The following is a 69,527-nucleotide window of genomic DNA, read 5'->3' as shown; positions in this document are numbered from 1 at the left end:
GTCTATACACCTAGACCCGGAATGGTCTAAAGAAACCAGAAATCTGGATGGGGAGGGACCACGTGTTGAGGGAACTCCTCGTCTTACTGTCTTTCTTGATCAGTGAGTGACCTGTTCAAAACATAAGCGAACTGTTGTCTTAGTGTATTCTTGGAAGATATTTTATTAGAATGTCACAAAATTTTTAAAAATTGTACTTCTTTCTTTCAGTTTGGGAATACAAAGCTTTATTCAGTTTTTTTGTATGCTAGTTCTCCCTCTAGTTCTTGTTTTTCTGTCCTCACAGGTTTTATACATTCATATATCTAAATCAAGAACTGGTACTACAGCACTGGTCTCTTGCACTAAACACAACAATTTTAAAAAATAGAGACAAGGTCTCACTCTGTCACCCAGGCTTCAGTGCAGTGACATGATAATAGCTCACTGTAACTTTGAACTCCTGGGCTCAAGCGATCCTCCTGCTTCAGCCTCTCCAGTAGCTGGGACTACAAGCACGGGCCACCACACCAGACTAATTTTTAATTTTTTTTTTTTTCTTCAGAAATGGGGTCTCATTATGTTGCCCAGGCTGGTCTCAAACTCCTGGCCTCAAGCAGTCCTCTGTCTTGGCCTCCTAAAGTGTTGGGATTTACAGGTGTGAGCCACTTCACCCAGCTTATGCTTTCTTTTCTTTTCTTTTCTTTTCTTTTTTTTTGCGACAGAGTTTTGCTTTTGTTGCCCAGGCTAGAGTGCAATGGTGTGATCTCAGCTCACTGCAACCTCTGCCTCCCAGGTTCCAGTGATTCTTCTGCCTCAACTTCCCAAGTAGCTGGGATTACAGGTTCCCGCTACCATGCCCAGCTAATTTTTGTATTTTTAGTAGAGACAGGTTTTTACCATGTTGGCCAGATTGGTCTTGAACTCCTGACCTCAGGTGATCCACCTGCCTCGGCCTCCCAAAGTGCTGGGATTATCGATGTGAGCCATCGCGCCCAGCCTCAGCTTATGCTTTCTTAAGCCTGAAACCTATTTCAAGAGCTAAAAGAGCCAGGTGTGATGGGTTACACCTGTAATCCCAGCACTTTGGGAGACCAAGGAGTAGGATCCCATGATGTTAGGAGTTTGAGACCAGCCTGGGCAATAAGACTCCATTTCTACCAAAAAAAAATTTTTTTTTAAAAAAGAAAAATGTAGATAAGTTTTATTTGTTAAATAAAACCAATGTAATTGCTAGTTTAAATGTAAGTTGCTTGGATTGCTTGCTCTTTGTATATTTGAACAGAAGCTAGTGTATTTAATGGGAAAGGCCTTTTAAAATGGCAAAGGGATGATTGTTTACTTTGCTGATATTCAGACAGCCCTGAAATGATTCATTAAAAAGCCTACCTCTTTATTTGCCATGGTCTTTGCCCTTCTAAGCATTTACTTTGTAGCTCTGCATAGCAGTAATCTGATGATCAGCAGGGATTTATTTCATATTTTGATTATTTATGCAAACACATTCATTTAGCTAAAAATAATGAAATATGAGGAAGGTCTATTTTCCCAAATAGAATTCTGAACTGTGCATTCTTAATGATTTTATGTTCAGTAATAAAGCCACATGTACTAGCATGCAGCAAAAAAGCTTTGGAACTGTATGGTACTTGTGGTCATGAAATATGCAACATGTATATAGAAGACTGATAAAAATAATCACTTTAGCTATGTCCCTCATCTAGTTAAGCGGCTTAGCCTGCCAGACATTTCTTTATTAAATATTTTTCAATAGGGGCTAATAAATATTTTAACTAGTCTCTTAATTTAAATATGACTGCCATATGTGTTTTATACTTAAGTCACCCTGACTTAAGTAAAAGCTGATAAAGCTTGATTTTTTCACTTCAGCAAGGCTGCTTAAGTTTAGGGATTCAGAGCTTTCACAGACTCAAAACCTAGTGGTTTTGAAAATTTTAAAAACTTGGGTTTTAAGGGGATAAAATTTATCTGAATTAATAATTTTCCCTAATTGTTTTTAAGAGTACCTGTAAACATTCTAAGCTTCTGGTATTCAAAATCTGATAGATTGGTGCCCTGGGTGTGGAAAACCTGAACAAAGGCAGAAATAACTGAAAGATCAGTGAGCTTTTGTGCTTATACACTGATCCTAATATAGACATTTAGAGCTGGAGAGGATGGTTGGAGAGTCTCCAGTCTTGGCCCTCTTTGTTTAGCAACAAAATTTAGGGTGAGCAAGGATAGTATGGCATGACCATCACACAGAGAGTGTCAACTCTAGAGACCCCTGCCTTTGTTTGTACTCTGCCTCCAATTACAAGTATAAGATTTGCAGAAGATTAAATTCCTAAATTTTGTCAGGAAACCTGACAGTTAATTGACACTTTAGCTAGATAAAATACAGAGGTAAGATGGCAGAGTTGAGTAGTTACAATATTGATTGATTTTTGTCTTGGTTTGGAAAGCCTAAAATATTTATGATATGGCCCTTTAAGAAAATGTTTGGTGACTCTTGCTCTAGTCCATTAAATAATCTAGATTTGGGTAGGACCAAAGTGACCAAGAAAGAAAAACCTGAAAAATACCAGTTCATTATAATAACAGGACTTTTGAATATAAAAGAATGAGGTTTTAAAATTTTTGATGTACCCCTTATTAATTAGCAGGATATTTCACTTCTTTGAGAGTAGCCACTCTCTTAACTCATGATCAATTATGAATTTTATATTTAAAGAATCTGGTCATAATAATTGACAAAAATCAAGATTTTGATTTGTCAAGCTCCTGAGTATCTGCTGTGAGTAAGGCTGTCTTTCTACAAAGGCAATACGGGGAAAATGTTCTAAGTCTTTACTTTGGGGTCTCATGAAGTTGGCATATCCTCAAGATAGAACGATCAAGAGCAGATTTCATAAAGAACTGTTTCCCAAGGCCATGTTGCTTTTTTTCTGGTCTCTGTGCCGCATGTGAAGCCGGTGGAGACTGCCCTTTCCTCCTCCTCCTCAATTACCAGTTATTCGTTAAAATGAGAAACTTCCTCCTCCTTCCCCTCACACCCCGGCCAACATTGCAAAATGTTATATAAATGAATTCATATAGTTTGCAACCTTTTGTACCTTCTTAAAAACAAATTAGTGTATTTTGGATATAGATCTGCCTTTTTAATTTCATGTCTGCATAGTATTCCATTTTATAGGCATACTTTAATCAATATTGATGGGCTGTGTATAGCAAAAATTTATAACTATGAAATTACAGTATCAGAATGTATGAATGAATTTTGATAGGTATTTCCAATTTTTTCTCAGAAAAGAGTGTTTCTAATGTGCAAAAGTTCTTATTTTTGTGTAAGAATGCCTATTTCCCCATACCACCAGCAACATGGTATATCATAGAACATTTTACTTTGCCAGTCAGTTTTTTTAATCACCACTAGTCATTTTTTGCAATTTTTGCAGTTGCTGGGTGTTATATTTGGGCTAAGTGAAGTTTAATTCTCATGCCTTGAATATTGCAAGAGAGTATTTCATTGCAAGAAATAATGTTGGAGATAAAATATTTGTGTAATGTTTCCAAGTATGTTGTTGGAATGTTTCAAAAATCAATGGAATTTCAGTATAGCAGGCCTTTGGAAATGAGCCTGTAATAGTTAATGGTGAGGATAAGACATTATTATGTAGAGCTTAATATTCTTAAGCAGACTGATTCCCAAGCATGAGTAGAATTTTATCAAGTTTATTTGTTTTAAAATCAATACAAGTTGATTTCATTGAAATAAACAAATTGGGAAAGAAATACTTATTTCAGACCTCATTTTGAGAATGCTGGCTTCTCTAATAGAAGTTAACCAATTGAAAGGAGTGTGGGGAGGTGGGGGTGGGAAGAGAGATTTTTTTTCCCTTAGCAAATCAGTCATTTCTGAGCTTAGCATTTTTATTGCTCAATTTAACATTGCCTGAGAACATAATTGCATTTGAGTTTATAGCTGTTCTAACAATGTTTTGATGTACAGAGAACAGAAATGTATTTCTCTAGGAATTAGGTACTTCATCGGTCTAGAATTGACTTAAATTGTTTAGTAAACTTTAAATAATATTCACCTCTTAAGTGTGTTTAAGGTGCTTTGCAAATGGTGAAATGGTGAAATGGTGCAAATGGTGCAAGTGGTGAAATAGTGAAACTGATGGATTTGAGCAGGAAATATATATCCCGAATGGGCAGAATATAGGTTAATGTGAGGGTAGAAATTGGAGTGGGTGACTTTATACCATGGAGAATTCAGATTGAGGACATCCTTATGTGTATGTGTGTCTTAGTAGTGGTTAATCTTCCACTTCAAACTTTGAGAGTCTGTTTATGGATTGGGTACATTTTGCGGAAATTAGATTGACCCCCAAATGTACAGAGGACCCTGTCTTTTAAAATCAAATAACTGAGGCTTTTCCTCATCAATGAGAAGTTAGAACAGCAAATTATCTCACACAAAAAATTATATTTTGGGAGAAGGTAGGTCAAAAATTCTAGAATCATTTTCTCTTTAATCCAGCTTAATCCTTTTGCTTATCCAAAATAACATGGCATGACTTTATTACTATTCCAATATGCTACCACAGAAGGTTTAGGACTTATTAAAATAAAATGATGACGGAAGAGTGACCTTTCAAAAGTAATATGTATGTAATACCACAGAACCGTGGATTTCAAAAATAGTGAATGTGAAGGAAACAAAAAACCTTCCAACTACATTTTTTTTGGCATCAGAATTTGTTTTCTACCATAGGGCTATTCACATACTGAATTTCGTTTTCCAAAAACCAAAAGACCTGAAAAGACCACCATTAAACACACACATTCTTGCTCATTCTACTCCCCAGGCCTTTGCTGTCCAGAATGGTAGCCACTAGCCACATGTGTCTACATTTAAATTAATTTAAATAAAATTAAAAGTGCAACTCAGTTGCAGTAACTATATTTCAGGTGCTCAGTAGTCACATGAGGCCACATGACAGTGCATATGTGGTATGTCTCCATCGCTGCAGAAAGTTCTTTCAGACAGCACTCGCTAGACTAGTAGTGGGGATGCCAAATAAGAGAGACTTGATTCCCTGCTGGCTTTACGAAGAGTTCCTGGGAGGGAAGCTGAAGCTTAGGACTTAGTTCCTTAAAAAATAATGTACTCATAAGAAATTCCTTCTATCACTGTTGTTACTGCCTTTTTGATGATTTGAAGTCATTGAACTTTGAAACAGCTCTTTTCCCAACAAAGAAATACACACCTGCCATGAGAGGGTTTTCAGCCTTTTTTCCCCATTGTTGTTTTCTTTCAACAGCTGCTGGGCATGCTGTGTGCCTGCATCGTGTTGTGCAGAAGGAGTAGAGATCCTGCTTACGAGCTCCTCATCACTGGCGGAACCTATGCATAGTTGACAACTCAAGCCTGAGCTTTTTGGTCTTGTTCTGATTTGGAAGGTGAATTGAGCAGGTCTGCTGCTGTTGGCCTCTGGAGTTCATTTAGTTAAAGCACATGTACACTGGTGTTGGACAGAGCAGCTTGGCTTTTCATGTGCCCACCTACTTACCTACTACCTGCGACTTTCTTTTTCCTTGTTCTAGCTGACTCTTCATGCCCCTAAGATTTTAAGTACGATGGTGAACGTTCTAATTTCAGAACCAATTGTGAGTCATGTAGTGTGGTAGAATTAAAGGAGGACACGAGCCTGCTTCTGTTACCTCCAAGTGGTAACAGGACTGATGCCGAAATGTCACCAGGTCCTTTCAGTCTTCACAGTGGAGAACTCTTGGCCAAAGGTTTTTGGGGGGAGGAGGAGGAAACCAGCTTTCTGGTTAAGGTTAACACCAGATGGTGCCCCTCATCGGTGTCCTTTTAAAAAATATTTACTGTAGTCCAATAAGATAGCAGCTGTACAAAATGACTAAAATAGATTGTAGGATCATATGGCGTATATCTTGGTTCATCTTCAAAATCAGAGACTGAGCTTTGAAACTAGTGGTTTTTAATCAAAGTTGGCTTTATAGGAGGAGTATAATGTATACACTACTGTTTTAAAAGAATTAGTGTGAGTGTGTTTTTGTATGAATGAGCCCATTCATGGTAAGTCTTAAGCTTGTTGGAAATAATGTACCCATGTAGACTAGCAAAATAGTATGTAGATGTGATCTCAGTTGTAAATAGAAAAATCTAATTCAATAAACTCTGTATCAGCCCCCAACATATTATTTTTCATTATTTGGGGGATATTTCAGTTCCAGAGCAGCAGTATCATGTTTTCTTTGTTGGTGCTGTCTATAGTTCATCATGGTTTACGTGTGTTTTCGTTATAGCTGTTGCCAGATTCTAAAGGGCTTGATATTCAAAAAACCACAGATGCTTTCAGTCCAGTATATCCTAGAAATATAGAGCTCTACTTTGTGCAAGGCACTGGGGATACAGTGGCGATACTGTCCTTGTCTTCAAGGAGTTCGGAGTCCTAGTATAGGAGACATACATAGGAGAAGATAATTTTCACACTGCAGTGGTTGTAGTAATAGAATGGGAGTCCAAAGGGGAGTTCCGGAGAGGTCAGGGGTGACTTCCTGGAGGAGATGCCCAAGCTTGGAGGCTGGATAGGCTTTGTTGAAAGATGGTACACAAGAGTGTGAAACAAAATTGTGTGTGCAGGGAGCTTAAAATACAAGGCTGGGGAAAGAAGTTGGAGAAGCAGGAAAGCCCAGGCCCTCTAGTGTCTTACGGAACATCCTGTGGAGGTGAGAGCTGACTTGTAGGTGGAAGCAGCTCTTTGGAGGTTTGATTTGGAAGGTGAACTGAGAAGAAGGTGGTGATGCAAGCCGGCCGTGCTGAAGCCAGGATGAATTGGTGTGACTGGGCTTCAGTTAGGCTGGCATAGCAGTTGAGAGAGCTTAGCAGTGGGCAGCAGGGCACCGTTGGGGGCGGTGGTGAGCGGTGGATTCTGGCTGTTTGGAGGCAGGACAGTGGCGGAATTCGATCATTGATTGGACGTGGGACAGAGAAGGGAGAAGAGAAGACTCATCTAGGATGAGTCCCAGGTTTCTGGCTCAGTCAACTGGGGAAACAAAGTCACAGAGCTAGAGAGTAGTTAGAGAACACATCTGGGGGTGTGACTCACGGTCAGTTTTGGGCTCGTCAGTTTTGAGATGCCCAAATATCATGCAGATCTGTCCCACCTGAAAATGGAGAAGACACGGGAAAGGAGAGGAGTAAAAACTAACTCCTTTTCACAAAGTGGAAGTTACCAGAATGTGATTTCAGAGGCCCTGGGGGATTTATCATGTGACTACTGACCCATCCCACCTCTTGCCCCTGCCTGTTGCACAGTGGGCAAGAATGTTTGTGACCTTTCACTACCACCACCTCCCCCAAGCATGGTCCCCCCAGTTTTCAATATGAACCATCCTGTGGGTACCCTGTCACAGGCTGGCCCTGAGGTGAGCAATATTTGGACTGTGATGTTGGTTGTTCTCCACTCTTTCTACAGGACAGAACAGGGCCTCTAGAGTGGGAAATGGCTTTGAGAAATATGCCAAGCAGTAGCCTTGTTCTTCAACTTGCCCAAGAGGATAATTCTCCACACCCTTCCTGTACTCAGTCCTCAGTTTGCCTGGTGAGAGAGCAGCCTCCTCCCGTGTGCTCTGCCAGCTGGACCCCGACTGGCCATATTACCAGTGAGACCAAAAAGATGGAGGTGGGGAGGTAGCTCTGAGGTCTGGGAAACCATTCCAGCTCCTGCCAGTTTTAACTTGTGTTTAATTCCTGGCACAGTTGTCCTGGAAATGCCTTTTTCTCTTGCCTGGGAACCACTAGAAGGGGATGTTGTCTGTGTTGGCCAGGGCCATGCAAATTCAACATCTTGTTTCTGCCCTTCCCCCGTGTAGCTGAGGCTAGGTGTTGGCATTACCCAGTGCTTGTTCTTCAGAGAGCAAAAGCACTGCTCGTCATGTCTGAAATTTAGTGAGTGAGCTCACCCACTAGGCTGGTGTTTCCTGCCCGTGGCTGCACATTGGAAGCACCGGGGCACTTTGAGAACTACAGATGCCTGGGTCCCAGAGCATCTAAGGTACTCTAGGGTGTGTCCAGGACACAGCCCTTGTTGAGGACCACTGCTATATTGTATGGCCTCTTTTAGAAAAGTTAATTTTACTTGGAAATGATTTCAAACCTACAGAAAAGTTGCAAGAGTAAGAACTGTACAAATGAGGCTCAAATATCCTTTGCCCAGATACACCTATTAACATTTCGTCCCATTCTATCTGTCATGTGTGTTCTCAAATGTGTGTGCGTTCTCTCTCCCTTGCGCCAACCCCCTGTCTCTCCCTCTCCCTCCCTCCTGCTGCCTCCACACCTGTCATGGCCTTTTACCCCTAATACCTCAGTGGGTACTTACCAAGAAGAAGATACTCTCTGACGACTGCAGTACAGTTGTCAAATTCCGTCCATCTAACACTGATAGAATACCTCACCACTCATATTCCCATTGGCCGCATCGTGTCCTCTATAGCACCTTTCCCTCTGCGGTGCTGGATCCGGTCTGGATCAGGTAATCAGTTGAGTTGTCATGTCTCCTTGGTCTTCTTTAATCTGGATCATTTCCATAGCTTTGTCTGTGATGATAGGAACAGTTTGTAAGGATACAGTTCGTTTTAGGTGGTGCTGCTTATCTCCGTTTGTCTGCGATTTCCTCGTGATTAGATTTGGTTTTGCATTCCAGGTGGCTGAACCACTACCTGCGTCACGCGGCCTCTCAGGGCATCACATCTCGAGGCACACAATGCCCATCTGCCCCACAGTGGGGATGTTCGTTTTGATCACCTAGTCCAAGGAGGAGGAAATGTGAACAGGAAGGTTTTAATATAAGTAATTGTTAACTGTGTAGAAGGTAGTTAACTACTAAAAGGGATAAAAAAAGAGCTCTAAAGCAGCTTAGCAGAGAACAGCCATCACCCCTAGGGCTAAGGGAAGAGAAAACAGAGAAGGAACGTGGAAACTCAGAGGAGGTTCCCCAAGGTGGAGAGACCTCCGAGGGGTGGCTGTGGTTGCCTGGGATATGCTGCCTGTCCCATGCTGGAGAATCAACTTACTGGAGGTGCCCCCCCGCCAAGCCACGGGAGCAGAGAGCTGTCACGGTGGGGAATGCTGCTGGGACCCGTGCAGGACCAAAGGAGACAGAAGAAAAAGGCCATCTTCCTCCTCTAGCCTTGTGGGCCCCTTCAGAGCCCACTGTGGGTCAGGCTGGCAAAGGGTAAAGGAGTTTTCAGAGCCCCCTCTTCAATGTGACAAGGAAGGGCAAGGTCAGGGAAATTCGGAGTTAAGAGGCAATAAATGAGTACCTGGCACACCTAGTCGAGGTGTGTCCACTTTCTCCATAGCATAGTTACTGTTTTTTTTCTTTTCAACTAATAAGAAATCTCTGGAGACACACCGTCTCCATGTACATACCCTGTTCCTCATGAGACTCTTCCCCACTCCCCGACCAGGTTCAGCAAATGTTGCTGATTCTGACCTGATTCAATCTTTATGATGACTGCCAAGCGACGTTTCTGCAGCCCAGCACTCCTTCCTCATTTGCCAGTCATCCCTCCCTTCTCCTTCATTTATTTTCATATATCCACTATGGATTCCCATTTTTTCAAAAGTCGACTTCATCATTGACCTTTGGGGATGGGGGAAGAGTTCCTCAGATAGTTCCCGACTTGGCCAGCGAGAGCCCCTTCGAGTTCCTCCTATATCCCAGCATTTTTGGAAGCACTCCCCTAATTTCTGATCTAACAAGATGTTCCAGGCCCCTGGGCACCAGCCATGGATCAGTGTTTGTCCCAGGAGCCCTGGTCCCTGGCACTAGGTGTGCTTATTGCAGCTGGGGTGTCTTTGCTTCTTGTCCTATAGATGATTGACAGAGCTTGTCTTACTGCCTTTTTTAAGTGTATTTTTTTAAACATATGGTGCTTTAAAAAATGTAAACAATACAGACATCTGTAAAGAAGTACCCACAGGGAAGCAAGTTCAGCAGTTCAGCAATGGCATGTGTCTTTGCAGACTACATACACAGAAACAGACTTGGTATTGGGTTTTGGTTTTTGCTTTTTGCTAATAGGAATTTTATCCTACAAGATCCTCTTTCTGTCTTCACAACATAGTCTGATGCTCTTTCCATGTCTAACTGTAGGATTTGTCATTCCATTGTGTTAGCTGTGTGGGTACATTAGTACCATGATTAACCAAGGTGTATAAAGGGCAGGCCTGCAGGCTGCCTCCAGTGCCTCCACTACTCGCCACAGTGATCATCTCTATACACACACTGCAGTCATTTACAATTTTTAAAATGAAAACAATTTTTATTGAGATGCAATTCACATGGCATAAAATTAACGATTTTAAAGTAAAGAAGTTGCTTTGAGTACATTCACCATGCTATGGAACCACTGCCTGTATCTAGTTTCAAAGCACTTTCATCACCCTGTGTCATGTATTTTTACATGAACTCCAAGGGTGGATTCTTGTTAGTTGGATTTACTCTGGATGGAAAAGTCATGTTTGGCTGGGTGCAGTGGCTCATGCCTGTAATCATAGCACTTTGGGAGGTCGAGGCAGGTGAGTCACTTGAGATCAGGAGTTCAAAACCAGCCTGGCCAACATGGTGAAACCCATCTCTATTAAAAATACAAAAAATTAGCAGGGCCTGGTGGCATGCACCTGTAATCCCAGCTACTTGGGAGGCTGAGGCAGGAGAATCGCTTGAACCGGGAGGCAGAGGTTGCAGTGAGCCGAGATTATGCCACTGCACTCCAGCCTGGGTGACAGAGCAAGACTCTGTCTCAAAAAAAAAAAAAAAAAAAAAGTCACGTTTAAACATTTTCATGGATACATCTGGTTGCTCTCCAGAAAGCTTATATCAATTTCTATTCCCACCAGCAGTGAATGAAATGTGCATTTCTTTACACCCTTGTTGACACTTTTGGTGTGATCAGCCTTCATCTTTTCTTCCATTCTGAGAGATGAAAATATGTGTTTATTTGACTGTTAGCTAGGGCCAGGATGCTTTTAAAGGTGTTTCAGCCATTTGTATCTTCTGAATTTTGCTTCTGTCCTCTGCCCGGTTTGATTGGTTATTGGGTTTTTTTCTTTCGGATCTTAACAGAGTTTACTTAGGAAACTTTTCTGTGAAGCTTAATGTCTGTAGCTATTGTGAATGCAATGGTTTTCCTAACTTACTTCCGAGTTGGTTGTTGTTGGTGTGTAACAGCACCTGCTTTTTGGGTGCATCCTTGCAGTTCTTGAAAATAACTTGTGTGTTGCACATGGCTTTCTATTGCAGTGCCTGTGAGATCTGTGAGGTCTCCTGAGGGTGTAACACAGTGACGTGGCAGAAACCTCCTATCTACTGAATGGTGCTGCTGCATTGCTATTTGTGGGGAAGTTGAGTCATACATAAATCCTGCTCCCCTGAGTTTATCCAATGAAGAAAGTAAGACAGATGTAGAAATTATAGGGTAGAAAAGAGACTTGCTGATCTTTTTTTTTTTTCCCCCGAGACAGAGTCTTGCCCTGTCATCCAGGCTGGAGTGCAGTGGCACGATCTTAGCTTACTGCAACCTCCGCCTCCTGGGTTCAAGCAGTTCTCCTGCCTCAGCCTCCCACATAGCTGGGATTACAGGCGCGCACCACCACGCCTGGCTAATTTTTGTATTTTTAGTAGAGACGGGGTTTTACCCTGTTGGTCAGGCTAGTCTCGAACTCCTGACCTCGTGATCCGCCCGCCTCCACCTCCCAAAGTGCTGGGACTACAGGCGTGAGCCACCGTGCCCGGCCTACTTGCTGATCTTTATTATCCCACCATCTGGCAGGTAGTGGGCACTATCACCTGAGATAAGTCACTATGGTGCCATAACTGTTTTTCAAACTTTTAAAAATGTTTAGCTGAAGATCCTGTTAGCCAGGGGTTTCTCAGCTCCAGCTGCGTATCAGAATCACCTGGAGAATGTTTCAAATATTTATGCGCAAGCTCAGTTTGCAGGGATTTGGTTTCGGTTTGTCTGAGGTGGGACCCAACCATCAGCATTTGAAAATCTGCTCAGGTGACTCCGTTGAGCAGCTGGGTTGAGAACCACTGCACGTGCAATATATAAACTCTCCAAGTAGATCTCGAAGTGGAGTGGGTGCCCCCTTTCTCCTCCCACTGGCCCCTAAGAGGGCTCTACTGAGCACAGTTTGATAATCCCGTGAGGGTGCTGAGGGCAGCGAGCCCAGTTGCTGGTGCAACCTTGTCCTGGGCTTGTGCAACCTTGTCCTGGGCTTGTGCTGGATCAAAAGCCGGGATGGAGAAATAGGCAGACACCCAGGTACAGTCAGACCAAGGCAAGCAGGTGACCCTTATGCTGAGGTTTCTTGGCCTAGGAAAGGCTGTGAGAGTGGTTGGAATTAGGTGTTGGACACCAGTGGCGCGTGCTTCCAGTTTGGCCAAATGTGAGTTGCTGCTTTTCGTCATCATTGCGATGGATTCACTGACATAACCACAGCTGTCCCAGAGGGCGTGCTGAGCGAGGGGGATTATGCCATGCGCAAAGCTGCTGTTGAGTGTAGCCAAGATTCAGAGGTTGTGGGTCTTTTCCTTAAAAGTGGTATCCCTTGCTGGTAAGTAATACCTAATCATTGTTTAATTTGAACCTTAGGAGATTTTGCATGGGGGCATATTGCACCCATCTTACTGATGCTGAAACAGGCCCAGAGAAATTGTGACTTGCCTAAGACCACCCAAGAAAGCGTGAGCCTGGATTCAGGCCCTGATGTTGTGATTCAGAGACCATGCTTGTCCTCCTGCTCCTTGCTGTCTTTGAGTGGCCCTCTGTCAGGAAGAGGCTGCAGTTATTTATACACCCAATTACACGCTAACTCCCTCTTTATCTGTCACCGTCTCTGCTGGGAAGGCCATCCATCCATGCAGTTGGTTCCCAGCAGCTGAAGTGGTGCCCAGTGATGGGAGAACGGAGAAAGCTGCAGAAGCAGTGAATCTGACTTGGATTCATTTGTGGGCATTCTACCCCTGGCATAAATTGTGACCCAAGAGTTGCTTTCAGTTCTATTCTCTGGCCACCCGAATGACTGGAGAACAGACTCTGTTATCTAGCACTTGTTACCCATCACCCTCTGGGGCCCATAGACACTGCGGCACCTGTCAGAGATGATGATAAATATCTAGGCCAAAGGTTTTTTAAAAAATCTTTGCAGTGGAATGGAATGTTCAATCAAGATGACAAGGCATCTTCAAGGAATAAGTAAAGTATTGATACCTTTTTACTCTTTCCTTTCCCTTCCCTGCCCACACATGGCCCCACCCAGTGGTAAGCCTACGCGGCTGTCCTGCCTCTCCCAGCCCTCGCCCAGGCTTTGTTCCTGCACCACTCCCCTCCAGCTCCTCCACCTGGGGAGGAGCCCATCTTCAAGTCTGGGCTCCGAAGTCACTCCTCACCTCCTCACTTTCCCTCTCTTCCCACCCGTCTCCCATCCCGTAAGTTACCAAGTCCTGTCTATCTGCTCCCTGTGTTCTTCCAGAATTGCTCTCCAGCCCAGTCACCACTTCCCAGACAAGCCACCCTCCCCTCTGCTGGATGGCCTGCACCAGCCCCTGGAGCCCACTCACCCCACTTACTGCCTCACATCTCAGGGCCTAGAGGGTGGCTGTCTGTCCGCCTGGGCTGAGTGAGCTCTTTGAGGGCCCCCTTTTAGCACCACACCCCCATCATCGGGTACAGTGTGGGTCACACAGAAGTCATTAGAATGTCCATGTCTCATGCTTGCTTAACTGAACCCAATTTTTTGCTCAAGTAAAGATCAGGGTATAAAGATGGGCATTCTCTCTCTCCCCCCCTCCCTCCTCTCTCTCCCCCCTCCCTCCTCTCTCTCCCCCCTCCCTCCTCTCTCTCCCCCCTCCCTCCTCTCTCTCCCCCCTCCCTCCTCTCTCTCCCCCCTCCCTCCTCTCTCTCCCCCCTCCCTCCTCTCTCTCCCCCCTCCCTCCTCTCTCTCCCCCCTCCCTCCTCTCTCTCCCCCCTCCCTCCTCTCTCTCCCCCTCCCTCCTCTCTCTCCCCCCTCCCTCTCCCCCTCCCCCCTCCCTCTCCCCCTCCCCCCTCCCTCTCCCCCTCCCTCCTCTCTCCCCCTCCCTCCTCTCTCTCCCCCTCCCTCCTCTCTCTCCCCCTCCCTCTCCCCCCTCCCTCTCCCCCTCCCTCTCCCCCTCCCTCTCCCCCTCCCTCTCCCCCTCCCTCTCCCCCCTCCTCTCTCCCCCCTCCTCTCTCCCCCCTCCTCTCTCCCCCCCCTCCTCTCTCTCCCCCCTCCTCTCTCTCCCCCCTCCTCTCTCTCCCCCCTCCTCTCTCCCCCCTCCTCTCTCTCCCCCCTCCTCTCTCTCCCCCCTCCTCTCTCCCCCCTCCTCTCTCTCCCCCCCTCTCCCCCCTCCTCTCTCCCCCCTCCTCTCTCCCCCCTCCTCTCTCCCCCCTCCTCTCTCCCCCCTCCTCTCTCCCCCCTCCTCTCTCCCCCCTCCTCTCTCCCCCCTCCTCTCCCCCTCTCTCCCCCTCCCTCTCCCCCTCTCTCCCCCCTCCCTCTCCCTCCCCCCTCCTCCCTCCCCCCTCCTCTCCCCCTCCTCTCTCTCCCCCCTCCTCTCTCCCCCTCTCCCCCCTCCCTCTCCCCCTCTCTCCCCCTCTCTCCCCCCTCCCTCTCCCCCTCTCTCCCCCCTCCTCCCTCCCCCCTCCTCTCTCTCCCCCTCCTCTCTCCCCCCTCCTCTCTCCCCCCTCCTCTCTCGCCCCTCCTCTCTCGCCCCTCCTCTCTCGCCCCCCTCCTCTCGCCCCCCTCCTCTCGCCCCCCTCCTCTCGCCCCCCTCCTCTCCCGCCCCTCCTCTCCCGCCCCTCCTCTCCCCCCTCCTCTCCCCCCTCCTCTCCCCCCTCCTCTCCCCTCCCCCCTCCTCTCCCCTCCCCCCTCCTCTCTCCCCCCTCCTCTCTCCCCCCTCCTCTCTCCCCCCTCCTCTCTCCCCCTCCTCTCTCCCCCCTCCTCTCTCCCCCCTCCTCTCTCCTCCCCCCTCTCTCCTCCCCCTCCTCTCTCCTCCCCCTCCTCTCTCTCCTCCTCTCCCCCCTCCTCTCCCCCCTCCTCTCCCCCCTCCTCTCTCCCCCCTCCTCTCTCCTCCCCCCTCCTCTCTCCCCCCTCCTCTCTCCTCCCCCCTCTCTCCTCCCCCTCCTCTCTCTCCTCCCCCTCCTCTCTCTCCTCCCCCTCCTCTCTCTCCTCCCCCTCCTCTCTCTCCTCCCCCTCCTCTCTCTCCTCCCCCTCTCCCCTCCTCTCTCCCCCTCCCTCTCCCCCTCCCTCTCTCTCCCCCTCCCTCCTCTCTCCCCTTTCTCTCCCCCTCCCTTTCTCTCTCCCCCTCCCTCCTTTCTCTCCCCCTCCCCTCCCTCCTCTCCCTCTCCCCCTCCCTCCTCTCTCCCTTCCCCTCCCTCCTCTCTCCCTTCCCCTCCCTCCTCTCCCTCTCCCCCTCCCTCCTCTCCCTCTCCCCCTCTCCCCCTCCCTCCTCTCCCTCTCCCCCTCCCTCCTCTCCCTCTCCCCCTCCCTCCTCTCCCTCTCCCCCTCCCTCCTCTCCCTCTCCCCCTCCCTCCTCTCCCTCTCCCCCTCCCTCCTCTCCCTCTCCCCCTCCCTCCTCTCCCTCTCCCCCTCCCTCCTTCCTCTCCCCCTCCCTCCTTCCTCTCCCCCTCCCTCCTTTCTCCCCCCCTCCCTCCTTTCTCCCCCCTCCCTCCTTTCTCCCCCCCTCCCTCCTTTCTCCCCCCCTCCCTCCCCCCCTCCCCCCTCCTCTCTCCCCCCCCTCTCCCCCCCCTCTCCCCCCCTCCTCTCTCCCCCCCTCCCCTCCCCTCCCCTCTCCCCCCCTCCCCTCCCCTCCCCTCCCCTCTCCCCCCTCCCCCCTCCTCTCTCTCCCCCCCTCCTCCCCCCCTCCTCTCTCTCCCCCCCTCCTCTCTCCCCCCCTCCTCTCTCTCCCCCCCTCCTCTCTCCCCCCCTCCTCTCTCTCCCCCCCTCCTCTCCCCCCCTCCTCTCTCTCCCCCCCTCCTCTCCCCCCCTCCTCTCTCTTCCCCCCTCCTCTCCCCCCCTCCTCTCTCTCCCCCCCTCCTCTCCCCCCCTCCTCTCTCTCCCCCCCTCCTCTCCCCCCCTCCTCTCTCTCCCCCCCTCCTCTCTCTCCCCCCCTCCTCTCTCTCCCCCCCTCCTCTCTCTCCCCCCCTCCTCTCTCTCCCCCCCTCCCCTCTCTCCCCCTCCCCTCTCCCCCTCCCCTCTCTCCCCCCCTCCTCTCTCCCCCCCTCCTCTCTCCCCCCCTCCTCTCTCCCCCCCTCCTCTCTCCCCCCCTCCTCCCCCCCTCCTCTCTCCCCCCTCCTCTCTCCCCCCTCCTCTCTCCCCCCTCCTCTCTCCCCCCTCCTCTCTCCCCCCCTCCTCTCTCCCCCCTCCTCTCTCCCCCCTCCTCTCTCCCCCCTCCTCTCTCCCCCCTCCTCTCTCCCCCCCTCCTCTCTCTCCCCCCTCCTCTCTCTCCCCCCTCCTCTCTCTCCCCCCTCCTCTCTCTCCCCCCTCCTCTCTCTCCCCCCTCCTCTCTCTCCCCCCTCCTCTCTCCCCCCTCCTCTCTCCCCCCTCCTCTCTCTCCCCCCTCCTCTCTCCCCCCTCCTCTCTCTCCCCCCTCCCCCCCTCCTCTCTCTCCCCCCCCTCCCTCTCTCCCCCCTCCCTCTCTCCCCCCTCCCTCTCTCCCCCCTCCCTTCTCTCCCCCCCTCCCTTCTCTCCCCCCTCCCTTCTCTCCCCCCCTCCCTTCTCTCTCCCCCCTCCCCCTCCTTTCTCCCCCCTCCCCCTCCTTTCTCCCCCCTCCCCCTCCTTTCTCTCCCCCCCTCCCCCTCCTTTCTCTCCCCCCCTCCCCCTTTCTCTCCCCCTCCCCCCCTCCTTTCTCTCCCCCTCCCTTCTCTCTCCCCCTCCCCCTCCTTTCTCTCCCCCTCCCTTCTCTCTCCCCCTCCCCCTCCTTTCTCTCCCCCTCCCCCTCCTTTCTCTCCCCCTCCCCCTCCTTTCTCTCCCCCTCCCCCTCCTTTCTCTCCCCCTCCCCCTCCCCCCTCTCCCCTGTCCCCCTCCCCCTGCCCCCCTCCCCCTCCCTCTTCCCCCTCCCCTGCCCCCCTCCCCTCACCCCCCCTCCCTCTTCCCCCTCCCCTGCCCCTTCCCCCCTCCCCTCCCTCTCTCCCCCTGCCCCCCTCCCCTCTCTCCCCCTGCCCCTCCTTTCTCTCCCCTGTCCCCCTCCCCCTCCCTCTCCCCCCTCCCTGTGGGGAACAGCAGTGCCCTGCAGCAGCTCATCAGTGTGGTCCCAGCAGAGGAGGACCACTGTGTCCCCCATCCCACCCCTTACAGTCCTGGGCCTGCCTGGCTCCGAAGCGGGGTGGGGATCCCAGGAGGGTGTGAGGTGGGCCGGCTTGGCCACTCCCACGACTGAGGAGTGGTCAATGGCCAGGGGCCCTCTCCTCCACACCCACTCCCAATGCTTTTAGCATGGATGAAGCCTATCATGGTTGGAGCAGGGCTTGGCCAGCAGTGAAAGTTATGTTCCTGGGACTAAAAAGAGAAGGGGCTGAAGGCCTTCAAGAACAGCTCCCTCTGTGCCTGGGACCAACGTGCCTGGGCTCTGGACCCCTGCTCAGCTGGGGTTGCCATGTTGAAGGGAGTGTCATGGGCAGCAGTGGCTTCCCCAGGCCCCACTTGCACCCACAAGCCTGTCTTCCTGGGCTCCCACCATGGCCTCTCCACCAGATCCATCACCAGCTTCCTGTTTCCAAACTGAGTCCTCAGAATATTCCTGGGTGTACCCCCAACCTCACCTTTGCCCACGCACTTGCCCTGGCCTGGCCACTGCTGCCCAGCCATGGACCTGCTCAACCCTCTGCCCCCAAGAAGCCTGCTCTCCCCATTGCAGCCCTGCTGAGCCCCTTCTTGCCCCTGCCACATCCTCCTGCACCCCTGTGTCCTCTGTCCAGGTGTGAATGTGTCTCCCTGGCAGTCTGGGAGCTCCTAGCAACTGGGGCCAGGCCTCTTCTCAACTATAGCTGAAGCCTCGGCTGAGTTGGGGAGCTCCTAGCAACTGGGGCCAGGCCTCTTCTCCAACTATAGCTGAAGCCTCGGCTGAGTTGGGGAGCTCCACCATCCAGGCTCCTTCCCTTGTTCCTTTGCCTCCTCTGAACTGAGCACTCGGACACTGGAGCAGGAGAAAAAGAGAACGGGACCCCAGAGCACCAAGGAGAACAGAACGCACTCCTTTATTCCCTGGGAGACAGGCTCCCTCTCGGGGCTGGGGGACGCTTGGTTCTGGGCCCTAGCAAGGCAGGGACAGTGCTGGGGGCACTGCTGGCTCCACTGGCAGGGCAGGTCCGAAGGGGCTCCTGGCCCTTCCTCAAAGCTTCTCCAGGTAGGAACCAGGGACGAAGCCACGCTGCCCATTCCTCTCCACAGTCCACCAGCCATCCTCCCCTTCCAGGATCACCTCCAGGATGTCTCCTGCGGATAGGTCCAGCTCATCTGGGTTCTGGCCAAGAGATTGAAAGCGCATGACACTGGAAGGGCCTGCAGGGAGGGGCCTGGCATTCCCCCACCCAGCAGTAAATGCAGCATGTCTCCCAGGGTGGGCAGGGGCAGCCCCTTGGGGACACAGGATGGGGGTAACCCAAGGGACCGGGCCTCCCATCCCCCTCAGTTTGTCATCATAGGCCTCCCCCAACCTGGGTTTCTTCCCAGCCTCACCTCCCCTCTCCCACTCTGGAGATGCAGTGACTGGAGCATGTCAGGGGTCACGGGTGCTCATCATACCCCAAGCCCAGGGCACACTCATGCCTAAGCTTACCACAAGCCTCCCCTTTGCGGTCCCCAGCCCCAGCTAGTCACTGCCATCCAAGTACCCCATCACTCTCCCGGCCTGGCTTCCCTGCCTCCCCAAGCCCTGGCCTCATCAGTGGAGTCCACACCCAGCCTGCCTGGCTATGTGGGGGTGCTTGGCCTCAGTCCAGGTGGATGTGAGGTCTGGCTATGCATTCTTCCCCTCAAGCAGGGAGCAGAAAGGACTCTCATAGCTGCCCTGTGGCTGCCTTGGTTCATCCTCACCCTATGGACATCAGAAAATCAATCCTGGCACGATAGCAAGACTCATTCTGGCCACAGTTTTCCACACCCATGGCCCCAAAGGACAGGGCCCTGACCCAAAGGCACAGAGCCTGGCCCTCAAGCTATGACCTGCAGGCAGCTCCAGGCTCTGCCAGCTCCCTGCACGTGTGCACCACTCAGCGCCCAGCCTGTGTGGACGGCATAGGTACATGTGCTCCACGTGTGTGCTGTGTACAGGCCCGGGCAGACACAGGCCTGCTGCACACCAGCTTCCAGTCAGTACATGCACACTGAGGCCCTGCAAGCCCTGGGTGCTGTTCTCAGAGCTCACATCCAAGCACACTCCCAGGTACCCTTGCTAGTGTGGACACACTCGGGCACACATGCCCTCCTGAGGAGGAGAGGATGCTCGAAGATGAGTGAAACCGTGAGGAGAGATGAGGACTCAAGGCACTGGATGGGAGAGGGAGCTCTCAGGTGCAGGGGAGGTGGCACAGGTGGGTTTGGGGTATAGAGGCCTCACCTGCGCTGTATAATCGTAGAGCGCTCGGTACTCCTGGGCTGGTGAGGCCGGGTTTCCCTGTATCTCCTGCACTGCGATGGCTGTGTAGACACCCTCATTCCGCTCGGGGGTGGGAGTCAGGGTCTCTGTGGAGGCTAAGAGCAGGGTGAGACATGGACCCCCTCCCCTTTCTGGGGACACTGGCTCCTGGAGGTCCTACTAGAATGGGGTTTCTCCATGCTGGGCCCTGCCTCTTCCTTCTGCTGTCCACACTTGCTGTTGGGGGACACACACTTCCTCTTGAGGGCCTCAGTGGCCCCATCTGTGCCATGTGGGAGACCTCTCCTCCCCACCAGGATCAGTGTGTTTGGGGGTCCCCTCCTGATCCCCTTTACCAGCAGAAGCTGCCAACGAAGTGGTCTTGGGGCTTCCGTGCAGCAGTCCAGAGAACCTGGGAACAGGGAGGAAAGAGGGTGAGTGCCCCCACCCCACACTCAGGGACCCACCGGGAGGGAGGGTTTAGACAGGGAGAGGTCTCAGAGCTGCACGCGCTCTGCCAGGGCTGGGGCTGCCCCTAGCCTCCAGGCATGGATGTCATTTATGAGGTGCCCCTCAGGCAGGAGGGCTCCCCAGAAAGTAGTCCCGGTGGCTCCTCCTTCCCCAGCTACGCCCTCCACTGGCGCCCTCTGCAGGCCATCTCAGCACCTGCTCCCTGCAGGGCCCTTGGGGGATCCTAGAACCCCCGAAGCTGTAGCTTCATTGGAAGACTCCCATGGCCCTTTGGGGGTTCTAGGACCTCCGCACTGAGGCCTCGTGGGAAGATGCCCAGTCCTCACCCTCCAGGCCCCTGCTCTAGCTTGCCCTAGCAGCTTCCGCCGTGGGTAGGGGTGGGGGGTGCACTGCCACACAAAGCCTGGCTCACGTGTCCTGCTGAGGCCTTCACTGCCTGGGCTGAGCCAGCCCTCCTCCCTGTGGGCCCACGGTGATCAGGCCAGCTGAGCCACCCTGTTCACAGGAGTTCCGGGACAGCGCTGGGCTACTTTATCCCTGCCCCTGCACCAGGCTTAGGCCTGGACTGAGCTGGGGTCATGAAGGTTTACTGAATAAAGGAAAATAAAACAGAAGAGGCAGATGCGGCAGATGCTGGGGGCACCCCCTGAAGTGGGCAGTAGTGAGGGCTCAACAAGTAGAGGCTGACACTGCCTCCAAGGCGAGAGGGCTTCTTGGTGGGGTGGGGCTGAGTCTTCAAAGATGAGTGAAGCTTTACTAGGAGAGAAGGGGGAGCGAGGCACTGTGGGTGACCAGGAGAGGGAGGGCTCAGGTGCAGGGGAGGAGGCATGGCACAGGTGGGGTTTGTGGAGTGGAGTGGACCAATTTGGGTGTGTGGGGGACAGGACTGAAATAGAGACTGGACCAGACCCTGAGGGATCTTGAATGCAGGTGAGGGGCTGAGCCATGACTCAGGGGCCTGTGGGGGGCAGCCCTGCAATTCAAGGTGGCATGTGGGGGGGCCTTTCCCACATGAGGGGCCGAGGGCCAAGGCCCCAGGAGTGCACACACATGCGCAGGGTGGACATGCGTGGACCCAGCACATGGGAAGGCCTGACACCAACACAGGCGGGCAGACACACGTGCCAGCACCCCAGGCAGCAAAGGACAGGGTGCAAGCCAGCAGGGGCTGGGGACAGGAGGAGGAAGCAGCCAGGGCAGGGGGAAAGGTGTGCAGGGCTTGCCAAGCCATTGTGCTGCGTGCCCCACACCTCTTTTCCCCAGACTGTCTACACTTCTGACTCCCAGTCACTGACCCCCACCTCTTCCCAGCCCTGCCTGGCTTCTAGATGCCCCATCCAGAGGCCTGACCAGCTCCCTCCAGCAGCCAGGCCTCCCTCGGCCCTGCAGGACATCTCTCTCTCTAATCCTCTCTGGGGCCACTCCTTTCTGCCCCCCTTCCTGATACTGCTTCAGGTGAGCTCTTTTGTCCAGTTGCTTAAATGACCACCTTTGCTGGGATCCAGGTCCTCACCAGGCACAGGGAAGCCTGTCTCACAAGCTTTTGTAGCATGTGAGGCTGCGGGTGTGCTGCCTCCTGGGGTCACTGCTTACACAAGATTCTCAAAGAGGGTGTGTGTGTGCTCCTCTCTAAGCACGGATGGTTCCCATGAGCCTCTGCCTTCCAGGAGTAGGAAGTTCCAGGGGCTCCTGAGGCCCTGGAATGAGCTGGTCCTTGGGAAGGGCCGGGAACTGCATCAGCCTCTCCCCACAGTCCACTACCTCCCAGAGGCAGGGCCTTCTTGGTTGAAGGGTGGCTGAAGAGTGGTGGCATGGCGGTGGGGGCACAGGCACCATGTGAAACCCACAGACCCTTGTGGATGCTCACAGGGCACATGGCCTCCCTCAAAGGCCTGGCTACGAGGGCTCCCTAAGCTGGCTATAGTGCTCCCAATGGGCTGTCACCTTCGTCACTCAAGGCCTGAACCAGGAGAGTCCTTAGATTCTGAATCTGACCCCAACACTCAGGGCCCTGGCCTTAGAGAGTGTGAATGACTTGCCTAGGTCACACATTGAGGCCCAGCACTAGGACCTTGGCACTTGACTGCAGCCAGGCCGGGGAAGGGGCCCTGGAAAAGCCTGGAGAATTCTCCAGATGCCCCAGTCCTGCTCCAGCCAGACAGCGTTGCCACTGCAGCCTGACAGGGCACCAGGCTCACATGAGGCCCCAGGGACAAGGAAGCCAGCATAGGGGCCTCCCCAGAGCTCGGAGCACCTCCCCTAGTGAATAATTGGGGTGTGATTATTCACTTAGTGTCTGGGTCCCTTTGGCTGAGGGTTCCATAGGCTGAACTGAGCCTATCTTGTCTCCACAGAGTGCCCAGCACCTAAACTGGGCACCAGATACAGACACATAGTAGGTGCTCAGTGAACGAGGAAGGGCCAGGTGCAGAGGAGGGGCTCGACCCACTTCCTGGCCCAGCCTTAGGCCCTCCCTCCGTCTGTCGGGGCCTCACCTCTTTATCATGCCGCAGGACGGCTGTATGCCAGGGCTGCTGGTCAGCGGGGTGACCTCCCGATCGTAATAGTTCTGGTAGGGCACCGGAGCTGCAGACAGCAAGCCGTGAGCCCCAGGGCGGCCCCCAACACCCCATTCTGGCCCTGCCAGAGACTCAGCTGGGGCCCTACATTCCCAATCTGGCCCTCGCCCATCCTGGTGCCTGGGGAGGTGCCTGTCTTGCTCCCATGAGAGACCCCACCGTAGGTACCTTCAAGACCTAATATTCTGGACCCGTGATCCAGTGGAACCAAACAGGCGGGGAATGGGGGCCGTGGGAGCTCCTCACCTCAATCCCCATCCCCACCTCTTCCTCTGAGTGCCATCATGCCCTTAGCTTTGACTGAGAGGAGGCAGCAGGCCTGGGACCCAACCCCCCACAACCCCTGCTAGGGCTTCTCTGCCCTGAAGGGAGCTGTGAGCTACCCCAGCCCTGTCCTGGCACTTGAGGCTCAGGGCCGGGCCTTCCCAGGGGCTCAGTGCACCTAGAGGCTGCGCTGTCCGCAAGCCGGACCTCACCAGGGGGCTCTGTGCCCGTGCTCTTGGCCTGGATGAAACCGTCGATGTCGGCGTCTATGCTGCAGCCTTCCAGCGTCAGCCGCACTTCCTCGTAGAGCTGGGGCAGGAAAGAGCAGAGGCCGCAGCCTGATGCCCACTCTGCCCCTCTGTGGGCCTGAACTCTGGCCAGCGGCCCCCACCCACCGGCCTCCTCACAGGCCATTGTGCGCGGCTCGGGGTCTTTGATCCTGAGGGGTCACGGCCCTGGCTGACAGCTTCCTGTTTCCTGAACACCTTCTGTGTGCAAGGCCCTGTGCAAGGGACTTAACTCACACCTCTCCTCTAAGGTAGACCCCACTTTTCCCATTGGATAGATGAGGAAACTCAGAGGAGAGTGACTTGCCCAAGGTCACAGCGAGAATGCAGCACAGCCAGGCCTCGGGGCTAGGAGAGTGGATCCAGAGCTCGCCCTTCTACCTCAAGGAGGCGAGGAGGCAGCAGGGGGCTCGAGTCACTTGGGCAAAAACAACAAGAAAATCAACCCCCACAGCCCCGGACAGGAGCGTCAGGCAGGAAACACAGCAGGCAAGGGGGCCAGGGCTGCCCGGGAGAGCCGTGTGCTGGGCTGCATCCATCCACAGAGCTCAGGGACCCTGGCTGGGGGCCCTCTCTGCTGGGGAGGACCCACCCAGCAGGTTGGGCTCAGTAAGGGGAACCAGAACACCCTGGAGATGTGGGGAGCAGAGGAAGGACTGCGCCTCGGCTCCTGCAAGCACCAGGCCTAGAGCAGAGCAGCCACGGTCCTCCAGCTTCTGCCAACCTCTGACAGCTGTGTCCACCTCCCCTCCCATCCCCGGCAGAGGGAGCAGGTGCTCTGTGGCTCTGAGGCATAAGGAGGAAGTCAGATAGGGGAACCACAGAGTCATCATCTTCCAGGCAGAGAGGCCATGGCCCTGTGTGGTACTGAGCTCCTGTCCTGGGGTTCTGGGGGCAAAGGCTGAGCTGCTGAGGCCTGAGACCCCTGGGGCCAGGCTTGGATCACAGAGGACCAGGTGCTTGTTGACCAGCTCAGATGGACCTGGGCGCTTTGCCGCCTAGAGGCTGCCCTCCCTTACCCCACCAAGGCCCTCAGCCCCCACCTCATCATCCTTGACACACTGCATGGAGAGCTGGTTGCTGTGCACCCACAGGGCGTTGCGGAGAATGGTCAGCCGGTCAAACTCTTGCAGCTGAAAGGCCTGGGGGCAGTGGGAGGGAGGTGAGCAGTGAGGAGGCGGCTGCAGGGCCCGGCCAGGCTGGGCCCCATTCACAGCTCAGCCGGAGCTGACCAGGCCAGCCCTCTCTGCTGGAAGCCCAGTCCAAAGGAGAGAGTGCCCTGGGGTCCCCATCCCGACTCCGGGCCAGCCCTGAGGCTGCAGGGAGGGAGGTGGAGATGCCCAGGGGGTCCCTGCCCCAGCCTCCCTTCAGGCTGCACCACACCGAGGCAGAAGGGTAGTGAGAGGGACCTCGGACGGGAGTCCTGAGCCCTGTTCCCCAGGCCCTGTCCATCGGCAGCACCCAGAGAGGCTGTGGGTTTAGTCCAAGTCCCAGTTTTGGCTTCAACAAAAAGGGTGGAAGAACGCCTGCCTGCAACGAAGGGGCCCAGGACTCAAGGCCAGGCGACAAGCAACAGGGCCGGGGCCCAGCACAGGCCTGTGAGCAGGAGGCTGAATAAACGAGTGAGTAACAGGTACCTTCCCCAACTGCCTCGCTTGGGCCCCTTGAAGCAGCTGGAGTAGGGATGGGCGTCTCACACTTCCCAGCTGGGGAAAACGAGGCTCCACGTGGGCCACTCACCTCACAGGTGGTCCGGTGCTCCTGCTCCCACTCAGCTCGGACCTTCTCCAGCTGCGCAATGCTCTGCCTGTATACCCGCTCTGAAAGCGCAGGCAGCCTCAGGGAGGGCCCTGACACGAGCTCCTCCACCCCTGTACTCCAGCAGGTCCCATCCTGGATGCTTCCTCCTACTGGGAGCCCCGCCTCCTCCATGGGAGCTGCCCTAGCAGTTGGCGGGGCCTCATCTGAATGCCCGTCAGGGCCACCCACGCTGGTGCTGCTGCTGCTCCCCAACTGTGCTCTGAGCTGCCTGAGGGCTGGAGTGGAGCCTCATATATGCAAGTCCAGAGTATTGGCCTCTGGGCATCTCTGGGCGCCCCACCTCACTTTCCAGAGGGGAAACTGAGGTTCAGAGAAGGCAGCTGAGAGGGCGCTGGAGGAGAGGTGGAGTCCCACAGGCTTGGGTCACAACTTCTGTGCCCAGATCTCTGGAGGTCACCTGTCCCCCAGCCGAGGGAGTAGCTGAGTCCCAGTAAAGGCAGAGCAGAAGGGAGAGGCCTTCCCAGGGGAAGGGAGGAGGGTGGGTGCTGTGTCTGGTGGGTGGGGCACCAGCAGGGACAAGGATGTTGGTAGGATTCGGGCATCAAGTGAAGGACAGAGGCCCAGAGAAGGCTATGTGCACACATGCGTGTGCCTGAGCTTGAGAGTGTGTGTGCACACATGCATGTGAGAGATGAGCGGCTCTGTCTCCTGGGGCTGTGCCATGCAAGTCCTGGGCTCTGAAGCCCGATGGCCTGGGTTCACATGCAGCCCCCACCACTTATTAGCTGTAACCTGGGGCAAGTACTGGTCCTTTTAGTGCCTCTGTTTCCTCATCTGTTAAGAAAGGGAACAATAACAGCAGCCACCTCGGAGGGCAGCTGTGAGGACTGAATACATGAAGCGCCAAGAAGGGCTGGCGAATGGAGGAACACAGCGTTTACTTTGACGGCACATATCTGGAATGAGAGCGCCGCGCCCATGACTGTGCAGCCAGGGGGAGTGTGTGTGTCCCCAGGGTGAGGAGGTGTGTGTGGGGAGTACCGCCCAGGCCTCCGCCCCGGTCGGACGGGGCAGCCAGGCCCACATACCTGCCTCGGTGGCCGAGTCCTTGCACTGCCTGGCTTTGTTCTGACTCTGAGGAAACAGAGGGGAAGCAGCGCTAAGCCCCTGCCCCAGGAGCCAGGGCCCACCCCAGCAGACCTGAAGTGACTGTCACAGCTTCCCCGGCCACCCTGGGGGGGACATTCAGGAGCCAACTATGGGCAGATGCCATCATCCACAAGCAACCTCCGCCCACAGAGGACCACAGGCTAGCTCCATGGAAAGGGAACGAAGACAGGAACCGAGCCCAGGAGGATGCCTGTGAAGAGTGAGACCACAACCCACAGGAGAGGTGCAACTACTGCTGAGCCCCCTGGCTGGGACTTGGGCTCTAGCCCCTGACTGACTGCCCCCAGCTCACCCTCAGGCCACTTCCCTCTCTGGGCCTCAGCCTTCCTGTCTGTGCAATGAGTGATGTGTTTCCTGGGCTCTGGGAGCTCTGATACCCCCACTCTGGCCTAGGGGCCACAGCATCAGGAGCATGGGCTCTAGACCACCTGAGTTGGGGGTCCCTTCTCTGCTGCTTCCTGGCTCTGAGACCTTAGACAAGTCCCTTACTGTGAGCCTCAGTTTCCTCTCTGTGACATGGGCCTACTGAGCCCTTCTCCAAGGTTGTGTGAGGGTTGGCGTCTGCTCTCATCGCCCTGTGGGCCTCAGTGGGCCTGCACCGAGGAATGGGTCCCTGAGTGCCGCCTGACGGTGGCAAAGGGGATCCAGCTGACCTGCCTGTCCGTGGCCTGAGGTTCTCTCTAGGAAACCCATTTCACAGATGGGGAGACTGGGGGTCAGAGAGGGCTAAGCAGCATCCCCAGATGCAGATCTTGCCTGGGGGTGTCTACGGCACCCCTTCCGTGCCTCCCCCACTGCCCCCAGCCCTGGGCGACCCACACAGCCCAGCAGCCCAGCGCACCTTCTCCACCTGCTTCTGGGGGCCGTTGGCGCTAATGCGCTCGAAGGCCTGCTCGGCATCGTCCGCGTCCCGGCACTTCTGCTCGTATGTCTTCTTGGACTGGGGGTGTGGAGGGGCGTGACTTGGGGGCTGCACAGCCCTGTTCTGTGGTCCCCGGGAGTGAGGCTCCCTTAGCCCAGCCTCCCTTTTTCCCTGGCGAGGGTTGCGGGTGGAGTGGGGGCATCCTCACCAGGAACAGGGATCTGGGGGTCCGGAAGGAGATGGAGAAGGCGTGGGGGCTGCTGGCAGTCCTGCTCTCAGGCCCTCCCCACTGAGGACAGCGCGGCCTGCCCCGGGCCCCGCCTCCTGGGCTGTGCTCTTCGGCGAGGGCACGCCCTTCGCCACGCCCCTCGCCACGCTGCGCTCTCTTAGGAGCCCCTCTCCCTTCCTGTCCAGCGTCTCGCAGGATCCAGCTCAGGGGTCCCTCCTCCCTCCACCCCTGGAGTCCCCAGCTGACTTCATCTGCCCTTCATTCACGAGCCCCCCAAGGGAAGGGCCCGGGACCATCCCCACGGGGCCATAGCGCCCAGCACGGGCCTAAGCGCCCCGCAGGCTGGTGCGCCCAAGGCCGAGGACCAAGGCTGAGGTCAGCCTGTTCCAAATGCCCTGCCCGGGGCCACAGCCCAGGATCGCACCCTGAGACCTGCGCTGCTCCTCGAGGGAAGGCCGCGGCCCCAGGCCCTGGCGCTCACCTCCATGGCCTTCTTGTAGAGCGACAGCTTGCTCTTCTGGACCCGGTCCATGACGGCCTCATACTGCAGGGGACACGAGGTTCTGAGCCGAGGGCCGCGGCCTCGGGAGGCTCCCCTAGGCCAAGAGGACGGAGTGTCCCTGGGATGAGGCGCAGCACCTCTCCTGGCTCTGGAGAGAGGGTGACAGGCTGCCCTCCCTCCCCCAGAGCCTGCTGCTTCACAGTGACCCTCACAATGGAAGGCCACAGAGAATCACAGGGCATGGGTGTGCCGTGAGGTCCTTGCTGCAGACCTTGGCCAGAGCTTCGTCTCCAGCTGGGGAGTTCCCACCCCAACACACGTGCGCACACAGTCGTTCATCCTGCATCCCTGAACCTCTGCAGGCATCACAGTCGCTCACACGTGTGTGTACACTCTGGCACACACATACATGCAGAGTTCCACATTAACTCGGAGGCACACAGGCCCCATCCCTAGCTGCCCACATGCATGATCACAGGCATTCCTGTGCACACCCACAGATGCCACTCACAAGTACACACTCCCACAGTCACCCACACACAACCACAGGCCACATGCAGGCACAGTGGCCACTGGGCCCCTGTGCCGAGGTCTGGGGCCAAAGCCTCCCCTCACCTCCCAGGCTTCCTGTTCTGATAGAGAAGGCAAAACAGCCAGGACAATGACTGGGTTATGAGGTAGGAGGAGAACTGAGCCACTTTGTGCCTGGGGTCTCAGGGGAGGGGTTCTGTGCCAGCTGGGAGACCAGCGAGGCACAGGCACTCACACACACACACCCCAAAACACCCAAGTGCACAGGGCTGGACAAGGACACATGCTCACAGGCATATGCAGGGGAGCGTAGGCACGTGTGTACCATCCTGTAAGCATGTGTCCTTGCTCTGTGGCACACGCACACACACACAGAGGCTCAGACACACATGGCACACACTACAACACAGCGCTCTGCCTGCGGGGCCCTGGCCACTTGGGGAAAGAGTGCTCTGTCCAAAACAGCCTTTGCAGCCAGTGCAGCTCCTCTGGCCACAGGAGGGCCCAAAATAGCAGGGCCGGGGTCCCTCCTTCCTGGCAGGTTCTCTGCAGGCTCTGTGGGCAGGTCCCAGCTCAGAGAGGGTGCCTGCTCCGGCACCTCAAGCCTGGGCTGGCCTCTGGGGACCCCCTGTCTGCTCAGAACCCCACATTTAGAATCCTGAAAGCCCAGCTGGCAGATGGGCAGGTGGCACAGGCAGCCACGCTACATTTCTGCCAGCAGAGCTGCTAACCAGAGCTGGAGCCCTGTCTGTGGAGACTGAGGGGCGCACGGCTTGGGCTGAGCTCCCAGCACTTGGGAGGTAGACATACGTGTCCCATCCTGTGAGAGGGAAACTGAGGCACAGAGATGGGAAGTGGTATGGCCAGGACACCCAGGCCTAGCCTGGCCCTAGCCTCAGGTACAGCTTCTTCCCCTTCGAGGCTCAGTTGTGACTTTTCATTTTCAGTTCTTCGGCCACTTTACAATGATCCTTCCTCCCCAAGCAAGAAGCGGGTCTGTGTGCTGCCCTCCCACCCTATGCAGGGCACCACCCTCATCACTAAGGCCCTGAGAGACTCAGCCCCCATCCTCACAGGCCCAAGCCCAGCCTCCAGGCCAGTCTGCGTCCTGCCTGCCCTCCAGGGAACCTATATCCAACTTCAGCCCTGCAGCCTCCCTGACAAGCATCTGCCAGCCTCTGCTTACACACCTCCCATGATGGGGACCTCACTTCCATGCAGTCACTCTGTCTCGGGACAGCCATGCCCTACATATGGGTGAGAAGTACCTTTGGATGCTAAGCAATGCCATACAACTCTCCCACCCCAGTCTGTGTCTGACCCCTCAGCCTTGGGCAGTCCTGTGGGGTGACTGGCTGCAAGTCTGCCTTTTTCCAGGACAATCAGCCCTGATCCTTGGACTCAAGACCAGTTTCCAGTGACCCCCACAACTCAGACTGCCTCCTCTGGACACTGCCAAGTTGCCACAGACCCTCTAGAGTCTGCTGTAGTAGGATCCTCCTAGGCGTGAGGCAGCTCGACAGGAAGGACCTTCCATGGGGCTCTGGGACTAAGAGTTGGCCTTAGTGCCAGCGGCCAGGCCTCTGCCCTCCCTACCCACTTCAGATCACCCTCAAGCCCCAAAGCCTGGGGTGCTGTCCCACCACCACCCCTGCCGCCCTCCACTGGCTCTACCAGGAAGGTCAGCCCCCTACCCCCACAGCAACTGAGAGGCTGGCAATGGGGGTGCAGCTCCCCCGCCCCCTGCACCTGCCTCACCTTCTTCCTCTGCTCCTTCTGCCTCTCACGAAACTCCTCGAGACTCCGCAGCTCCTCGCGCAGGGTCAGGGCCAGCTGGATGTGTGAGCTGCCCACATTCTCCATTTCTGGGGGCAGAGCATGGATACTGGTCCCCAGTGTCAGATCTGATGGGCCTCAGCCACCCACAACTCACCCCTGTGTGGGCCAGCCCAGCCCCAGCCCCAACACCTCATCTTCTGTCCCCCCAAACCCTCCACCAGCCTCGCAGTCCCAAAAGATCCCATTGCCCCAGGGTAGGGGACTTACGCTGCTTCAAGGAGTCAAAGGAGGCCCTCAGGGAGCTGCAAAACAGACAGGTCCAGGTCAGGAGGAGGAGAGCACAGCGGGAACCTGCAGTCCAGGCTGCCTCCTGGCGGGGTGGGTAGTGGGGAGGACTTTTATTTTGGTGGGAAGACCCTGGGTCACTCTAGAACCAAGGGACCCTTTAGCCAGATGGTGACCATCCACTGGGGCCCCAAACTGATTTCTGGAAGACAAAGCTCTCTGCAAATTAAAGCAATCAACCCTCTGCAATGTGGCAGAAGAAGGAGGTACCGAAGGCCCCCACCATCTGTGCTCCTAGCTGCATTCTTAGAGAAGAGGGGATTGTCTTCAGGACCCTCCCTCCCTCCCCTGAACTCCTCTCCCACACTCACAGCCCTCTCTCCTCGGCAGGTACCAAATGGCCCCAGGGTGAGGCTACAGGGGAGGAGACAGTGTTCAGATGGGCTCTCAGCAGGTGGCCCGGGGGATGTTTGGAGGAGGTTGGATGGCCGTGGGAGAGGCTAGCAGGGCAGGGTGCAGGAGGTGAGAGGTGAGCACTGTCTGCCAGGGAGGGAGGGAGGGAAGGGCCCAGCACTGAGCATAGGAGGCAGGGAATGATGGGCGGGGGCTGCCAGAATGAACACATAAAAACAGGACACCCAGTGCAATGTGAATCTCAGATGAACGAGCACTTTTTGAGTATAGTATGCCCCTTGTAGTATTTAAAACGGACTTTTATTTTTAAAGTATTTGTTGTTTATCTGAAATTCACGTTCACCTGGGCATCCAGTATTTTATCTGGCTCTCCCTGCAGCATCTCTGTGGAGCAGCTCGGCTGCCCCCTGGCGGCCATATGGCCTCATGACGCCCACCGTACAGCCCTGGGTGGAGGGGGCAGCGCACCAGGCAGGCTTCTCAGGGGGCTTCTCCTCTCAGTAGACACCTGGGGAAGCAGAGGCCAAGGAGGAGCAATAGCCTGGCAGGAGCCTGGGGATCCAGGCCTGGGGGAGATCGGTGGGGGCCAGGCCCCTCGCCCTAAACTCGTGGATCCCAAAGTGAGGTCCACAGACCAGCAGCATCAGCATCCGCGGAGCCTGTTAGAAATACAGATTCTCAGGCTCCTCCCCGACCTCCTGAGGCTGAGGCTTCGGGGTGGGGCCCGGCCCCAAGCGCTGCTGATGCCCATCCAGACGTCAGAACTGCTCACAACTCTGCCAGCACAGGTGCCTTTATTATCCCATTTCACAGATGAGAAGCCAAGGGTCAGAGGAGTGAAGGAGCTGCGCCCGTGGCCACCCTGCGGTAAGAGGCGGAACCAGGGAGAGGAAGAAGGAGAGGGGTGGCTGTGTGGTGACCCCACCTTCCCTTGTGGGGCTCAGGACTCTTCTCTGACTCCTCACCAGCAGTGGCACCTCCAATCCCTCTGCTTCCTGTCAGTTCACCCCTCAGCTCAGTCCCACTCATTCAGTTAGAGGCCTCCAGGCACAGCGTGGTCCCCGCACCCCCAACCCAGCCCTCACGCACACCACCCTCCAGCCCCGCCTCCTTCATGACCACAGCATGCCCAGACCCCTCCCAGAGCTCAGGGCCTGCACATCCACTTCCCCGCCCTCACCTTTTGGGTCTCATATCTGACAGATACCTCAAATTCAGCGTGTCCAAAACCGGACTCAGCACCTGCCCTGCAAACCTCTCCTCTTCCAGGGCTCCCCTCTTGGCAAAGACACCACTGTCCACCAGCTATACACACCAGAAACCCAGGAGTCACACCAGGCTCTGTCCTCTCCCTTCCTTGCCGCCACCTTCTATTTTATCTCCTAAATCTTATGACTGTCCTACGCTAGCTGCCACCACCGCTGCAGCCCCTGCCGCACCACCTCCACCTCCCACCTGTCAGCCCTGCTCTCTGCCCCTCCGCCCGTTGCTTCCAGGTGCCAGGCTCCATCTTGCCTCAGGGCCTTTGCACATGCCCATCTCCATTGCTGCATCTTTGCCTGGCATCCTCTTTTGTCCTTTCTGAGCACTGATGTCACTTTGGGCTGGCCCAGCGGATGTCTGTCACGCAGCTGAACCATGAGCCCTTGAGGACAGGGGCAATGCCTGGCTCTCCTCCTCATTGTCCCCAGGCTCATAATCTAAATTTTCTCAACCCCAAACCCACCTGTGGGCCACCCCGGTTCATGGTCTCAGGCTGAGGGGTGCTGTAAGGAATCGCAGGTTCTGGGAGCTGCTGGCCCTTTTCCCAGCCCCCATCTGAAAGCTGGGAGCCTGCCTGAACGTACAGCACTGCCAGGTGGACATTCAGCCTCTGTCCCACCCCTGGGACAGTCTTGACAGTGATGGTCTGTGCTCACCTTGAACTCCCATTTGTCCCCATGACCTGGCTAGGCCTTGGGTACTGCATAGATACTGGTGCTACCTCTGTCTGGGGTACCTGGGCAAGCAGGCTTTGGCCCCTCCAGGCCCCTCTTCCTGTCCCCTGGGCTGCAGGCCTTCCTGCCCCAGGTCCCCTGTCCCCATTGCTGGAACCATCAGGCCACCCTAGTTCAGCTCACACAACAAGGCCCAGAACACTCCTCCCTTTCTTGGCCCCAGATAAAATTTCAAGGAGGCAGCCTCAGCTCTGTGGATGAGAGGAGGAGCCCAGCTTTGCCCCAGAACCCCCAAAGTGAACAGCCTTGAGCTCTGATCTTGGGGAGGATCTGGGGGCCACATAAAGTCATTCTCTGCCCCATGAAATTCCTGCTTCCTCCCACCGTCTGTGCAGGGAAACTGTCAAGATCTCCCTGAGCACCTCTACTGTGTCTCCATCGCATGTTGAAGACAGGGTCCTGCACAGGCCTCTGCCTACTGCCATCTGTCACCAGTGCCTTCATGTGCAACTCATCCCATTGCCCTTTTTGACTCGGCTCTCAGGAAGCTCAGTCTGAAATTCTGTGCTCAAATACAGTCCAGATTTCCAGTGTGTTTCCTGCTCTGACCCCACTGTCCCTGCTGTCTGCCCACCAGCTGACAGGAGTAGCCCTCTCGGCTCCCTGTGCTGAGGCTGTGCCCACGATGAGCCAGCGTCAGGGGACATCTGACAGGAACAGGGCCTGGCTCTCTCCCGCCAATATCCTCAGCAATGTCGTCATTCTCTCTGAGTTCAGAGGAAGAGAGACCATGAAAAAAATTTTTTAAATCTCTCTGACAGGAAAACCACAGCATTTTTGGTTTGTGACAACCGGGGGTGAGGCAGGGAGGTGAGGATTCAAACTTGCACCCCTTGGGGGCTGTACCTGCCCACTGGTAACCACAGAGGGGCTACAGGAAGCTGGCCTTGCCTTGATTTTCCTTTGTTTCCCAAACCCCTGCCCTGTGCAGCTTCTGGGGGCATGCAGCACCCCCAGCACCTTACCTGACGCAGGATGAGCAATAGGGGAGTGGAGGTGACAGCTTTCTGAGGGAGGTGACATTTCAGGCAGGCCTTGAGGGATGGGTGGGACTGGGCAGGGGAGCAACAGGGCAACAGCAGGAGCAAAGGCCCAGAGGCTGGAAAGGAGAGTCAGGCAAAGTCTCTGCAGGGCTGGACATGTGATGTCAGCAATGTTGGTAGCCCCCTGCAAATACTGTCTTTTTTTTTTAAGATGGAGTCTCGCTCTGCAGCCCAGGCTGGAGTGCAGTGGTGCAATCTGGGCTCACTGCAACCTCCGTCTCCCAGGTTCAAGTGATTCTCCTGCTTCAGCCTCCTGAGTAGCTGGGACTGCAGGCTCGCGTCACCCTGCCCAACTAATTTTTATATTTTTGATAGAGACGGGGTTTCACCATGTTGGCCAGGCTGGTCTCGAACTCCTGACCTCAGGTCAACCTCCCAAAGTGATGGGATTATAGGCGTGAGGCACGGCGCCTGGCCCTAATGCTGTCTTTAAAATGCACTGAAAGCGCTGGTGGGGATCCCTGGAGTTTGGGGACTGGGTCTTACTTGTCCATCCTCCATTGCCACTGCCCCACGGATGTTTGCTGAGTTAACATGTGAAGGAGGTACATGTCAAAAATCACTTAAGATGTAACCTCCTGTTAATTTCAGTGGCCTGAGCCTCCAGGCCTGAGGGTGGCTCCCGGCTGGTTTGAGGTCAGGGGACTGCAGAAATGCAGTACCTTCAGGCAGCAATTCTGCCCTCAGGGCTCACTAGGCTATTTATAGGGTTACTTAACCACCTGGCTTTTGTCCTCGTTCTGCACCCTGTTCCTAGCCTTCCCATCCCCCAGTCCCCTGCCCGTTCTGCAAGGGGCAGGGAATGAGCATCCCATAGACCTGGGGGGCAGCTGTGGGCCTCAGGGAGGCCAGGGGCTTCCCCTACTCAGGGATGGGCCCTGGAGGGTGGGCCACCAGCCCCGATGTTGAAGAGCCGGGTCACCTTTCCTGAGAGCCAACACACACCCCCCCCCCCACAGGAGTCTAAGATGAGGAAACAGGTCCACGGCCACTGCTCACACTTCCCCACCAAAAGCCCTTCAGGTTGGCATGGGGAGGGGTAATTGGGTCTAAGCCAAGACTCTGACAGTGAGGCAAGGCAAGGTGTCTGGGAGGGCTTCCTGGAGGAGGTGGCGCATAAATGGGCCCTAATGCAAAGGACTAGGAAGGAGAAGGAAGTCACCCTCACTGTGCTGGACTCTGGCTAAGGAATGGCAAAGCCCTTTATTTTATTTTAAATTAGTGAATCCTCCTGACCCATCCAGGGCATGGCACATAGTAGGTCCTCAATTAAATGGTGACTAAATGGATGGAGGATGGATGCTTGGCCTATACTGAAAGGAACAGCTGCATGGCCTCATCAACAGTACTTCATGCCACACGGGTCAAGAGCAACACTATGGAGCCCCACTGTGTGCAGTGAACCCCTGTGGCTTGGCACTCTCTGCTTGTCCTTGTGACTGCCCAGAACACCTCTCCAAGTGACCATCCTCTTCCATAGGTACAGACCCTGGACTCAGAGACAGGGAGGACCATCCAGGGCCACACAAAGGATAAGTCAGGGCAGACCCTGCCCCACCTGGCCTTGAATAACCATGGCGCAATCAGGGCCGCCCAGAGCCTCCACCTGGCCCCTTCCTAGTTCTACAAATGGAGCAAGATGTTGCGTACCTCCCACTTCCTGAGGCCCACCCTGCTCCCCACCCCCATTGTATTTTCTGTGGGTAGCTTCTCCTTCCCTGCTGTAAATCCCCTGTGACTCACAATCCCCTGAGCCTGCATCACACAGACCCACTCCAGCCTGGCTCCCATTGTGCCCTGCTGGGGCCACCCTCTCCACCTCTCCTGAGTCTCTGAGTTCTCCCCATGAGGTACCCTCTCTTTCTGGGAAAGTTCTCTTCCAGCTGGCCTGGAGGCCGGGAGGCCAGGAGACCAGGAGGGGCTCCCCTGGTCATGCTGCCAGGCCCCCACAGCTGCTCCTCCCCTGGCTGAGAGCTCTGGGCACTGCTTCCTGCAGAAAACGCCTCCCTGCATACGTCCATTCACTCCTCACCATGTCCTGAGCCCTCCTCTGTGCCCAGCCTGCACCCGGCCCTCAGCCCTTCCCTTGGGAGGCCCTCAGACCATGTTCTTGTTGATTTGCACGGCAGCTCGCTGGAGTGGGAGATGAGAAACAAACTCGGAGAGGCTAGGCGACTTGCCCACAGTCCCACAGCTCAGATTGGCCGAGCCGGGACCAGAGCTCCAAGGGCTCCTCAGAGCCCTCCGTCCTCCCAGGGCTGTGTGCAACTTTCTGGCCTCACACACGGCTCATGCCACATCTAAGCCTTCCTGTGATCTCTGGCTCCTGGTTGGAAGCAGGAGCCGCCGGGGTGCCTGGTGTCTTTGGGGGACCTTCAGAGTATGGCACATTCAGTTCCCCTCTCGGGGGAGAAGGCAGGAAGGGAAGGGGTTTCACAGCAGCTGCAGGGTCAGGCTCAGGGCCCCTCGGCAGGAGGACTCTGCAGAGCCCTTTCAAGAAGTTGGAGGCCGGTGGTCTGTCTGCCCCTTGGCCTGGCTCTGTCCTCACCCAGGGGGACAGTCTGGGCCTTCCCAGAGCAGCCCCTCCACTCCACTGTTAGGGTGGCTGTGTCCTGAACTCAGCTTCATCTCCTCACCTGGCCTCCCACCCCAGCAGTCTGCGTGCAGAGACCTGTGGGGCTGGAGACTCCCGCTTCATCAGAGCCACTCCCCTGACGGCCTGCCCTCTAACCAGGCCTCAGCTAAGCCCACGGGCCCACTTCTTCCTTTGAGGAGGGCTGCGTTACTTTCCCATCACTGATGAGGAAACGGAGCCACAGAGTGTGTCAGCAGCCAGCCCATGGTCAGACAGCTGGGGGGTGAGGAGCTGGCACCGGAACCCAGGTGTGTCCCCTCCTGGACCCCTGTCTCTGGCTACATCTCCATCCTTGAAGCCCATGCTGAGCCAGTGCTGCAGGGGACTTGAGCCACCAGTGGAGACGCCTGTCACCTGCCCCTCAGGACTTCAGTGGAGGCCACCCAGGCTGGTGCAGACTGCGCTGCAAATGACTGAGGATGGATGGCCTCCTGTCTCCCCTGCCCAGACCCTTTCCAGAACTCAGACCCTCGGGCTTCCTCCCTCACAGAACCTGGCCTCACCCTGAATGCCCGATAACTAGGCACCAAGGAGCAATCCAGACCTACCCTGGTTCTGCCCAGCCTCCCCCATGCCAGGAAGACCTGAACCTCATCTAAAGGCCCAGAAACTGCCAGCAGAGGAGAGGAGTGAGCCCCAGGGCCCGGGAGCTCTTACTTGATCTCCGTCTGGCCACCTGCCTTCCGTGCGATCTGCACCAGCTCCTTCCCGTACCGCTCCTCTGCCTGGGCCCTGCAAAAAAAAAGGGCATTTGAAAGATCATCAGTGACTTGCCACCTCTGGGGGAGGCCCAGGTTTGAGGGAACACAGGAGAGTTTTTTAAAGCAGGGTGTGTTCTGACAGAGTTTGGCTGGGATGGGGGCCTCGTCCACTGTCCCAGGAGCTGAGCGGAAGGCACCTGCCTCCTGCCTGCGCTCCCCATGGCCTGCCCAGCAGCTCACCTCTGCCTCAGTAGCTCCTCCATGTCTTTGCACATCTTCCTGCCATCCAGAAGCCGCTGCAGCAGCACCTCGTAGCCCGTGTGGGCTGTGAAGTCCCTGCACTGTGACACAGGACAGAAGGACACATGAGGGCCACAACCAGGCGACACTGAGCACAGCCCTGTGGGGACCCTCCCACCATCTCTGGGAACAGCCTTCCTCCTGCCTCCATCTCCCCTGCTCAGGGCAAGCTCTTGGGACTCCAGACCTGGCTTTACACAGGCACACAGGAGGTCCCCTCACATCTGCAGAGGTGACAGGTACATAAGTGAGCCCCACCCAGCTGACAGGGCCGGGGGTGCCGGGCCTGGCATCTGGAGAGCTCACAGGACAGGACACACATCAGCATGAGATAGCAGATGGGAAGGGCCACCCTTAAGTCCCCCTGATGACAGCCAGCCCTGAAATTCACTCACTCACGGTGCCACCCTTCCAATATCCCTATCTCAGCTAAGTGGGGAAACCGAGGTGTAGGAGGGTGACATGAGATCGTATCCAGAGTGGCCCAGCTGGAAAGTGGCTGGCCTGGCCTTGAACCCCAGGCTGTCTGGCTGGGGTCCCTGCCCTTCACCTCAGCACTGTGCAGTCTCCATGACCATCACAGCAATTGCGGTTTCTTGGGCATCAGCCATGTGCCAGATGCTGCGCTGGGCTCTCTGTGGGCTCAGGAAACCCCCCCTCACGCAGATCCAGGGAGGTGGGCATGGAGGGTGACTTCAGTCAAGGTCAGAGCATGCGCAAGCACACCCTACATTCACCTCTGGACTGGGGTGGGGTGGGGAGCCTCAGAGAACTCTCCAGGGACAGCTACCCTCTGCTGCCTGGCACTTGCCCTGCTTGCCCTGGCTGTTGTTCCTGGCCAACCCAATTCTCCTTTCTCACTGTGCAGTGGATTCCAGGTGTGTGTCTGAGCTGCTGGTGTGGGAAGCTGGGTGTGAGAAGTTGGGGGAGGGAGGTAGTCTTTAAGGACTATGAAGGAACAGAGGTCTCCCAGGACATTCCCAGGCCTGGGGAGTGGGTCCCAGGGCCAGGCTCCCCACCACAACCCCCCGAGCTCTCCCAGGCACTGCACGCAGGCTTACTCCAGGGGAGCTTGAGAGGTGCTGGGGAGACAGGATTTTTGTCACCAACTGCACCAAGGCAGGCCTGACATTCCGCACCTAGTCTGTCTTCCTTTCTATCCCTGAGGACCCCTAAAGCCTCAGAGACTGGAGGAAGAAGTCCCAGCTCCCCTGACCACACACATTACAGTCTCCAAGGTCACGCACACTCCAGGGTCGCACACACATGACTCAGGTAAAGCCTGGTACTCCTTCCCCTGACCCATGTCTCCCCTCAAATGCCACCTTAGGGGTGTGAGGGGAACAGGGATGGAGTCGAAATCCAGGAGAGCTCTCTGCAGGAAGAGGCATTTGAGTCAGGTGCTGGAAGGAGAAGGTATTCTCCAAGGTCTAAGAAGAGTCTGAAGTAGGGGTAGCAATGGCATAAATTGCCCCAACAGTGCCCCCCCTCCCCACCAACTCCAGCCCACCCTTAGCAGGTGGACTCTCCTGGCCTGTAGGACACTTAGGACCCCAAGCTCCTACCCCCTCCATAAGCATCCCTAGAAATTCCTGAGGAGGGCCTGGTCCAGGCTCAGCTGTCCACAGAGCAACAAGCAGCGTGTCTAGCCTGGAAGGCCAGAAGCTGTCCCCCCAGCCTCAGAGGCAGGCGCCCACCCCCATGTCCAGGTTGGCATCACTGGGTTAGCTTGGACCAGGCTTCCATTTCTGTGGTTTTGGTGGGCAGCTGCTTGCAGCCAGCAGCCCTCCCCTTCCCACCCCTCAGCCTCTGCCCTCACTCCAGACCCTCAGGTCAGAGCTCCTGGCGGCTGGGAAGAAAAACAAATCTGGGGCCTCAGCCTCCTGCCCCTGCCCGGAGGGACACCAGCATTCATGTCAGAATGCCACAGACCCCCCCGCCCTGAGAACTGGGAACCACCTTGTGCGGCTTCCCTCACTCCTCAGGAAACTGAGGCCAGAGAAGGAAATGGCTTGCTTGAGGCTGCAGAGTCAGGACAAGAATCCGGACTCTCAGGGGACCTGTCATTCTTTCCTGATACCTCTGGAGAGGCCACCTGGAGCCCAGCCCCACACCCAGCCCTGACGCCAAGGGAACCCTTCTTCTGTCCTTATGGAGGCCCCCAGAGTGGAAAGAGAAGCAAACCGAACCTACGCTGGCCATTCGGGAGGAGTCAGAAAGCAGCGAGAGGCCCTGCAGGCTGTGACCGCCGTGCTCAAGTCCCCAGAGGCTGCAGGCTCCAGGATCTCGCCCAGTCCCCCGCTCAGAGCTTTGGGCTGCTGGCAGGGGCTGTGGCCGAGTGAGCTACTGTCACAAGGACTGTGCTGTTCCGAGGAAGTGCCTGACTCTCCAGGGGCTGCTCACGATGGCTCCCAGCCCTGCACCCCTTCCCCCAGCCCACGCCCTCCTCCTTCACCCCCACCCCTGCCACCTCCTCGAGGGCATGGGTCTGACTCAGTGCTCTGAGCTGGGACAGTCAGGCTCAGGATGTGTTTAGGAAATGAATGAACCAATCATCCTGTAACTTAATCAGTCGTGTGGGTCTGCCACCCAAGACCCAGGATCAGTATCACCCCCAGGGGACCTACCCTAGTTGTCCCCCACTCCTCTTACCTCCATCTCCCCTCATCCTGTCCAACCTCTGTCATCTGAATGCTGCCTGTGGCCCTGCCCTTTGTGAAATCTCTATTTATCAAGTCTACCTGGCACACACTGCACCAAGGGTATCATAGCGTTATCTTCCTGACCACAACACAGATCTCGGGAGGCAAAGATGGGGACAGGAGGCCCAAACAGGGAAAGAGACTGCCCAAAGCCACTCAATGGATAAAGGGCAGAGTTTGGGATCTGAATGCAGGTCAACCTGTCCCCAAAGCCATATACCTACATCAGCCATTTAGTAGACAGCCCAGGAACCATTTTCTATTTTGGAACATCCAAACATGATTTGAAAAAATAACTCTTGAAAATGATTACTCAAATTATCTCCACCTCAAAGCAAAGCTGTATTTTGGGCTATAATTCAGTTACTGTGGATTCACAGAGGCTAGCCTGGGGCCCAGGCTGGGTCAGAGGAGTGTGGCTCTGGGGAACCCATGAACAGCCAGTGGTCACGGCCCAGCCATGTGGCACCCAGGATAACCCGTCCTGGATTAGGGGTGCCAGGTGGGGAGCGGGCACAGTCTCTTCCTCTGGGAGGCTCACTTGAGCCAGATGTGGGACCCAGCCCTCGCCGTCCATGGTGTGTGGCCGTCGGCCTCAGGCGGCATCCCAGAACTCCAGGAGGAGGCTCTTGGGAGGAAACATATTCCTGCCTCTGCCTTGAGGCAGTGTGGCCAAGGCCTGGGTGCCCTGTTCTGTCAGGGACAGCCTACTGGCTTCATTCTCTGGTGGGTGTTGGTGTGAGCCACGGCCCAGGCCTGTGAGCTGGCCAGGGCCCTCCACACCCCCACGGGTTGAGTGGAGAAGCACCCTCTGTAACTACCGCCACTTCCCCCTTTTCATGCCCATAACACTCTTGGTGGCTGCAGGGGCGAGACCACAGACACCAGGGCCTGAAGCAAGCCACTTTACTTCTCAGGACCTGGTTTCCTCATTGGGAAAGTGGGGGCAGGAGGCTAACCCCTTTTCGGGCCCTGACAGCCCGCCCCTCTAGGGCACAGTCCTGTTAGTGTAGGCCACAGGTCAGAGAGGGTACTCGGGCCTGTTTGAGAGGCTGGGAAGGGTCTGACTGACTAGATGTGGGTTCACACCTCCCGTGACCCTGGCCCTTCTCAGCCTGTTTCCTTCCCTGTGAAAATGGGCCTAATAGTTCTCACCGCCTAGAGGTGACCTGAGAAGCAAGTGAAATCGTGCGCATAGGTGAGAACAGTGGACTCAAGATCAGGGCTCACCACAAGGCAGATACTGGGCTAGGGGTGATGACTACCATTTTATGGATGAGGAAAAGGTAACCCAGAGAGGTTACCCAATCTGCCCAGGGACCTGCCGGGTGCAGCTGGGATATAACCCAGATATCCCAAGCCATGATCTTGGCTGTTAACTTCCCGTTACTTTGCCTCTCTGCAAAGCCCCACACTCAGGGCCTGTCACCCAGGGGCAGTTCAGCAAGCAGCAGCTCCCCGAGCCCTCCCCGCCTGCCTGCCACCTCCCCCACCAGAAACACCTTCCCTCAGCTGGGGCCAGGCTGGAAGAAATGAGTCACCTCGTCACCTCCCCTCTCGCCCTACACACCTTCCTCCACCAGAGGTTCCGTTTAAAGGGGAGCAGAGCCTTTTTCAAACGCTCCCTTGCCTGGCACTCCAGAATACAGCATCTATCAGAGGACAGCTAAGCCTCCAACCTTGGAGGGGGACGCCTGGGTTTTGGTCCGAGTTCCTATCTGCTATGTCCAAGAACTGGCACCAAAATCTTCCCTGGGAACCAAGTGGGGGCCGTGGAAGGTAGCCAGGAAGAGCTGCCTGGTAATTCTGTCCATGAGAACAGCCTGACAGGGAGAGAGGAGCCCCTAGGAGAAGCTGAGTGGAGCAGACTATTGGGTGCAACGGGAGAGGTTGGAAGTGGAAGGCTGTAGGGAACGGAGTGGTCAGGGACTCCAGTGGGGCAGGGTCACCAAAAAACCTGCCCAGGTGCCAGGGAGAGAAAGGGCTGACCTGTGTGCATTCACTGTCACCAGTTACAACAGTACCAGGGCAATGAGATGTTTCTCCCCTTTACAGTCACGGCCTGTGCCCCACCACCCCCCCATGGAGACCCCAGAGGCAGCTGGCAGTGCAATGTGGGTACCCCATGGCAAGGGAGGAAACTGACCCTGTTCTCTTTTCCCCATCAGAGGCTTCCAGTGAAAGTCGGGGAACTGGGGAGCTTTAAATTGAATGAGAGTGAAATTGTGATACTAGGTTGGACTGGATTGGGTTACACCTGAAGATGACTGGGAAAGCTCCAGCATGGGCCACAGGTGGGGAAGCAAGACGTAGCAGCAGCTTTGGAAGGTAGCTGCATGGAGCTGCATGGTGCTGGGGTGCTCTCCTCCCTCACACCAGCAGTGACATCTGCAGCCAGTGTGGCTGACACTGTGGGTTTGCTAGCACCTAGTTTCCTGTTGCTTGTCTTCTGTGGACTGAAAACCTGAGGTAGGAAGGGCTGAGCTCCATGGAGGCAGCGGGGGGGTCTTTCAGGTTCCCCACTGGATCCCGGCACCTGGTGCCTACACACAGCTCTGCTCACAGACATGCTGAGTGATGGGCTGGAGAAGCGCCTCAGTGAGGCCCTCAAGAGGACAAGGCCTTATGACAGCTGCTTCCTGAGGTGCCCCATGGAGGGGACCAGATCATTTGCTTGCAGATTCAATGACCCATTACCCAGCACCTTTAAAGAAGCCAGTCACAGTGGTCCCCTCTACTTCTTACAACAGTCCTCTGAGACAGGAATTATCATCCCCATTGTATAGATAGGGAAACAGAGGCACAGGGATGCTAAGTCAATGGGTAGCAACCAGGCTCCTTCCACTGCCCTACAGTCAGTACCCCACAATGGGACTCCTCTCCACCATTACTGGTTGGCAAAGTGAGGCAGGCAAAGGACCAAACACTCAGGTACAACTTGATGGATGGATGGATGGATGAATGGATGGATGGAAGGATGGATGGATGGGTGGGTGGATGGATGGGTGGATGGGTAGATGGGTGGGTAGATGGATGGATGGATGGATGGGTGGATGGGTAGATGGGTGGGTGGATGGATGGGTAGATGGGTGGGTGGATGGATGGGTGGATGGGTAGATGGGTGGGTAGATGGATGGATGGATGGATGGGTGGATGGGTAGATGGGTGGGTGGATGGATGGGTAGATGGGTGGGTGGGTGGATGGATGGATGGGTGGATAGGTGGGTGGATGGGTGGGTGGATGGGTGGACTGGTGGACAGGTGGACAAATGGAGGGATGGGTGAGTGGGTGGATGCATGGATGGGTAGATGGGTGGGTGGATGGGTGGACGAGTGGATGGGTAGGTAGATGGATGAGTGGGTGGATGGATGGATGGACAGATGGGTGGATGGATGGATGGATGGACAGGTGGATGGGTGAATGGGTGGGTGGGTGGGTGGATGGATGGATGGATGGATGGATCGATGGCCAGAGCCCTCAGTAAACAAGGCGGTTGCTTACCCAGAGTATTTGGGAGGAGGTGATAGGGAGGGAAGGGAGAGTTCCAAGACAAAGCTGTGAGGGAATGGCCTAGGAAAAGTCTCACCTGGAGATCTCTGTGGGGCCATCAGGAGCAGAGGGAGCACTAGTGGCTGGCATTTCCCAGCCCAATCCAGGACTCATGGGGGCAGAGACAGGGAGGCCAACTCCAGGACAGTGCAAGGAAAGGCTTCCCAGGAGCCTGAATGGCTGTAGGTATGGAAAGAGGGTGGGGGGCTTTGACAGGTGAGGAGCGCCCATCACTACAGTCTGTAAGCAGGTCTGGTTCCACAGAGAGGACTCAAGCCTCAGATGGCCTGTTAAACTAGGGACTTGGTGTCTAGGGGTCCCCTGACTCAAGTACTGCTGCGATCCATGTATAAGCAAATAAATACGGGATGAGGATGACTTACAGCTGTCTGAGATGGCCCAGGGTAAGTGTTGAAGAGAGAGGGCCAAGAAGGCAAAGACAGACTTTTAGTTTTTAGAGAACAAATGTGCATTAATGTTGTCAGATGAGCGACTCTTTGTTCACCTGGGCTGACAGGACCTTGAGATTAGAAATGAGTTTCCAGAGTGCCACAGTTCTCCTCCGAGTCCCAGTCTGATGGCCTCTGCCGGGCCTTACAGGGCCCCTCACTTGAGCAGCCCAGCTGGCCGAGTCCCAGAGATGCCTGGGCTGGGCTCCACTGTGCTGGGAGGCCCACAGGCCCGTGGCTGACAGGGACCCCATCAGAGCCCTGTGAGCTTCCATGGACTCCCAGGGGTCCCACTGAAGGGACAACACAGGCACTGGACAAGGACACACTGCGCATGAGTGTGGTACCTGCCCTCAGCAATAGTGACCACGAGGCAGCTACTGTCTGTCATGAAGATGAGGAAGGTGAAGACAAGAGAGGTGACTCTCTCTAATGTTGTGGGGCGTCTGGCTTTTGACCAAGGTCTGTCTGGCTTGAAAGCTTTGTTCTTTTAAATAGGCCTTCTCAATGATGAGGCAGGAAAGCACCCCACTGCCTGAGTTCCCCTGCCTGCTTCCCCTCCTTCACTCTCATGGGGCCAGCCCAATCCCCACTTCTTTCTCCTGTGTCATGAAACCAAAACATGCAGAAAAGAGAGAGAGGGCTGGACGTGGTGGCTCACACCTGAAATCCCAGCACTTTGGGAGGCTGAGAGGGGTGGATCACTTGAGCTCAGGAGTTTGAGACCAGCCTGGCCAACATGGTGAAACCCTGTCTCTACTAAAAATACAAAATTAGCTGGGCGTAGTGGCGGGCACATGTAATCCCCGCTACTCGGAGGCTGAGGCAGGAGAATCACTTGAACCTGGGAGGCAGAGGCTGCAGTGAGCCGAGATTGAGCCATTGCACTCCAGCCTGGGTGACAGAGTAAGACCCTGTCTCAAAAGAAAAAGAAATAGAAAAGAGAAGAAAAGTGACAGAGGAGGCAAGGAGCAAACACAAGGCGGCCAGAGGTAGATGGAGACACGCCCCTCAGGCTCAGCTGCCTGAAAGTCCAGTGCTAGTGCTGTTCCTGTGCAACCTGCTTCAAGGCAGCAGAGACAGGTGCAGGGAGATGGAGCAGGTGTCTGTAAGGTGGCCTGAGGCCAGACTGAGGAGAGCCAAGTCACACACAGCAAAGGGCAGGACCTTCCCAGGAGGTCATAGGAACCAGGACCAGGTTCCGGGTTCAGGGGAAGGGATTGAGTGTGCGGTGCCTGGTGGGGCTCTCACGCATGATCCCCTCCAGTCCTCAGGGAACCCCGTCAAGTTAGTACTGTGCTGTTACTGTTCCATCTTACAGGCAGACAAGGAAGTGAGGATAACAGTGACTTGTCCAGGTCACACAGCTCTGTACCGCCCCTGCCAAGCTGATTTGGCAGTTGGAGGCTCACTAGGATCCAGCAATGGGCGAGGAAGGAGGCCGACAGTGAGGGCAAGTGAGGAAGGGAGGCCATGGGCCCTTGGGGGTGACTGATGCAGGCGAGGATGGAGCTGAGCCACCCCAGACCCCAAGCCCTGGAGGGGGCACTGACCCTGTAGCCATCCAGGAGGGGTCCAGGCGTCTTCACAGGAAGAGCAGGGCTCCTTGCCAAATGGACTCTTGCCTGTGAGTGACCAGCCAGGGGCACCAGTGGTCCAGGCACTGTCATTGCACATCCCCGTCCCCAGGCATCGCCCTCCCACACCACCTACGCCTGCCAGGGATGTCCCAGGGGAGGACAGGCCCACAGAGAGTCCAGGCAGTGGGGCATGACAGGGCTCAGGCACTGGGTTCTGGTTCTGGCCAGTTCCACACAGTCTGCATGAGTCACAAACCTCCTGAGCCCAGATTCCTCCTCTGTGAGATCAGGATGAGAGCATCACCCACTTCCAGGGGCTCTGAGGACTGAATGGACAACACCTGCAGGAGCCTCATGCAGGGCATTTGACGCTCACCGGGCTCCTGGAAGGGCAGCCGAGGGGATTCATGCATGTTAACTGAGAGGAGCCCAGGGAAGGGGCGTTTACAAGGAGAACTGGGTTTGATCCTAGCTGGGACACTTCTCTAGACTAGTGGCTCCCACTCTCTGGCCTCAATTTTTTCATCTGTAAATTGGGGAGAATACATGGACTCCTAGGCCCTTATAGGGCTGATATGAGGTGCCTGCTTTGGGGCTGTGATTTGCTGTAGGTGTGAGGGCTGGCAGGCTCCGCTGGGCTTGGGACTTGCTCAAGAGACAGAGATGGGCCCCTAGAGCTTCAGGGGAGCTCCACTCCTATGCCCGTGCCCTTCCCTGAAGGCAGGGACCCCTGCAGCCTCTGGAGGCCCTTTGGCTCTCTCTGCCATCCCCAGCAGGTTCAGGGCCTCGGAACTGAGCCTGAGGCCTTCCGCGCCTGAGGGGCTAGTTGGACTCCACAACCTGCAGGGGATGGCACGTGGGGCTCCTTATCCTTGCTTGGCCATTAACCTGCATGTCTCCACTCTCAATCCTCTAACCACCAAAGTTAGTTTACTACTACAATATTTACAAACAAGGAACCAAGGCTCAGAGAGTTGAGGGGCTCCCCAGGGCCACCCATGAGTGTAGTAGGATCGAAGCGGGCCACTGGGCTCCAAGGTCAGAGTGAGAGACAAAGATGGCGCCTGCCAAGTAAAGGCTTCTATGTTGGAGTCTGGGAAATCGCCCTGCTCTGCCCAACACAGCCAGTGTACATGTTACACACAGCCACATGGTGGAGAAACACGACTGTAAGTAGAGTCAGATGCTCCCCCTACCCCAGGCCTGGGGGCTGTGTGAGGAGCCTGGTGCTCTCTGGGACCACTCACTATTTAACGTTTTACTCTCAGCCTACACAGAGGTAGGACTCAGATCAAGAATGCCGGGCGCAGTAGCTCACACCTGTAATCCCAGCACTTTGGAAAGCCGAGGCGGGTGGATTACCTGAGGTCAGGAGTGCGAGACAAGCCTGGTCAACATGATGAAACCCCATCTCTACTAAAAATACAAAAATTAGCCGGGTGTGGTGGCGGGCACCTGTAATCCCAGCTACTCGGGAGGCTGAGGCAGGATAATTGCTTGAGCCCAGGAGACGGAGGTTGCAGTGAGCTGACACGGTGCCACTGCACTCCAGCCTGGTCAACAGAGTGGGACTCTGTCTCAAAAAACAAACAAAACAAAAAGACTGCCAGACCCTGAGTGCAAGCTCCTTCCCTTGAGGACTAGGAGTTATCTGAGGACGGGGATGAAATTTCTGCAGCTTCAGAGCGGCTCCTGCTCTGACCCTAGACCTAGGCTCAGCTGCTGGTCTTCCCTTGGTCCTGGCACCAGCCACACCTGTTTCTTTGGTTTCAGGGTCAGTGAGAATCCTCACAGATATCCCCAAACACCCCACCCACACCCTGTGCTTCCCTGTGCTGTGCAGACCTCACACCTGGCTGCGTTTAGTATTCACTGCAGCTCCAGGGACACTGATCCAGACTTCTGTGCTGATCTCCCGCCCTCCACCCCCAGCTCTGCTTGCCTGAACCATCCTCAGCTGTTCTGGGTCTTCCTACCACCTGTAGTCTGGGGTCCTGATGCCTAGGAGAGTGGGCTCAGAGCTGGTCCAGGTCAATGGGCAATTGTTCAGGAGGTGACCAAGAAGGGAATCCCTTCTGCTTCAGTGACTGCAGTCCTCAAAGTGTTCTATTGCCAGTCGGGCACGGTGGCTCACACTTGTAATCCCAGCACTTTGGGAGGCCTAGACGGGCAGATCACGAGGTCAGGAGATCGAGACCATCCTGGCTAACGCAGTGAAACCCCGTCTCTACTAAAAATACAAAAAAATTAGCTGGGCATGGTGGTGGGTGCCTGTAGTCCCAGCTACTCGGGAGGCTGAGGCAGGAGAATGGCGTGAACCCAGGAGGCGGAGCTTGCAGTGAGCTGAGATTGTGCCACTGCACTCCAGCTTGGGCAGCAGAGCGAGAGTCCATCTCAAAAAAAAAAAAAAGTGTTCTATTGCCCAGGCTGGAGTGCAGTGGCATGATTACAGCTCACTGCAGCCTCGACCTCCTGGGCTCAAGTGATCCTCCCACCTCAACCCCCCAGGTAGCTGGGACCACAGGTGTGCACCACCACGCCCCAGCTAATTTTTGTATTTTTTGTAGAGATTGGGTTTTGCCATGCTTCCTAGGCTAGTCTTGAACTCCTGGGCTCGAGCAATCCACCTGCCTCGGCTTTCCAGAGTGCTGGAATTACAGGCATGAGCCACTGCACAGGGCCAGAAATCTGATTTTTAAGTCTGATTTTTATCCAGGCAAGCTGAGGCCGGGGCAGACATTAATTCCTTGCAGGATCTTCTCTTGATCCACTGAGGAAGTTGCTGACCCAGCCTCCAGGCCTTCCCTCCAGAGCCTCCTTGAAGAAGAGTGAGAGCAGGTGGGGCCTCAAGGAAGCCGAGATGTCATAGATGGACCTTCTTGGGGAGCTGGAAGGCAGAGCAATCGCAGGGAGGAGCCCACAACCCAGGGGCCCTCTAAAGCAAGTGTCTCCCTACACGTGCCCAGGGTGGGAGTATGATGAGGAGTTTGTCACGGACTCGTGGCCAGTCCAGGCTGGGCAAACTCAGGAGGGTCCAGGCCTCAGTCTCCTCACCTATAAAATGGGAACAACAAAAGCAGCTCTACTCGGGCCCCCAAAGAGCCAAAACAATCTTGAAAAAGAAGAATAAGTTTGGAGGACTCACACTTCTTGATTTCAAAGCTTACTACAAAGCTACAGTAATTGAAGTAGTGCGGTAGTGTCATAAGGACAGACATATAACCAATAGAATGGAAATAGTGAGCTCAGAAATAAGCCCTAACATATATGGTCAATTGATTTTTGACAAGGGTGCCAAGACCATTCTATGAGAAAAGGACAGACTTCAACAAATGGCGCTGGGAAAACTGGATATCCACATGCAAAAGAATTAAGCTGGACCCTTACTTTATACCATATGCAAAAATTAACTCAAGATGAAGTGAACACCTGGATGTAAGACCTAAAGCTACAAAATTTTAAAGGGAAAACTTCATGATATTTAATTTGGCAATTATTTCTCTGATATGATATTAAAATCATAGGCAACAAAACAAAGAATAGACACATTGAATTCATCAAAATGAAAAACTTTTGTATATCAAAAGAGTGAAAAGACACTCCAGAGTGGGAGAAAATATTTACAAATCATATATCTGATAAAGGATGAGTATCTAGAATATATAAAGAACTCCTACAACTCAACAATAAAAAGACAACCAATTCAAAAGTGGGCAAAGGTCTTAAATAGACTTTCTCCAAAGAAGGTACACAAATGGCCAATAAACACATGAAAAGATGCTCAACATCATTAATTATTAGAGAAATGCAAATCAAAACTACGATGAGATATTACTTCATGCCTCCTAAGGTGGCTATGATTTTAAAAAAACAGAAATTAACAAGAGTTCGCAAAGATATGGAGCAATTGGATCCCTTTTGCATTGCTGATGGGAATGTAAAACTGTTTGGCGGTTACTCAAAAAGTTAAACATAGGATTACCATATGATCCAGCAATTCCACTCCTAGGTATAATCTAAAAGAATTGAAAGCAGGGTTTCAAACAGGTACTTGTACACCAATGTTCATGGCAGCATTATTCACAGTAGCTCAAAGAAACAGCCCAGTGGTCATCAATGGATCAATGGATATACAAAATAAAGTATATACGTAGAATGGAATAGTATTTTGTCATAAAGAGGAAGAAAATTCTGACATATGCTATGACATGGATGAGCCTTGAAGACATTATGCTAACTGAAATAAGCCAGACACAAAAGGACAAATATTATCTGATTCTACTTACAGGAGATGCCTAGAATAGGCAAATCCATAGAGCTAGAAAGTAGAATCGAGGTAGAACAAGGTATGCTGTGAAGGGGTGGGGAGTTATTGTTTGATGGGTACAATTTCTGTTCAGGATGATGAAGCAGTTCAGGAAATAGTGAATGTTCTTAATGCCTCTGAATCATATACTTAAAAATTGTTAAAATGGTCAATTTTATGTTACATATAATTACCACCACCCCCAAAACTTCTAACCTCTGCTCACTCAGGTGAGTCAAATGAGGTCAGGAAAATGGTAAAAACCAGATGTATGCCTATTGTCGGCAATGGTAATTTTTGTTTTATTTTGTTTTGATATTGAGTGTTCGCTCTTGTTGCCCAAGCTGGAGTGCAGTGGCACAATCTTGGCTCACTGCAACCTCTGCCTCCCAGGTTCAAGCAATTCTCCTGCCTCTGCCTCTCAAGTAGCTGGGATTACAGGCATGCACCACCACACCTGGCTACCTTTTTTGTATTTTTAGTAGAGACAGGGTTTCACCATGTTGGCCAGGCTGGTCTTGAACTCCCAACCTCAGGTGATCTGCCTACCTTGGCCTCCCAAACTGCTGGGATTATAGGCATGAGCCACCATGCTTGGCCAGCAATGGTAATTAATTACCACAATTATCTATGTTGATGCCTCTCAAGCTAAAGTTCCACATGGAGGCACTGGGGAACTTTGAAAAATACTGATGTCCAGGTCCTACCCTCAGAAATCAGGGTGTAATTGACCTGGGGTGTGGCCTGGGCATTGGGATTTTTTAGAATGACAGTCCTACAATATCTGGCTCTCTGATTCTCTTTTCTTTGTTTTTTTTTTTGTTTGTTTGTTTGTTTTGAGACAGTCTTGCTCTGTTGCCCAGGCTGGAGTGCAGTGGTGCGATCATACAGTCACTACAGTTTCCAACTCCTGGGCTCAAGTGACCCTTCCACTCCAGCTTCCCAAGTAGCTGAGACTACAGGTGTGCACCACCAGGTACAGCTAATTTTTGTACTTTTTTTTTTTTTTTTAAGAAGTGGTTTCACCATGTTGCCCAGACTGGTCTTGAACTCCTGGGTTCAAGTGATCTTCCCACCTCAGCCTCCCAAAGTGCTGGGATTACAGGTGTGAGCCACCACGCCTGGCCGCTGTTCTATTTCTTACCTTATCTCCAACTACTCTCCACCTTGGTCACTCTCTCTAGCCACGCAGGCATGCTCTTGCCTCAGCCCATCACCCCCTGACTTCCTCCCCAGTGTGGCTGTTTCCCGTTCCTGTTTCCACAGCTGGGAAGCCCTGAGTTCCATCTGGCCACCACATCCCCACACTGGCTGCTGGTCTCCAGGGCTCCAGCTGGCACTTCCTGTTGCCCAATGGTGGGTGGCCTGTCAACACCAGTGGAAGGAGCTGTCGCTCTCCTGCCTGTTCCATCACCCATTGCTCAGTGTGCCAGGCCTCAGCAAACCACCACACCCTCCCATTAACTGCAAAGGGCTCTCTGACCCAGACCTGGGAAGGTGGCATCCAGGCCCAGCCCAGTCCGATCCATCTGTGTGGCATCCCCCAGGCCCACATTCCTTCCAAGAGGCTCAGTTTCCTCTCTGTAAAACAGGAATAAGAATACTGACCTCACAGGACTATTGTTGGAATTAAGTGAGATAACATAGATCATCTTGTTACTTGAAACCAAAGGAATGATTCTCTAATGGTGGAGTATAACATGCAATGGTGAACATGATTGGAGGAGGCATTCTGAAACAGCAAGATCTATGTATAAGGCTCACCCTATGGGTGCATATCCAATTATAAATCTGGGTCCCCTGGGAACTGTTCCTGGTCTGCTACTCCACTGTGGTGAGCAGGAGGTGGTCCCTTAGCACTGCCCTGAGCCGCCCCAACCTCAAAGCCCTTATCTTAAGTGATGACGACCCTGACATCCTGCAGATGAGGAAACTGAGGTTCAGAAAGTGAAAATGATTCTCCAAGGCCACCTAGCAAGTGTGGGTGAGGGTTGGGTGAGGCTTCAAAGAAGCCCGCTTCCTTCTTCTTCTTCTTTTTTTTTTTTTGAGACGGTGTTTCGTTCTTTTGCCCAGGCTGGAGTGCAATTGTGAAACCTCAGCTCACTGCAACCTCCACCTCCTGGGTTCAAGCGATTCTCCTGCCTCAGCCTCCTGAGTAGCTGGGATTACAGGCATGCGCCACCATGCCCCGCTAATTTTTTTGTATTTTTAGTAGAGACAGGGTTTCACCATGGTGGCCAGGCTGGTCTCGAACCCCTGACCTCAGGTGATCCACCCGCCTCGGCCTCCCAAGAAGCCCATTTCCTTCTAAGCCTGGAGGATGGGGCATGACTGAGTCTGTGAGGGAGGAACCTTCCAGAGCCAACCCAGAGGAGAGTCCTGGTGTGGGCAGCCCAGGGCCCAGGGCATCATGCTCTCTAGCTGGAAGCAGAGGCAGTCTTGGTTTCCACCCAAAGTTCCCTCCATCGTGTGGTTTGCAGCGTCAGCCAGGCTCTGGGTGAGGAGGAAGGGCATCCCGCTCACAGCCCGCAGCCTCTGTCCTCTTTTGCATGAGAGGAAACAGCCACCACCAGAGAGGGTGCAGAGAGGCAGAAGAAAGTATCTCTGCCACCACTTAGGGCAGAGACCTTTCACAATCCAGCTCGTGCCTTCCCTTCCTACCAGTCACCTTGCACAATGCTCTGGGCCAGAAAACTGTCTTCCAAACCCCCTTCCACACCTTTGCCCATGCCGTACCTCCCACCTTGAGTGCCGTTTGTCCTCCTGACATGTCTCAAATCCTCACCCACCCTTCAAAGCCCAAAGCAAGGCCCTCCTTCTCCATCCCAGGGGCTGCCCTAGTTCTGTGTAGATGTCAGGAGCAGCCAGGAAAAGCACGTGGGTTCCAGGGGACTGGAGCACAAAGTGGGTCATCAAGAAGCAGATCTTGTTTTTTATCAAGAATAAAATTGAATTCAGAACACCAAATCGACCCAGAACCCTGCAGCCAGCAAATCCTGGCAGTGACCATCTGCAGGCATCGCAAAAGCAAAGCAAGCATGACCACAAACCTCTGCAATCTTCTAACACCTGAGCAGCTGTCCACGTCCTGTGGAATGGGCACAGATGAACGAAGTTCTTGGTCCCCAGAGGCCCACGTACCACAAAATATGCACCGAGCATGCGGAAAAGGGCATGCTAGCAAACCACAAATTTGGCCTAGAAACACCAACTCATTCTTGAAAGCAGGAATTGCTTAGTTTTCTTTTTAAATATTTTCTTTTTAATGACAAAGGTACTCTGTATTGACTTGCAGAAAATTAGATGGAGGATGGAGAGAATCCTACTTCCAAATCCATAGACACCAGTGTTAACATGTAGGGAAGCATCCTTTCATCCTACACAAATTAAAGTAGAAGCAAGAACAAACTCTCTAGAATTCAGGGCAGAGGGCAATAGAGTTCGACAGACCTAGGTGGGAGTCCCTGCTCTACCCTGCACAGGTGACCCTCGTCTGGGCCTAGACCTGCCGTGCCTTAGGTCCCATCACAGAGTCAGGAAGACACTGATGATGCGTTTGGGGGCATGTGGACTGAATGGCAGCATGCCTGGCATGGAACAGGCACTCAGCAAATGGCAGCATTGCTGCTCCTCAGGGGATGACGTAAGTAGCTGGGATTCAGGGAAAAATTCTTCATGGGACTTGAAATAAATGTCCTCTTTTTCATTTTTAATTGTTTGATTTAATTTTTGAATAATTAATACATTCATATGGTTCAAAAATCAAACAGTATAAAAACATCAATCCTGAAAACGTTCACAGCCGCTCAGCCTCATCCCTCATCCATCTCCTTTCTCTCATTCTCCCAACAGGCAACCACTTTAATTAGCTCCCTGTGCATCCGTCCACAGATTTTTGTTGTTAATACTACAAGCCTGCGCCAGTATAAATGCTTATTTCCCCACTTTTCACAACGGGTTGCCGACCAGGTGCACTGCCAGGCTCTCTGCTTTTTACAGGGAACACCAGGTCTTAAAGAGCTTTCCCAATCAGGAAAGGGAGAGCCTCCGTCCTCACTGCTTCTGACAGATGCAGCCAGGCAGGTGCTGGGAAGGTACTTGGTGGCAGCAAAGGCAGGATGGCCAGGGCCTCTCTCTCCCACCTCCTGCACTGTCTGCAAGCTCTGAGTGCACCAGGGCCACTCCTCAGCCACTGGCCTCCTTGGCCCTCAAAGCCACAGCAGTTTGCTGGGCTGCAAGGCCTTCCACAAAGTCAGTGCAGGCTCTGGTTTCCAGCAGCGCCCCGTCCACAGGCCCTGATCCTTCCAGGCCATTCTGGGGTCCCTCCTTCCTGTGTGAAAAAGCTCCTGCCCAACCAGAGGACTATGGGGGATCCCAAAGTGACTGCTAGTGCCCATGGCTAGAGAACTGGCCCCACTCTTTCACCCAGAAATGCCTCCTTCCCTGGAAAATAGCCATAAGCCTCCTCTGCCCAAAGAAATAATCCCCAAGTGAAAAACCTTTATAGTCAAGGATCTACCCATGGTGTCACTGTCCAGAATAATAAATAATTGGCAGTAACCTAAATGTTCAGCAATGGAGGACTGGGCAAAAAAAATCACAGCATGGTCACCAAATTCACAAGCTAGAGAACTGTGCAGCCATGAACAGTGGTGTTGCTGAAAATGAGGAACCCATGTCCACACCCACAAGTGTTCCTGATGGAGTGACCTATGCTAAAAAAAGGGGAGGGTGGCAAAGTGTGAACAAACCTAGCGCTACTGAACCATACACCAAAAAAATGGTTAAGATGGTACATTTTATGTGTATTTCACTACAATTTAAAATAAAATTTAAAATACTAGAAAAAAAAGGAGGGAGGGCCGTGCATGGTGGCTCACGCCTGTAATCCCAGCACTCTGGAAGCCAAGGCAGGAGGATTGCTTGAGCCCAAGAGTTTGAGACCAGCCTGGGCAACACAGGGAGACCTCATCTCTGCAAAAATAAAAAATTTGTAAAAGAAAGGGAAAATACAAAATTATGTACACAATATGCTTGCACCTATGTAAGGCAATCTTATGCAAACACAGCATAATATTAGCAGTTGTGTGATGAGACTAAAGGTGCTTTTTCTTTTCCTATTTTTCTCCTTTTCCCCACTTTCCTTTTAGGATCTTATATTAGTTGATTTTGTTTCTTTAGAAAGTGTGTGTGTGTGTGTGTGTGTGTGTGTGTGTGTGTGTATATATATATATATATGTATATATATATATATATATATATATATATCTTTAAATGCCCAGGATGGAACAGGTGCCCAGCAAATGTCAGGCTCTCCTGATGCCCCTGGGCCATGGTAGACAGGTCTGGGGGTAGGGACAGGCAGCTTTATGACAGATCAGAGTAGGGCCCCTCAGTCCCCTTCTCTGTAGCCTCATAAATGGGCACCTCAGAGTCTCAGAACTGGGAAGGGAAAAGGCACCAGTGGCTGAGTGCCACATAGGGAAGGGGCAGACCAGCCCAGCTGGTCCCACTGTGTGAAGCTGGTGAGTCACTGCCCCACTCAGCAGCGGTGCTGTCACCTGTTAAATGGGCTTGGGGAGGCTCAGCTCCTCCCAGTGTGGCACAGGGGTTTCTAGATAGAGCCAGAGCCCAGCCTCAAAGGAGAGATACACCCACATGTCAAGGGGAAAGTTCAGGCCTATTGTCCCCATACCCCCTTGGTGGTTCCCACCCAAAGGGTGGGTGACAGTCACTGTAGTGCATGTGGCCCAGCCTCCCCAGGTCCTTACTTTTCCTTTTAACTACCCTAAAAGGAATAGGATGTGGATCTCAATAGAATCTGGTCCAGAACTAGATTTTCCCTCTTAAAACAATATCTAATGACATCTTTGCAAAGGCCATTGGATAGACATACAGGTTGCGGGGGATGGGGGACCTGGGAGAGGATGGCACAGTTGAGATACTGCTCCTCTCAGAGCACTCCTTGCCTGACCCAGTTATTCCTCCAGCCCCGGCACTGAACTGTGGCTTCCTTCAGGTCAAGACAGTTTCATTCATCTGATTAGATGTTGCAGGGTGAAGAAGCTCAGTGGTCCAGCATGGACCACCTAGTAGACAGCCCTACTCACCAAATATTTGCAGACTATAACAAAAGTGAAATGAAGTGCTGGGCGCGGCGGCTCACGCCTGTAATCCCAGCACTTTGGAAGGCTGAGGCGGGTGGATCATCTGAGGTCAGGAGTTCGAGACCAGCCAGGCCAACATGGTGAAATCTCATCTGTACTAAAAATACAAAAATTAGACAGATGTGGCGGCGCACGTCTGTAATCCCAGCTACTCGGGAGGCTGAGACAGGAGAATCACCTGACCCCAGGAGGCGGAGGTTGCAGTGAGCTGAGATTGTGCCACTGCCCTCCAGCCTGGGTGACAGAGTAAGATTCTTTCTCAAAAAAAAAAAGTGAACTGAAGTAAAAAATGGGTTCAGGAAGGGAGATGGACCATGGAGACATTCACTGTCCGTTCATTTATTCTATGAACACGTCCTCAGCCAGTACCCCACTTGTCAGCCCTGTGCAGAGGATACAGACAGATATTTCTTGCAATAATTTGGCCACCTGCTGGGAGTGGAGCCACGACAAACTGGGGGCAGGGGAAGGACCCTTCCTTCTCTGGGCTTCCCAGCGCCTTAGACTCAGTGCTAGGCCAGTGCCCTCTCCGCTCAGACAGCTGGTATTCTCAGATTCAACCTTGTCTCACTGACAGGTCCCACTCTGAGGTTCATTTACAAACTTCCTGCCAAGGTGTGATGCTCTTTATCATCTGTGTGTATCACAGAAATCACATTATCCCTTCCCTCCCTCTGTGGCTGGTCCGCCCTGCCTCACTCCTACAGCAGCGTGCATCTGAACACTCGGCTGCAGCTAAAATCAGGCTATAAATAAATACTGTGTGGCCACACTGACAAAATCGCAAAAACAGGCCGACTGAGGGACAGGACTGTGTCTGCTCCCATGCTGAGTGTCCCCACTACTTCTGTGCCACTACAGCTGCTTTTCAGACTGTTTCTGTCTCCTTCCTTGCAATCAGGCTGCTAGCTGCCTGTGAAACGTCCTTTCATAGTCCAGGTCCATCAGCATTTATCCATCGCCAACTGTATATCAGGTACTGTGCAGACTGCCACTAATTGCTACATCTATAGGCTAAAAGACCCCATGACCAAGCTCATTAAAATTGTGGGTGAAATTAGAGTTCATAGGACCTGAGTAAAAGCTAGGGGACATCTCCTAGGAGTGTAGTATATGAGCTTTAAGGAAAGCTCTTAGGGAAATCATCTTTGGCTCCTGAGAAACCACTTTTGCTTCCTCCCTTACTGTGAGCTAAAGCCAGAAACAGCAGGGCTGGCTCCCCTCCTCCGCCCCGTGTTCTGTATGGGTGAGGTTGCCCAATAACTGAGGGGCTGTGATATCAAACATGATCTTTCCAGTTTAGCCAAAGTAGGGTCCCTCCACTCTGTCAGCTCTGTCACCCAGGCTAGAGTACAGTGGCACAATCTCAGCTCACTGCAACCTCTGCCTCTTGGGTTCAAGCTGTTCTCCTGCCTCAGCCTCCCAAGTAGCTGGGATTACAGGAGCATGCCATCACGCCTGGCTGATTTTTGTAATTTTAGTAGAGACAGGGTTTCACCATGTTGGCCAGGCTGGTCTTGAACTCCTGACCTCAAGTGATCCATCCACCTTGGCCTCCCAGAGTGCTGGGATTACAGGCGTGAACCACTGCACCCCGCCTAAAAACCAGTCATTTCTAAACAGTGTGCTGGCAGGCTGAAGGGTTTAATGACAGTGCCTTGGGCTGGGGTGGGGGAAGGCCCAGACATGGGCCAAGCTGGCTGGGCTGTTCCTAATATAACACCTGTGGCCAGAGTAGTGTGCCTTTTCTGTTTTACAGATTTGTCTACAAATGAAGCTTCAGAATATTGTTCTAGCCACCTTGTCTGAACTTCTTACCCCTCTGGGAGATAAGAGGGGTTACCTCTTATCTTACCCCGAAGCCAAAAGATCCAGTGATATGTCAGATAGACAGAGGGATCCTGCAACAACACAAGTGCTGAAGCCAGACTGCCAGGGGTTTAATCCCAGCAGTGTGACCTTGCGCAAGTCTCTTAATATCTCCGTGCCTCAATTTCCTCATCTGAATAAGAGAGATAACAGTAGCATGTGTTTGAAGGATTGAATGAGTGAATATGCATACATCTTGAGAACAGCGCCTGGCACATCTTTCGTGCTCAGCAAATGTTAGTTGTTATGCACTGGGATGGGCTGAGCATCAGGAAGAGGTATTAGAATCCAGAGCCCTGGGGCAGGTGATGCCTACAGTGACCTTTCGGGGCATCGGCCCAGACTCAGTGTGAGAGGTTCCCACTGGCTACTTCTCTCCCCTTCCTGCTCTGGCCTTCTCTAGGGAAACTATATGCCCGCCCCAGGCTCAGGGAGCCAGACACAGAGGAGACAAGGCACTTGGAGGCCAGGAAGCCCAGAGGTGCGACGAGCACAGAGTGTGGGCAGGATGCCGCTCAGGAAGCTCCACAGGGGCTGGCTGCTTGCTTCTGCTGCTGCTGCCACACCCTGCTCCCTTATACGCCACCCCTACCTGTGCCCAGATCCTGCCATGGAGGCTGCTCCTTGCCCAGCTCTGCCCTAGGGAAGGCAGGCCCAGGGGCTCTAGGACTGGACAGAGGTCTCAGTGATAAAATAGTCAAGGGGTCCTGGCCTGCCCTGGGCTACAGAGTGGCCTGGGTTTCCAGGCCCTACCCCTTCCCCCAACTTTGCACACCAAGGCAGGGCAGCTAGGTGGTGACTCACATCCCCCATCCCCCAGGGCTCCAGCTGCCAGCCTGGGCCCTGAGCATCCTGGTGCCTGGTCCTCCGGATGGGCTGAGGCAGCTCTGCCTCCATTGGCTTCTCTGGGCTGGGCCCACCCTGTCTTTGTAGAGATGGGGAAACTGAGGCCCAGAAAGGCACAAGGTGCCCTCCCCACGTGGGGTCCTTTGCCTACTGTACAGTCAGAGCAGAGGAAGCAGAACACTCACACGCTGGCCACAGGCCCCAAGTGGAGCCGGCCGGAAGGGAAGGAAGGCCTGGCTCCATAGCTCTCATCCTCCTGGCTGCAGCCCCAGGAAAAGGCCCGGGGAGGGCAGGGCTGTTGGCTGGGGCTCAGCCGGCTGAGCCGCGGGCCAGAGCGTCCTCTTCGGGGTTGGAGGCAGCACCCCGGGACAGCCACATTCCCCAGCTCCAACCAGAGAGGTCTCAGTTTTTCCCCAGAGCCCTGGGCACAGCCAGAGCTGAGGGGCAGAGGGGTAGTTGAAGGACAGCTGGAAAAGTGCTGAGATGACCAGGGGTCCAAGCTGGGCTGCAGGCTCCGTGGCCCGGGCCAAGCCACTTTACCTCTACCACTGGCTGGGCGCCCTTATTTCATGGGGGAAATGACTTGATTTAAGCCCGTGTTGAATTTAAGAAAGTAAGCAAGCCATTGCCCACCTGGCTGCCTCCTTGAAGGACCCCTAAGGTCTGCAAGGGACAAGGGGCTGGGTGAGGGGAACAGAATTACCATTTGGAGTGAGGCAAGGTGCTGGGGGCTTTAGTGCCTTGGATCCCCTTGCTGATCCAATGCTTTAGTTGGTGTGTTGATTTCTATTTTATCACCATTATATAGATGGAGAGACTGAGGCTCGGAGACAGAAATGACTTGCCCAGCCTGTAACAGAGCCAAGACCTGAACTCAAGTTTGTCTGGTCTCTAAATCTGTGACCCCTCCTTTGCTGCCCCACACATCCTCCTCAAGCCCCCACCCATGTGTTACCCTCTTCTGAGGAGTTCCTGCTGCGGGGAGAGGTCTCCCAGAGGAGAAAACAGACGAGGCAGCAGAGAGGAGGACCCCCATTCACGGAGTCCACTTGCGTTCCAATCCAGAAGGGGTGGGGGCCTGGGCCACCTCCATGACAATTAAGACCAAGAATCAACCACTATTTTATGAGAAAGCTCCCCTCTCGGAGCCGCATCCCATCACCTGCATGGAGATTTCAGCCTAGCTCTGCCCGCTCCACTTGTTCAGTGCCCCCAACCATCCTCACTCACCCAAAAGGCATCTTTGAACTGCAGCTGGGGCATCATCCTCAGGCGTCTGCCGCGGCAAAGCTCGCTCTCCTGCCACAGGCTGGCCTGATGGAGGGCCAGGCGCCAGCAGCAGCGTCCCAGTCCTGGCAGGGCTGGCCCAGGCCCCCCTTCCCGGCCGGCGCCGTCTGCAACACTCAGAAGGCAGCCACGAGCCAGAGAGGAGCTTCTGAGGGGAGGAAAAAGCTCAACCTGTTTTGTTTGGGGCTAGAATCAGCAGCAAAATGAGGAAGGAGTGGAGCTCAGTGATGGGAGGGCGGGCCCTGGTGTCCAGCCCAGCCCCTCACCGACCCTGCGGTGATGGAGAACACAGTCTGGGACCCAGGGCAGGGAGCAGGGATGCCAGCCCTGGGTGGGAGGCAGTGGCCAGTGGAAGAGGCAGGCTGGAGCTCGGGCCGGGCCAGGCAGGCAGGCAGGCAGCCCGAGGCCTGCGCAGGAAGGTTTGTGCAACCTCCCCCGGGGCAGGCACAGGGCCCTCGCCCACAGGAAGTGGAGTTGCTGTGCTCCCCTGTGCAGCCCCGCCTGCCACCTGCCATCCTGCTCCTGCCTCTGCTTGCCCCCTCCCGAGGTGCGGGCTCACTTTATTCCAGAGGCCATATGCTAAGGGAGCTTGAGGCCCACTGACAGTGTGGCCAGGAGGGGCCCAGGAACCCCAGGTGTGTCACCCGCCAGCCAGTCCGGCACCCTTCCAGGCTGGGCCCAGAGATGCCAGACTCTCCACCCCGCACTAGCAAGCCATTCTGGAGGGGCTTACCCAGGTCTAGGGCATCTGTCATTCATCAAACCCTGGCTGCTCTGGGACCCAAACCAGGTCCTGCTCTCAAGGAGCCCATAGTCTGGGAGCAGACACAGCTGTGCTCTGGGGGGCTGTGAGCACACAGAGGCAAGGTGAGCAGGCAGCAAGATGAGGGAGAACAGCCTGAGGCCCCAGCATTGCCCCCCCACCACCACCACCGCCACCACCGCAAGTCTCCAGATTAGACGCTGTTTGGGGCAGAGAACCCCCTTCTGAAGATGGAGGCTTCCGGCTCAGTGAATGGGAATGGACGGAGAGAGAAACAGGATTATCAAGGCACAGAGTGGGGTGTTTGGAAACCCAGTCTGAGGCCCAGTTTTTGTTTAATTTTGACCCCACCCTTCAGGGGCTGAGGGACCTTAATAGACCCTCCAACTCGCTGAGCCTCAGCTTCCTCATCTGCCACACCCAGTCTTTGGAAAGGAGACGGTGTCGAGAATATTTCTGGAATTTCCAGTTTGGTGGGCAGGTGCTGGGGGCACTGTGTGGTACCACCTTAGGAAGAGCCCTGGACTAGAGCCCCAGCCCCAGCCCTGAGACGCCATGCCCTGCCCGCTCAGCAGAAGATGCAGCAGGAAGTCCTGAGCCCAGGGCAGGCTGGCAAAATGGGGTGAGTCAGGGATTGTCCGCAAATCACCACCCTCACTGATGTCTGCCTTACAGCTGACGGGGTGATAAGATGAGAGCTGCTGCAGATGAAATAGTTGAGCTCCCAAGTGCCCATTATGCATGCCCAGGGTTTAGAGAGAGGGGGCACACCCAGGCTCTGAAATAGCCACCCAAGAGGAAACACTTTGGGGAGGATTGCAGAGCAATGGGACTGCCCCCAGAAGGCCCTCACCTCCAGAAACCTTGGATTTGAGCTAATCTTTAATCTGTAAGGCGCCCCAGTCAGGTTTTTTGTTACTTGCAGCTGAAGACAATTAATAGTGTAAAAATCCCCTTGAACTTTGTAGGCCATAGAGTGAGCTAGGCTGCACCTCACCTCCCAATGGCACTACCACCTCTGATAGCACTGGCTCAGCCTCCCTGAGCTCAGTTTCTCCATCCATCAGATGGGATGATGCCTCTAGGTCTGGAGCAGACTAGAGACCCTCTGTTAACAGAAGGCTCCTGCCCGCTTATTGGCAGAAATTTTCACAGCTGGGCTCCCTGCCCTGCCTCTCTAGGTGTCCTTCCCATCACCTCCCAGAGACTTCTGCTCCGGCCAGGCCTCTTCCCTCTCCCCGGAGGCACCTTTCCCACTCCCACCTGCTCTGTTCCCAGCCTCCCTTCTGGCAAGCCTTCCTTGATCTTCCTTACCTGGGCAAATCCTCCCACCCCTCAAAGCCAACCTCAAGGCTCCCACACATGAGGCCTTCCTTTCCCAACTGCACTTGTCCAGCCAGGGCAGCCCCGGATGGAGGGCCATGCTGGTGACGGGCTGGAGCAACTGGGGAAGGAAGTAATGTGAGGAACCTCTGGAGAGACTCTGCAATTCTCTACTAGAGAGGCCTTCCTCCTCCCCTCCCTTCCACCCTTACCTGTTGCAGGTCTCCAGGCTGGGCGACCAGACAGCCAATTCGGCTTTGGAGTACTTACCCAGCACCGGGTACATCATTCTGCTTTTCACACGGACCGCCTCAGTTACACTGTCATTATCCCCACTTTACAGAGGGGCAAACTAGTGGTTAAAGAGTGTAAGTAACGCACCCAAGTAGCAGGCAATAAGCGGAAGGCTGGGCTTTGGTCCTAGATCTGTCCGAAGCCAAAGCACACGCTCTTAACTTCCACAGTAAAAGTTAACTGTTAGTTAACTTTTACTAACAGCCCTCTATTCAAAAAGCGTTTCATTGTTCCTTTCTCCAGTTCTACCTCGAGACCCTCTCACCCAAGTCAATAAATGGAAAAACAATCTAGGGAAGCCACCAGGGCTGATGGTGCCATAGGAATGAGAGGCCAGGCTTTAGCACATGCTATTCTGCATCACTGTGTTATTCGCATCAGTTGAGGATGCTTTTGGCTGCAAAGAACATAAACCAGAGGGTCTGACACAGACGACGTGTGCTGTCATCTACACAAGGGGGCTGGAGGCAGGGCAGCCTCCAGCTGTGGTACATGAAGGCTTCAGCTCAGTCTCTCTGAGTTTCTCTTGCATTTACGATCTTCCTCCTTGGGCTGGAGGCCAAGGAGCTGCAGCAGCTCATCTACAACTCCAGACACAGCCACAAGCAGAGAAAGAAAAGGACACCTGCCCTTGTGTCTCATTTTCTCCAAAGCCCCTGCACCCTCCCTTCTGCCCAGCTCCCCAGGAGACCTTCCCTTGTGTCTCCTTGGCCCTAAGTGGGTCACGTGCTCATACTTCCCCATGGTTGGCCTTGCGAATGGGCAGCCGGGGATGCCGAAAGCCAACCACGTGACCACCACAACCTTCTCCTCAGCCCAGACACACAAGCACTGCTGAGCACCAACTCCTGCAGGGTCCTGCTGGGACCGGGGCCTCAAGGGGAGGCAGACTTGGTTTTTGCTCTGAGGGGCCTAGAGACTGACAAACAGGTTCTAGGGAGTTCTTTCTCCATAAGGAGTGGCTCAGAGCGGGTGAGACCAGAAGAAGATATTGTGATGACTTTGACAGGAATGAGGTCTGGCTGGGGCAGGTGCGGTGGGGCTTGAGTGAATTGGTGGGATGTCAGGGAGATGGAGGAGCAAGACTGAGATGTCTGAGTGCCCCTCAGAAAAGAGTACTGTCTTAGGGGGCCCCTATTCACACCAGCCCCACCCACACCCAGGCCCAGGCCCTTGGGGAGAGGAATCCATCCCTGAAAATCACCGCTTTTTAGTGACTGTTCCAGCTGCTTCAAAACAATTTGCCTTGAGGTCTGTGCAGTTGTGCCTCAGGCCAGGCTGTGGGGGCATACCCCTCCCAGGCAGAGCCCCTGCCTGTTTTGCCTGGTATCTGAACACATCTGCTTGAAGAATTCAAGAAGCAGTAGCTCCAAGGATTGAGAATAAAATGCAAAATCAGTTTTTATAACATTTATTGTCACAGCCCCCACCACTGACTGGCAGGACTCAGCTCCTGAAGACACTTCATCCATCCCTCTGAGCCACAGAAACAACAAAACCAGTAACAACAGCTGCCACAGAAGGAGGATCAATATTCACAGGACCTCCATCAATTTCACAAGCTTGATCTCACTGATTGCTCACTGCCTGGACAGCTACATAATTTGCGAGTCCAGTGCAAAATAAAAATGTGAGACCTCTTACTCAAAAAGCAGGGACAAAATTGCCATTAAAGGTACTAATCTATAAAACTTGTTTCTTTACTGTAGTCTCTCTCTCAACCTGGAATGGTGTTTTTGATTTGTTATTTAACGTTACACTCCCTTGGGCATGGGAATATCTGTGGGACAACTTGCCCCGCCCCACCCTCTGACTTGACTCAGTTCTGTGTGAAATTCACCAGTTGCTGGACTTCTCCTCCTGTCAGCCACCACGCTCATCTGCATTCTGCGTTCCCCAGCGGAGGTTGGGGAAGTCAAGCCAGGCGTTGCCATTTCCCATGGACCTGCCTCACCAACCCACAGTGGACAGGCAGTCCCCAGGGGTGTTGCAAAATCCAGGCCAGGATGCACTAGGAACCAGGGTCAGAAGTGAGTGAGAGGCTCAGCCCCCTGAGTCGCCTGTTGAATTTGCCATGGTGTTGCCAGCCTGGGGCAGGGGCCACATTGCCATGGCCAATCCTCAGATGCTACCAGGTGTGCCCTTGACCCGGACTGTCCCCATGCCTGCACTCAGGTCTCTGCTGGGGGCAGAGTGTGGCAGTGGTTGCTAGGCAGAAGTGGAGGAGACTGAGAACAAGTCCAGGGGAGGCAGTTGGAAGCAGGACCACAGGAGCCAAGGCTCCAAGTCCTTGATGTATGCTTCATTGTCCCACCAGACTGTACTTAAGAAAAGCAAATTCAAAAATAATGTGATTAAGAATTCCAAGACAGCAATCTCAGAGCATTAGACCCCAAGTACAATTTGCTTACACGAGTTGTACATCTATGAAACCAACCCTGCTCACTCCTGTCTGCTCTCCACACAGCAGAGTGACATTTTCAGATCCACATTTGGTCATATCAATGTCCCACTGTCACCTTGCCATGATTTTCCATTATTCTCAGGACAATGGCCATTGCCCTTACATGGCCTACAGACCCTGCATAATTTGGTCCCAGCCTACTCTTCAAAACTTCAACTCCCATTATGCCTCTCTCAATTTCTGGTACTGCTTCCTGGACCATCTTTCAATTCCTCCATTCTGCCTCATTCTCTTCTTTCCCGGGTCCTTCACACATGATCACCCCTCTGCCTGGAAGCTTCTTCCCGTTCCATCCTAGACCCTGCCTTGGCCCAGCTAACTACTCCTTATCCCTTGGCCCTCTTATCAAATGTCACCTCTTCAGGAAAGCCTTTCCTGACCAATAAATGGATGGACAAATGGACAAAATGCAGGCAAGATGGAAAGCAAATAAACATCTTTTTTCTTTTCTCCTTTTTTTTTTTTTTTTTTTTTTGGGACAGTGTCTCGCTCTGTCGCCCAGGCTGGAGTGCAGTGACACAGTCTTGGCTCAGTGCAGACTCTGCCTCCCAGGTTCAAGCAGTTCTCCCAGCCTCAGCCTCCCAAGTAGCTGGGATTACAGGCATGCATCATCATGCTTGGCTAATTTTTATATTTTTAGTAGAGACAGGGTTTCACAGTGTTGGCCAGGCTGGTCTCAAACTCCTGACCTCAGGTGATCTGCCCGCCTTGGCCTCCCAAACTGCTGGGATTATATGTGTGAGCCACTGCACCTGGCCGAATAAACACCATTTTGAAGGAAGTTCAGCCAAGTTCTCAGGGGCTGGAAGAGAAGACGTTGTTGGGGGAATAGCCCTCAGAGGTGAGGCTGACACCACGCTGGAGGGCGGGACTGCACTCTGAGGGTCCTAAGATTCTAATTTGTTATCCAGGAAGAATCTAAAGCGAGAGCTTCCAGCCTTCTGAAGAGGGGCAGGGGCTGGAAAGAAGAGGGAGAGAAGGAGGGTCTGAAAGCTCTTTGGTGACATTCGAAGAGCCAGGAGGCCCTTGCCATGAATTTCATTTGGAGATGGCATTGCCACCGGTCCAAGGGGTAGGGCAAGTGACGCACGCTTCTCCCTTCTGCAGGGGAGCATCTGTCCTGCAGGAGTAATTCTCAACCTACCATCAGCTTATGGCCAGAAGGGCATTCATGAGTCGGCCATTTAGACCTTGGTGGATGCACTGTCATGACGCTGCCCATGGATGTAGGGTTGTCCACCCATCCCATGGCTGAAGTGGGATGTTCCAGCACCTGGCCATGATGGTTCACTATTGCTGGGGGAAATACCTGTAGGGTCCCTCCAGGTGGCCAGAGGCACATGCCTACTGTACTGGGGCAACCACTGTCCACCCCACTTACCCTGTCCCAGAATGGAACAAGCTCCACTGAAGCACACCCCCCAGCACTGACTGAGCCTTCCTGTCTGGGAACATGCAAATGAACAAGCTCAGCCCCTGCCAGTCTGGTGAGGGAGGCAGCCTAGGAAGGGAAAATGTGCTGAGCGCAGACAACAGAGAAAGGCTGTTGAGGAGCCTGGCCTGGGAAGTCCTCCCAAAGGAGGGGAGCTGGGTCTTGATTAATGGGAAAGAGCTCACCCGGGAGGCAGGAAGGGAGTTCCAGAATAACGCTAATAGCCTACTAGGGCTGTGCTGCATCAGACTCTGCTGTAAGCACTTCCCATGCCTTATGTATCACTTAATCTTCCCAACAACAGTGTGAGGCATTACAGCCACATTCAACAGATAAGGAACCTGAGGCTTAGACAGGTCAGTTAACTTTTCGGAGTCCCATCGCTAAAAAGGGTCTTTCCTCCCCAGAGTGTGTGGGGCTGGCAGTGAGGGGCCAGGGCCTGGGGCAGAAACAGGATGAGGAACAAGGGAAAAGCAAGTCCCCACTGAGGAGGAAGTGCAGAGCCCATGCGGGGTAGGGGTGTGGCGCTCAGATGGAGGCTCCCCTCCTCTGACTCCAGGAAATATCCTTGCCCCAGAGTCCTCCACTGGGGCTGAGGGTGTGGCCTTTGGCCTTCAGGATGTGATACAGTTTGTTTTTCAGTTTGCCCCCAGGGACAGCAGTTGCAAAAACTAAGGCCTCTTCCCACTCACACAGCTCGTCTGAGTTGACGAGGAGCTTTCAGGTTTACTAATTTGCAGCCACAAGAGTGTGACTCTGAGTTTCCAAGCATTATCAGTCGTCAGAAGCCGAGTGCTGGTCAGGATTCTTGAAAGACAGCAAAGAGGTGCAAAGTGGCCCTTCGGGAGGTGGCCCAGGAACTGGTGGGCATGGGGAAGCGGCCTCAGTGAGTCCCAGGAATCCACTGCCACCCGATCACTGGTCAGAGGACGGAGGCCTGCAGTGATGGAAGAGCCTGCAGGGACCATCTGGAGGTGCTCAAACAGCACAAAGTGTGCCTACCAGAAGTGGGACTTTGTTAAAAAAAAAGAAAAAAAGAAAAAAAGAAAAAGGCCAAGTCCCAACCTTGGCCTACTGACTGGGTGGGGCCAGGGAGTATAGATTTTAGGTTTCGTAAGTGAGTCAGTCATACACCTTGGAGGAGAACTCCTGCTATTTCCTTACTTTGTCATTTTACAAATGGGAAACTGAGGCCCAATAAGTGGGGGTGGCAGGGCCCAGAGGGGGACCAGTAGAATGATCTCACTGACAGGGAAGGAAAGGCATAACCATCTCCCACCCCCCAACCCCTTTTCTAGCCTGTTTTGTTTTGTTTCCATTATGGCAGCTGTCTCTCAAAACAGCTTCAAAAATGTGTTTCTAGCATCCTCTCCCCCGTTGGGTTGGTTTTAATTCAGGTGGAAAATGACTTGTTCACAGTAAGGCAAAGCTTGATTTCAGCCCAGCTGGTATTTAATTTTCCCTGAAAACCTAGGATTCAGAGGCAGGAGACCCCAACTTCAGTCTTGGCTGGGCCGGAAAATCAATAGGCCCGTGTGCAGGCAAAGGGAGCAGCATGTGCTGAGGCTCGGAGTAGGGAAGCCCCAGCCTGTGCAAGGAATGGAACTTGGGGTGGGGGGGGCGGGGGTAGATGATCCCTGGAGTCAGAGTTGGAAGAGGTCCAGCCTCACCTCACTGAGACTCAGTTACCTCACCTGGAAAACAGAAATGATGAGCCTACATATTTAAGCAGGTTACTTGTTTAAAGCTTAAACAAGATTCTGGCCAGCCGCAATGGCTCACGCTTGTAATCCCAGCACTTTGGGAGGCTGAGGTGGGCGGATCGGTTGAGCTCAGGAGTTCAAGACCAGCCTGGGCGACAAAGCAAGATCCTGTCTCTACAAAAAAAATTAGCTGGGCATGATGGCATGTGCCTGTAGTCCCAGCTACCTGTGAAGCAGAGGTGACAAGATCACTTGGGCCTAGGAGGTTGTGGCTGCAGTGAGATGTGTATAATTGCACCACTGTACTCTAGCCTGGGTGACAGAGTGAGACCTTATCTCAAAAAAAAAAAAAAAAAAAAAGAAAGAAGGAAGGAAGGAAAGAAAGAAAGATAGATAGATAGATACATGCCTACACCAGTGTTTGATAACATGAAAAAGCACCTAGTCCAGGTTCACCCACAGTAGACTCACAACCAGGGTGAGTCTCTGACTCTGTGAGTCAGTAGACCTGACAGTGTTGCTGCTGACAGCCCTGTCTGCTCAGCTGGAAAAGCCTCATTCCCAGGACTTCAAATTGTAGAACCAAGCTGAGGAGCGGCTGGAAGGCAGAGTAGCAAAGAGACTTCCCAGCCCCATGAAAGCCCACATCCTCAGGGTGCAGGCACTCGCTCTCTAGCTGCCTCCCAAGCCCCGCCCTAGTAATACCTCCTCAGGTCATCTAGAAGAGGCAGGCCTTCTCATGTTTCTTTTTTGTAAATTTTTATTTTGGTATAATTTTAAATTCAGAGAAAAGAGTACAAAAAACTCCTGTCTGTTTTACCCAGATTCATCAGACTGTTTAAATTTTACTTCAACTGCTTTATTATTCTCTATTTTTATGTATGCATACTGATTTTTTTCTATTAGTTGGGTAAGTTGCAGACATGGTATCCCTTCACCCTTAAATTATTCAAGTGTATATTTCCTAAGAATGAGGAAATTCTCTTATATAACCACAGTACAGTTTTTTAAATTAAGAAATTTATCATTGGCCAGGCACGGTGGCTCACACCTGTAATCCCAACACTTTGGGAGGTGAGGCGGGCAGATTGCTTGAGCTCAGGAGTTCGAGACCAGCCTGGGCAACATGGCAAACTCCTATCTCTACAAGAAATTAGCCAGGCATGGTGGCATGTGTCTGAAGTCCCAGCTACTTGGGAGGCTGAGGTGGGAGAATTGCTTGAATTGGGGAGGTGGAAACTGCAATGAGCCTTGATCATGCCACTGCACTCCAGCCTGGGTGACAGAGTGAGACCCTCACTCAAAA

The 69,527-nt window shown here is 54.0% G+C and overlaps 2 protein-coding genes across 6 annotated transcripts in view; one reads left to right on the top strand and one right to left on the bottom strand.

The window, feature by feature from the left end:
* Positions 1 to 6,209, top strand: part of TSPAN3 (tetraspanin 3) — a 25,158-nt gene extending 18,949 nt beyond the window's left edge. For both annotated transcript variants that reach the window (XM_523227.7, XM_054667866.1), the window contains exon 7: positions 5,310 to 6,209. In XM_523227.7, the coding sequence (XP_523227.3) occupies positions 5,310 to 5,402 (93 nt within the window). In that variant the 3' untranslated portion in view covers positions 5,403 to 6,209. The remainder of the gene's footprint in view (positions 1 to 5,309) is intronic.
* A 12,069-nt stretch (positions 6,210 to 18,278) lies between these two features.
* Positions 18,279 to 60,694, bottom strand: PSTPIP1 (proline-serine-threonine phosphatase interacting protein 1). 4 transcript variants are annotated; one of them, XM_024349307.3, is made up of 15 exons: positions 60,186 to 60,694; positions 37,427 to 37,527; positions 37,143 to 37,217; positions 30,379 to 30,413; positions 30,091 to 30,197; positions 27,781 to 27,843; positions 27,050 to 27,148; positions 26,127 to 26,172; positions 25,018 to 25,097; positions 24,321 to 24,419; positions 23,203 to 23,299; positions 22,643 to 22,733; positions 20,033 to 20,088; positions 19,659 to 19,792; positions 18,279 to 18,563 (listed from the first exon to the last, which is right to left on the bottom strand). In XM_024349307.3, exons 1-15 carry the CDS (start codon positions 60,219 to 60,221, stop codon positions 18,432 to 18,434), a joined length of 1,251 nt encoding a protein of 416 aa, XP_024205075.2. In that variant the 5' UTR covers positions 60,222 to 60,694; the 3' UTR covers positions 18,279 to 18,431. The 4 variants fall into 4 exon arrangements, with proteins under 4 accessions (XP_024205075.2, XP_024205076.2, XP_024205078.2 ...); XM_024349308.3 differs by lacking the exon at positions 27,050 to 27,148 and having other exon boundaries at positions 60,186 to 60,674; XM_024349310.3 differs by lacking the exons at positions 37,427 to 37,527; positions 60,186 to 60,694 and adding an exon at positions 31,154 to 31,318.
* Between the last annotated feature and the right edge of the window lie 8,833 nt (positions 60,695 to 69,527).

The sequence above is a fragment of the Pan troglodytes genome, chromosome 16, assembly GCF_028858775.2.
Source record: "Pan troglodytes isolate AG18354 chromosome 16, NHGRI_mPanTro3-v2.0_pri, whole genome shotgun sequence".
In the NCBI taxonomy this organism is placed as follows: Eukaryota; Metazoa; Chordata; class Mammalia; order Primates; family Hominidae; genus Pan; species Pan troglodytes.
Note: the sequence above shows the minus strand (reverse complement) of the source record. Positions and strands in the feature narration are given on the sequence as shown.

Excerpts from the sequence above, each read along its gene's own strand:
- PSTPIP1 (XM_024349307.3), bottom strand. The coding sequence starts at position 60,221 with ATGATGCCCCAGCTGCAGTTCAAAGATGCCTTTTGG. Across the intron at positions 23,300-24,320 it reads AGTGTGTCAAGGATGATGAG|CTCTACGAGGAAGTGCGGCT; the intron begins GTGGGGGCTGAG and ends TTCCTGCCCCAG. Across the intron at positions 19,793-20,032 it reads TTCGTTGGCAGCTTCTGCTG|CCTCCACAGAGACCCTGACT; the intron begins GTAAAGGGGATC and ends CCCTGCTCTTAG.